The 72089-nt window shown below is 45.7% G+C and overlaps 1 protein-coding gene and 1 pseudogene across 1 annotated transcript; both read left to right on the top strand.

Moving 5' to 3' along the window:
* Positions 1-28297: 28297 nt before the first annotated feature.
* LOC102455717 (butyrophilin subfamily 3 member A1-like) lies at positions 28298-56761 on the top strand. The gene is made up of 13 exons (XM_075914332.2): positions 28298-28456; positions 30738-30888; positions 34105-34455; positions 35786-36070; positions 40278-40376; positions 40718-40744; positions 41849-41875; positions 46734-46760; positions 47541-47567; positions 49129-49155; positions 50597-50617; positions 51715-51741; positions 54490-56761. Exons 2-13 carry the CDS (start codon positions 30798-30800, stop codon positions 55053-55055), a joined length of 1575 nt encoding a protein of 524 aa, XP_075770447.2. The 5' UTR covers positions 28298-28456; positions 30738-30797; the 3' UTR covers positions 55056-56761.
* A 1091-nt stretch (positions 56762-57852) lies between these two features.
* On the top strand, positions 57853-67941 carry LOC149523222 (uncharacterized; annotated as a pseudogene).
* Positions 67942-72089: the final 4148 nt, after the last annotated feature.

Here is a 72089-nt window from a genome sequence, read left to right as displayed (position 1 = left end):
GAGGGGCCATGCTGTGTGCATGCCTAATGGACACCAACAACTCAAGGGGGTGCCATGGCATGTGTGTGGTGCAGTGGAAAACGCTAGAAAAAAATCTCTGGTCACCAGTGTGAGGATGCACCAGCACCCAGAATGGAGTACCCACAAGGACACATATCTCAAAGAACCACCGTTACTGCACAAGGTAAGTAACTCTTTCTTACAGCAGTCGGGGTAAGAAATCTGCCATCTTGAAATTATTTTGAAATAATGCCTTGCTGTGTAGACATGCACTTTATTATTTCAAAATAACATCCTTTATTTCGAAATAATGCTGCAGTGTAGATATACCCCTATAGACCAGGCCTGTGAGCTCTAGAGTTTCTTCTGTAAAAAGATCAGCTTGATCAATAAATATTAACTTTGCCCTTAAATTTAAGAGCAACATGTCAGAACTCAGAACACCACCTAGTGGGAGGGTGATCGATCACTATCATGCCATCATCTCTACAGAGGGATAACTCCACTTGACCTACAAATACCCATGATTCCTTTCACATATTGCACCATCAGGAAGCAGTTGGGTAGAAAACAACTGAAGAATGTAAGGATACACAAATATTTGTTTTTGAAAAGAATATTTTTCATTAAAATATTGATTCAGTTAAACTATCTCTTCTGTTTAAATTTTGCTTAGATCAAAAAGATGTATTTAGCTCTGTTAGGGTACATCTACACAGCAGTGTTATTTCAGATTAATGGGCATTATTTTGAAATAATGTAGTGCACATCTACACAGCAATCCCATCATTTCAAAATAAATTCAAAATAACAGGCTTCTTACTCTGACTTCTGTAAACCTCATTGTATGAGTAAGAGAAGTTGGAAGAAGAGTGCTCTTTCAAAATAAGTGCTGTGTAGATGTGCCCAAAATCAAAATAAGCTATTTCGACTTAAGCTACACAATTGACATACTCACGTTATGTAGCTTATTTTGAGTTTAGCTCTGCTGTATAGATGAGCCCTTACTGAGCAGGAACCCTGTGATGAAATTATCATGAGATAAGGCACTGAATATATTAACTATACTGTATTATAATTCCAAATCTCTGGGACATTCCCTTGTCAGTGACAATCTACAATTCCCCAACTGCAAGCACAAACAGTAGTGGTCCAAATGTGCTCAGTGCGTCTCTGGACAGAACAGATGGAAACTAGACAAACCACTGGGAAAACCTGTGGGGAAAACACTACTAAAAATACATCGTAACAAGTGCTGCTAGTCTCAAGTGGAGCAGAAACGAATAATAATATGAGACTATCATTAATATTCAGACTCACGTTTGTCTGGCATTCCAATCTGCCTGTTGGCCTTATAGACTGTTCTGGAATGTAGCTAATTCTCTATTAGGGATGTAATAGTGTAGGCAATTAACCGATTAGTAAAAGCTTATAGGTTAATGCTATAGACTACACATATCCTGCCCCTCCCATGCCTTGCCAGTAAATTTTTTAGCAGGCTGGTCAGCAGGACAGCTCAGTCTTGGCTCACGCTGGGTCTGGGACCTACCCACACTGCATTTAAAGTGTATTAGGAACCAGGCGGGCAGGCAGCCTGGCTCAGTTCTGGCTCATGCCGGGGCTGAGCTCCCAGCCCCACCCCCTGGACCACCTCAGCTGCTACCACCCCATACTGCTGCTTCCGTATCAGAGGCAGCAGTGCTGGGAGATAGGAAGCTTGTTTGTGAGGGGAGCTGGTTTAAAACTGGCTTGCCTTGTGGACCAGCTCCCGTCTGGCACCCTGCGCTGCTGCATCTGATACACAGGCAGCAGCATAGAGTGGTAGGGGGCTCCTCTGGAGTGGGGCTGGAGCACACTGGCTGCCAGCCCCACCCCGGGGACTGTAGAATAGTTGAGTAACCAATAAGAATTCTTGAGGTCAATCAACTATTCAATTAACTGATATTTAACATCCCTACTCTGTATTCTAATTCTCTCTCAGGCTGTGTCTAGACTACATGGCTCCATTGATGGAGCCATGTAGATGAGGGTTGTAGGCAAAGGGAAATGAAGCGGCGATTTAAATAATCGCCGCTTCATTTAAATTTACATGGCTGCCGCGCTGAGCCAACAAACAGCTGATTAGCTGTTTGTTGGCTCAGCGCATTAGTCTGGATGCTCTGCAGTCGACAAAGCCCTTTGTCGACCGCCCCCTTATTCCTCGTGTGATGAGGTTTACCGGTGCAGTCGACAAAGGGCTTTGATGTCGACTGCAGAGAGTCCAGACTAGCGCGCTGAGCCGACAAACAGTTGATCAGCTGTTTGTCGGCTCAGCACGGCAGCCATGTAAATTTAAATGAAGTGGCGATTATTTAAATAACCGCTTCATTTCCCTTTGCCCAATAAACAAATCTACATGGCTCCATCGACGGAGCCATGTAATTTAGATGTACCCTCATAGAAAATGATTTTCAGTATTTGATTGATGAATAGCTCTAGACTAGATGACAAATCGCAGTGCAAAGGTACCTAAGGGCTTAACGTTTGTAAATCTCCCCTTCCACCTGTGCTCCTGCAAAGCCTTCTGAACTTTGAATCCAGACATGTGGACTTAGGCTGCTGCTGAGCACCTGCTATTCCTGTCTGATCAGGGAGTGGGCAGATCTCTGGCTCTGACAAGCACATCTGAGCCAGTAACACTATTAGGGGAGTACTTTCCTATTGGCAAAAGTCCTCTGAACAGTTCCTAGTGTTATGTTCATGGCACAGACACAGAGAGATTACCTAAAAACATACAATATGCGTCTAGTAAGTTCCAGTCTAACCCTGCTCACTGCTTAGAATCCGGAACGGTAGAATACAAGAACCCCAAAACAGAGAGAGATAGAGCAGGCTGTGCCTTGAACAGAGAAGCAGAACTCACCGCACCCCACTTTAGGCTGACTGTCAACGAAACTGCTGAAAGTTCCAGATTGCAACACTTTTCTGCGGAGCCACGTAGCATGCAAGCACAAGGAGGAAACCTGTTACAAACTGAAAGTGATAGCCAGTACTTTATATAGTGAGGCAGGGATACTAGTGATTCTTAGTCACATGATGTTTTTCTTGCTGCTCCCGTGCCTTGTAAAGAAAAATTTAAAAAAGTTAACTTCTCCCTCACAAATAATGTTTTTTTAAAAATAAAATTGATGAAAGCCACAGCCATAGAATAGAGGACACAGAGATAAGGGTATGTCTACACTGCATTCCTCTTTCAAGAGAGGAATGCAAATATAGACATCCAAAATTGCAAATGAAGCGGGCATTTAAATATCCCATGCTTCATTTGCATAATTGCAGACAGCCGCTATTTTGAAATAAAAAAATGCTATTAAGATGCAGTAATTTCAAGAGAAAACCCTCATAAAATGAGGTTTAAGGGTTATTTCGGAAGATGGGTTTTCTCTCGAAATAACCATGTCTTAACAATGTTTTTTATTTCAAAATAAGGTATTTCAAAATACTGGCCATCCACAATAATGCAAATGAAGCACAGGATATTTAAATCTCTGCTTCATTTGCAATTTCAGATGCCTACATTTGCATTCCTCTCTGGAAAGAGGAACACAGTGTAGCCATACCCTAGGGCTATGTCTACACTGGCAGCTTCTTGTACAAGAACTCTTTTGCGGAAGAGTTCTTGTGCAAAAACTCTTCCACAAGGTTATGTCTACACTAGCTTATTAGTTCGAGCTAGGTAGGCAAATCAGGCAACCGGAGTTGCAAATGAAGCCCAGGATTTAAATATCCCAGGCTTCATTTGCATCTTCCTGGGCACCGCCATTTTTAAATCCCCCTTATTCCGAACTCCGTGCCCGCGGCTACATGCGGCACGGAGTAGGTAGTTTGAATTAGGATCTCTAATTTGAACTACCGGTACATCTCATTCCAGGGCAGTGGGATATGCCAACAATTTGGTTGTTTCTCATAAAATGAACAGGAGGAGTCTGTCAGAAGGGAGCTGTTATCACAGGAGTTCAATGGGAAGATTTCCTGGGATCTGAAACATGGTAAATACTGATGCCTTGTGAGGAACCCAGACTGGACCCTGGAAACCACAGGTCATAAGTGAGATGCAGCATTAAGGAGGCACCATGCTTGAGCTGCTGGAGCTTCCTCTATTCCTGAGGGCACCCCCAGCTGAGTAGGGTCCTGTGCTGAAGCAGTGGGGTGAAGGAGTTAGAGGTGGGAGTTCTCCCCTCTCACTCAGTGCTGATCCTGATGGGGTGCTAGCAGGTTTAGTGCTGCATTAAACAACCTTTTCTCCCCCATGAGACAGAAAGCTCCAGTCCACAGGTCATGGCGGTGCTGTGTGAGGGAGTGAAATTTTTACCCCCATATTCTGCCCAAATCCCAGTTCAGGTGCCCAAGGACTGAGATATTGTTTGTGATTCCCTGGCCCCTGGCCCTGTTTTCAGTGCAGCACAAGGGCAGTGGAAGAGATGGTCTCTGCCTATTTAGCTCACTGAGGCTATATCTAGACTTCAGGCTTCTTTTGGAAGAAGCTTTACTGGAAGAGATCTTCCGAAAAAACTTTTTCCGAAAGAGAGCATCCATACTGCCAAAGAGCATTGGAAAAGCTCTGATTACTATGGATGGGGTGGCCACCGGGGCACCAGTGGTATTTCCTCTTTTCTCTTCTTTCAAAAGAACTCCCTCTTTCCCACAGGCCTCTTTCCAAATGAGCTATTTCAAAAAAGGCTTCTTCCTTGTAGAAAGAAGTTTACCAATGTCAGAAAACCCCCACTGTTTTCGATTTTTTCCAGAAAGAACGTGATTGCAGTATGGATGTAGGTGGATTTTTCCCCCCAGAAAAATGGCTATTTTTCCAAAGAAAAAACCCTCTGCAGTGTAGACATGCCCTGATTAACATAGCCCCAGACAGTGCAGGTCAGACATATCAAGTCCCAGGTGAGGGAGGCCCCTCATGTGGTAATGCAGAGCCCTGAGATTGTTTTAAATCAGCTCCCATCTTAGGTGGCTTCTTGTCCAAATGTCCCCAGGAGATGTTTAGTTTTAGGGGGAGATTTAAATGAGAGCAGAGTTGTTGTGTGCAGCTTAGGCAGAGAGTAACTGAAACATGAGGGGAGACTTGGCCTCAGGCAGTGTTATCACAGTAGGAGAAGGACACCAGAGGAAATAGCATCAAGGAGGGTCACAGAGGAGCAAAGAGTTAGACTTCCTCACTTTCTGCTCTCTATTAAAGTGTCATGATCTTGACACCAGGGGTGTGTCTAGACTACAGGGTTTTGTTGACAAACGTGGCCTTTTGTCAACAAAACTATAGCTGCGTCTACACTACCGCCGAGTTCTGTCGACAGAATGAGGCAGTTTTGTCAACGGTGGTAAACCTCATTCTACCAGGTATAATGCCTTTTGTCGACAGAACTCTGTCGACAAAAAGCGCTATTGCATTCATACTGTGCTTTTTCAAAAGAGAGCGTCTAGACTCTCTGTCAAAAAAGTGGCTTGCTTTGTCAACAGAACTGGACGCTCTTTGTCGACAGTATCTGTTGACAAAAGCCTGTAGTCTAGATGTACCCCTGCTGGGTTCCACCCCAGAAGTGGCTGCATTTCAGCAACATGTGTAGCAATCTCTGTGCAGCAGTCTAACCCCAAATGTTCCTGAGTGAGACCTCAGGTCTCAGTGTTCTATGGAAATGTAGGATGATATTACATCCTCAAATGTCAAGCTGAGGGATTCCAGAGAAGATCTGACCTAAAAGAATGGAGCTTTCCAGCCACAGCCTGGGGAATTTTCTGATGCACACACTCTCTGTCTCTCCCTGAAGCATTGAAGTATTGGGCCCCCAGAACCAAGAGATCAGGCTGACCTGTAGACATGCAGGCTGGTTCCTCAAACCTGAACTCCAGTGGTTTAGAAAGACAGAACTAGCAGAACCTGACAACAGAGACTGACAGGACTCAGGACATGGAGAACCTGTAGTGTTGTGAGTCACGTCACTGTTACAGAGGAAGACGACAATGGAAACATCAGCTGAGAGTGGGGTGTGTGTGGCCAGGCTGGGTCATTTGTGAATGTCTCAGCTAGAACCTGTTTCTGGTACTCAAACAAAAAAATATCCTTCTGATGTGTTCTGTGGGACCATAAGTGATGGAGATTTGTGTGATTTGGGCAAACTGCTTGCCAGGAGCTAGCGTTAGTCTTGTGGTGGTGTTCTTTGCGGAGATGACACATTTAGTTACTATGCTGACATAATAGACTCAAAAGTGTGCACTAGACACTAGAAACACTACAGCAGCAACACTGCAGAGTAAACATTTACTACGGCAACATAAAGTACTCTTCTGTGGCTGTAGTAAAATTTAGCTCTCCAGAAGAGGTAGCTAGGTTGACAGAATAATCCTTCCATCCATTTACTAGTGTCCAAACCGGAGCTTAGGTTGGCTTCCACATGTCACAGAAGATGTGATTTTTTTCACAGCCCGAGCAATGTAATGCCAGTCTATCTGTAGTGTAGACCAGGTCTCAGGCTCTGAAAGGAGTTTGACTTAGTCCTGAATGAAACTCTGTTTAAAAAAAAAAAATTTAGAACTGTTCACAATCCAGGTAACCTACTGTGAGGGGGGGGGTTCACTCACCACCATAGCGGGGGTCCGTCGTCTGTCCCCGGAATCAGTCCATTTCGCCCGCACGGACCTCCGCTCACGTGGCATTTCCCCTCTGGAATCCTCCGGTCATGTCGTTCTCTTCGCCGCACTGCCCTCTGGCAGTGCTCAAGTCACTCGCTCTGAGCCCCCCTTCCGGGGGTTTGGTGTCTCTCCAGCAGGTGTCTTTGTTGGTCCTCAGATTCATGAACTTCTTCGAGATGATGCATTTGACCATGCACTGCGCGGCAAGGAAAAGACGGCATAGAAAGCCTTCCAGTTAGTGCCAATACATTTTCTCGGAAACAACAAGGCAGACAACTACAGGTTGTTGTTGGAAAACCTCCTCAAGACATACAAAAGCCTTGGTAGCAACATGTCAGTAAAGATACATTTTTTGCACTCTCATCTAGATTTTTTTCCACCGAACTGTGGAGCAGTGAACGACGAGAACGGCAAGCGATTTCACCAGGACATTGCAACAATGGAGAAATGCTATCAGGGCAAATGGAGCCCATCAATGCTTGCAGACTATTGCTGGACAATGACAAGAGATGCTCCATTTAATGAATACAAGAGACAAGCCAAGAAGCGCCGAGTAGACACTGAATAGGACTAAGCTATGTACATAATAGTTTTTTGCCTTTTGTTTCGTAATACATTTTATTTATATAACCCTTTTGCTGATTTTTAAGTGTTACATAAACAGGACAGGTGAAATATTATCATGTAAAGCAACCATAAACACATGATTTATGATTAAAACTCTACTATCTACACAATATACATAGACGTAAAATGTACAAACTTAAATATCTTGGAAACAGTAGCCAATCAGTTGTTTTAATTGTCATATTTGAATTCAGCACATCAAAATACATAATAAATAACACATTTTATCTCTGAAGCAGACGACTTCTAAAAAATTGTAGACCAGTGTAATCAGTCTGTCACCGCTATGCACAACAGTCCATAGACAGGCGAAATACTTGGTCCACCAAATCTTCAACCCTTGATGGGTTAGGCAAAGTTCATGTAGGACTGACAAGATTATGGTCCATCCAACTGTCTGCTGATGGTCAGGGCAGTGTGTGAGTGTGTGATACACCCGAGTCTTCAACTGCTGGGACACAAGGTCCTGTAGCAGCGGGCGGCCTTAGGGAAGGCCAACGGGCACCCTGAGAAGTTTAATGTCCATGTCTTTGACTGGTAGCACTGGGGTCCCTCCGCGGCGGGCAGCCAACAGGCTGACAGACGCCCCAAAGTTTACAGGGAGAGCTTATTACACCTCAGATTTTGACTGTTAGGACACACGATCCCTTCGCAGCGGGCAGCCTAGGGAAGGCTGAGAGGTGCCCCTACGGATCTGTCCCCTGGAAGCGACATGATCCAAATGCCCAGCTCTGCCTGTATCTGTCCCTTATGACCAGCTGGAGTTCTTTTAAATTGTGCTTGGTTCTATTACAGCAACTGAAGGAGACAGGTTAAAACTTAACCAGTTACAGGTTTATTAAGGACACTTAAGAAGCATGTGGTTACAATGACTATTGCTCTACTTCTTAGTGTTGGCAAATACAGATCTTGAAGAAAAATGGTTACAAAGGAAAAAGAAAGATAGAGAGTAATGGTACCAAGTGACAGCTTAATCTTTAAAGAGCTCTATTCTATGCATGCACTAAAACAAAAGGACACATACAAGTACAATTTTTACCCCCTTCTGTGCCTCTCGACTCCAGCGTGTTAGGCCAGAGCCGTCCCTCAATTCCTAGGAAAGACAAATACGAGATGGGCGTCCCCATAGACCTCAGGAGGCAGTTCACCTGACCCGACCAGCAGGACAAGGGTACATTGGCACTCAGAGTAAGTGTGCTGATGGACCCATCTTTATATCTATAGGGGCCCATATAATCTTTCTTAGCTAAGATGCCAAATTATTGGTCCGTTTTTGGGACGCCAGCTCTTACAAAGTAATTGTGAACTTAATTTACACTTGCAAGAGACATAATTAAATTGGGAGTACTGGGCATTCTTTTCTCAGTGGGCGATTCCTCCCCCTGAGTACGGCTGTGTGTTCATATCAATATAGGTGCCAGCCAAGGCAGTTCTCGCAGCCTCTAGGTCAACTTATTGGCTTGATCCCCTCTCTCTGTATCTATGTTTTCAGCCACTCAGGGTCAGATGAGCCAGCATATCCGGGCCTCTGTCAAGGCTTCAAAGACTATGTTGATTTTATGGCTTTGTGTGCCCTGTGTGCTCCAGGCATCTCAGAGAGGGGCAAGCAAGATGGATGTGACGGGGCGGGGGTTCCTGTCTGGCTACAACAACAAGTCTTGGGAATTGCCAAAGAACACACACAATTTAGTCTATTGTGGGAGTTCTTTTCAAAGTACACTTAAGCTATCTGTAGACTGCAGGCTTCTATTGGCAGAAGCTTTTCCAGAAGAGATCTTCTGAAAAAACTTCTTCTGAAAGAGTGTGTCTAGACAGCTAGATCTAGCTTGATTCATCTGGATCTAGCATGACTCTAGATCCGTGGTCATCAACTGGTCGATCACGATTGACTGGTCAATCGTGAGACCTCAACTAGTCAATCATGAGGCATTCAGGCTCTCCCACCCCCCACTTTTCCCCAACCCCCGAGAAGCCCCACTACCTATCTCCAGCATAGTGCCAGCTTCCTGGAGGGTGGATGGAAATCCTGCCTGCAGCTTCGCACCACTTCTGGGGCTTCCGGAAGTGCACTGGCTGCTCCCCTCCCAGAGCTCTGTGATGTGCTGGGCACACTGCAGGAGGTGGCGTCAGCCCCAGAGGAGGAGCACGACAGCTTCCTTGAGCCGCAGGAGGAGTCAGTTGAGTGCAGGGAGGTTAGCCCCCCCTGTTTGGCCCTGGGGCAGGCGCACACGCGGGGGTTTGGCTGCACCGTGGGGGGGGGGTGTCAGCCCTGGAGCAGGCGTGAGCCGACTTTCCTGGGGGGGGGGATCCTGGGAGAAGGTGAGTGCAAAAGACTCCCTTCCCTCACTGGCACCCCGCCCCCTGTCCTCCCTGTTCCCTGCCCCCCTTACCACTCACAAGACAAAGAACTCTGTCCCCACTTCCGTCCCCAGCCACAGAACTCTGTCCCCAGTGGTACTCTGTCCCCAGATGCAGAACCCTGTCCTCTCCCCTCCCAGCACCCTGTTCCCTCTCCCCTACTCCCAGTCACAGAACTCTGTCCTCACTGGCACCCTGTCCCCTGCCGAAGCACCCATTAGCACTCTTCTCCAGTACTATGTCCCCTGCTCCCACCAACGCAGTTGGGGCCACATTGGTGAAGCTTGAAGGGGAAGGGGGGTTGGAGGAGGGTTTTTTTTGCATCTCATTTGTGTGGCCCCAACTGAATTTTCTGTGGGTCAGTGACCCCTGACTCAAAACAGGTTCCTCACCCTTCTCATAAATAAAGACAACGTAGAAACTTTTTGTGTTTGACATAGTCTTTTATTTAAAAATGAAGCCTAACCAACAAACCCCCAATTGGGGCCAAGCCCCCACGTGGCCACAGCATCATAACACTCCCCTTTCCCCCAGACCTTACATATGAGCCTATCATACACTGGAACCCCCTCCTCTGAGCACCTCACATACCCCAACCCAAATTCCTGAACCTTCACATCCAGAAGTCTGTGGCTTGCTTAGTACCCTAACCCTACATCTGACCCTAACACTGCCCGGCCTGGAGCCCCCTCACCGATCCAGCATCCCCTTATCCACCTCCTCTTGTATCCAGAATTCCTCCCAAAGCTTGCACCTCTCACCCCTTCCCACACCCAAATCCCTCATTCCCACCCCGGAGCCTACACATCCTGTCTCAACCCAGCGAGGGTATGTCTAGACTGCAGGAGTTTTTCAGGATACTGGAGCTATCCCAGAAAAGCTCTTCTCCATCCAGGGATGTATTTGTTCTTCTGCTTCTTTTAGTGGAAGAGCAAACTTGATCTTTTGGTCACCTCTATATTCTCCTTTCCACGAGGAATAAGGGGGCTTCCAAAAGAAGGTTTTTTTCTGACATTTGGTCCAGTCTAGAAAAGGCCAAATGTTGGAAAAAGCTCTTCCTACAGAAGAATTGGGAAACAAAGCAACAGTATAAGGGTGGGGGATGGCAAGCGATAGAGAGGAGAGCTGTGTCTACACTGGCCCCTTCTTCGGAATAGCCATGCTAATTTAGAACTTTGGAATAGGGAAATTCGCGGGGGATTTAAATATCCCCCGCGGGATTTAAATAAACATGGGGAAAAGCCGGAAAAAAGCATCCAGACTGGCGCAATCCTCCGGAATAAAGCCCTCTTCCGGAGGATCTCTTATTCCTACTTGCAAGAGATGCTCTGGGGCCAGAGTGGGAGGACGCGCGGGGGGGGGGGGGGGGGGGCGGGGCGGGATCCGCTCCGGCTCCAGCTCCAGCTCCAGCTCCAGCTCCAGCTCCAGCTCCAAATATTGCTGGAGCGTGGGTACCACAAGCCCACACAATTGGCCGCCCACGCCTCTGCTGGCTATCTGGCTTTCTCTCTCTCTTTTTCAGAGGGGGTGGGGGAACGCCGGCTCCTCGCGGAACCCCTCATTTTGCTCCGCGGAACCCCAGGGTTCCACGGAGCACCAATTAGGAAACACTGGTCTATAAGGTGCCACAGGACTCCTCATCGCTTACACAGCAAAAGTGCATCAAAAATGCAATCTGCTTCTTTGAAAGAGAGCATTCACACTCATTGGATGCTCTCTCGCATGTAAGCTGTGATTATTGTGGACAGAGTGGCCACCAGGGCACCTGTGCTTTTTCCTCTTTCCTTTTCTTTCAAAAGAACTCCCTTTTCCCTGTCCACACAGACCTTTTTCTGAAAGAGCTCTTTCAGAAAAAGGCTTCTTCCTCATAGAAAGAGGTTTACCAATGTCGGTAAAACCCCCTCTGGTCTTTTGATTTTTTTTGAAAGAACACAATTGCAGTGTGGACGTAACTGAAGTTTTTTAAAAAATGGCCATTTTCAAAAAACAAAAACCCTCTGGGCTACGTCTAGACTGGCATGATTTTCCGCAAATGTTTTTAACAGAAAAGTTTTTCCGTTAAAAGCATTTGCGGAAAAGAGCATCTAGATTGGCATGGAGGGCCATTTTCACCATAGGGGCTTTTTTGTGCAAAAAAATAAGTGCCTGTCTATACTGGCCCTCTTGCTCAAGTATTCTTGTGCAAGAGGACTTATCACTGAGCGGGAGCATCAAAGTATTTGCACAAGAAGCACTGATTTTGTACATTACAAAGTCAGTGCTCTTGTGCAAATCCAAGCAGCCAGTGTAGACAGCTGGCAAGTTTTTGCACAAAAGCAGCTGCTTTTGCATAAAAACTTGCCAGTCTAGACGCAACCCTGCAGTGTAGACATACCCTTAGAAATCCAGGCTTAATACCAGGACTTAATTCTGACAACACCCTCAATGAGCTGACTAGGGATTATTGATTCTGCCTCAGACCTTGATTCCTAACAATTTTCCAGTAACCTAACATAATCAGCTGGTTGCTTGATTTGTTGGAAGAGTCAGATATCAAACTCTTAAAGCCAGCAGCTGCAGTTCAGTGGCTGCTCAAAGAATTCACCCACAGCTGTGATAGTTTTTGGACATGGTTTTTTCTACCCTTGCCCTGCCTTTCAATTCTGACCCAGCACTTTGAGTTAAGGCCAGAGGAGTTCAAATGAGAATGAGGCACATGTTTCTTAGCATGAGAGAGATTAACCACTAGAATAAGCTCTCTAGGGAGGTAATGGGTTCTCCATCTCTTGATGTCACCAAGTCAAAAGTAGAAGCCTTTCTCATGGATTCATAGGCTTTAAGGGACAACCTTGGTCATCTGGCTTTAGCTAAACATCATTTGGTGGATTCAATACAGGGGTATATGGGCCAAATTCTATGGCTCATGTTACACAGGTGATGAGAACATAGGATACATTTTGGCCTTAATATTTATAAATATGTGACTCTAGATCCAGGTTCATAAAGGTATTTGTACACCTGACTCTTAGTGAAATCAGTGAGATTTAGGAGTCCAAATACCTTTGTGAATCTGGGCCCTAATTTTTATATGGCTTGTGCATCTTCCTATGAAGTGGCGCAACAGCAATTCTATAGCTTGTTGAGTCCTAGCAGCTTTGCAACTTGGAAGGTTGGGAGGATGGGCATGGCTCATGGTTATGTGTATTCATAAGGCTTTCAAAAAGTTTTTATTTCAAAACAGGTGAATCTGCCACTTACAGCTTTGTGCTGGGTAAGGATAAATATTCAGAATTCAATAGAAACTTAGGCTACATCTAGACTGGCATGATTTTCCGCAAATGATTTAACGGAAAAGCTTTTCCGTTAAAAGCATTTGCGGAACAGAGCATCTAGATTGGCAGGGATGCTTTTAAGCAAAAGCGCTTTTGCGCAAAACAAATCTGAGCTGTCTACACTGGCCCATTTGCGCAAAAGTTTTTCGTCAAAAGGACTTTTGCCCGAACGGGAGCGTCAAAGTTTTTGCGCAAAAAGCACTGATTTCTTACATGAGAACGTCAGTGCTTTTGCGTAAAATCAAGCGGTCAGTGTAGACAGCTGGCAAGTTTTTGCGCAAAAGTGGCTGCTTTTCCGTAAAAACCTGCCAGTCTAGACGCAGCCTTACTGTTTTCATCATAGTTTCGGCCTGAAAAACACAATACATGTTATTTTATGTAGATGCTAAAAATGCTAATGGAAAACCTAATAATAAAGGTTGATTAGCTAAATATATTACCTAAGTACCTTATACATCAGAACCCTCCCCTTCCCCCCCCCCTCACTGAAGAGCCAAAAAAGCAAAAAGGTCAGATTCTGCTTTGGGTTACACAGGTTTAAACATAAAGTTCATTCACTTACCCGTTCATTCAGTTACCTGTACAATAGATTTTCAGAAATAAACATTGAAAAATTGAACCCTGTATTTTTTCTCGCTGGGTCCTGGTTTTGACTGTTGGAGGCAAAGGAATAGAATCTGCTTTTAGCTGGACTTGTGAAGATTTAGGAAAAAGGACTTGCAGTCACTAGAATAACACTGTTTTTGAACTTATGGAACAGAGCTCAGACGATGGGCTGAGAATTAGGTACACACTTTACACTGCAGGATTTTTGTGTAAGAAGTCTTTTGCAGAAGAGTTCTTGTGCAAAAACTTCTTGAGCAAAAGTGCATCAACACCTCAAAGTGCATCACTTTTGCGATGTGTTTTTGCGCAAGAGAGCATCCAAACTGCATGGATATTCTTGCGCAAGAAAAGCATCTGTGCTTTTTCGGATAGGATCTTATTGCACAAGAAACCCCTGCAGAGTGTTCACATATGTCTTTTGGTGCAACAGCTGTAGCACAAAAAGGAGTTATACCTACACCACAAAAAGCCCTCTGTTCTGCTGTTTTACTGTTGATTTACTTGCACAAAAGTACACATGAGATGTGGATGCTCCACGGGTTTTTGTGCAGAAACAGCCGTTTTTGTGCAAAAACCCTGCAGTGTAGACATAGCCATAATGAGCCATTAGGATGTCTGGGCAGCAGTGTCCATGGGGATTACTCACCCTCATCTATTGTCCCCATTCTGGAAGATTCTCAGGATGTCACATGGGAAGTGCCCCCAAACACCTTTTCATTCCTTCCCGTAATTTGAAAATTCACAACCTGAGACTCCAAAGAAGTAGGTGGGAGAGAACTATGAATATGCAGAGGCCCATCCTGGAACACAAGTTATGGGTAAGTAAAGTGTATTTCTTCTTCAAATGGCCAAGTGAAGGTACATTTTTTGCGTAGAGATCTCCAGGGTGCGGAGGCATGTACAAAGAGGCAGATCCATGCATGAAAATGCTTATGCCCTCATTTTTCTTGCTGCTTGTAGTTTTAAGGCACCATGGTACAGAAAGGAAAGTGCCTCATGAACATTTCTGAAAATGAGAAACAGCCTGTGGACTCCAGAGTTGTCCCTTAGGGTTCCTGTCCAGCATTTTGTTCTATGCCAGATAACCCAGATTATATGCTGCACTAAAACCAAAGCAAATCTGTAGCACTCAGTTTGTCTCGATAGATCCATACAAAGGCACCATTCATTCCCAACACCTCTTCTCTCCCTTTCAAAGAGGTTTTGAAAACAATAAGCAGTCCTTTTGTAAACCATTGGTCATATCCTCGGACACCAGAACTGATGCCCGCCACTCCTACAGACACTGGACTGTTGTATAAATATTTGGATCCATGAGACATCTGACAATCAACAAAATTGAGTGAGGAAAAGACGCAACAACAACCTCACATCCCAAGCAAACCTCTAATTCAGGCATCAATTCTTAGCCTGTCAGATCTTCAGCAGCTATAGTCTTGCAAATCCAAACCTAGGAAAATGATTTTTGTGAAATACTTTAAGTGGGCTAGTAGTTTTCAAATCTCTAAAAAGCTGTTACAAGGAGGAGGGAGAAAATTTGTTCTCCTTGGCCTTTGATGATAAAACAAGAAGCTTAAACTGCAGCAAGATTGGATGTTAGGAAAAACTTCCTAACTGCTGGGATGGTTAAACACTGGAATAAATTGTCCAGTGAGGTGTGGAATCTCCATCACAGGAGATATTTAAGAGCAGGTTAGATAGACATTTATCAGGGATGGTCTAAACAGTGCTTGGTCCTGCTATGAGGGCAAGGGACTGGACTTGATGATCTCTCGAGGTCCCTTCCAGTTCTAATATTCTATGATTCTGATTACAAGAAGCTACATTGTAACATTGACAAATATATTTGTTATTTTTTATATTAACTTCTGGATGGATATAAGCTGTAAGATAACTAAGCTGAAAGTAAACATGTTCCAAAGATCAAAAATAAAACCACAGAGCAGAGTTTTCTTTTAACTGGATACACAGAATATATGCAGTTGTCTTCCATTTTTGTCCACTTTATATTTTTCTTCTAAGTATGGCTTGAAAAAAATAAAGATGAAGATATAGTGAGTAACGTATATTTTACTATATATTTTAGAAATATGTGCCTGTCTGTTTGTGCATCTGTGAGTCTGTTTGCTAAAGAACTCCTAAACAGTCAGAACTAGGACCACCATATTTAGTACACAGCCTCCTCTTATCATAACTTAAGCCAGAACAATGGGATATGCCAGGAATTTGTAAAGGAAGGGATAATGATACTATAGAATGACCACAGGAAAGGCAGAAACAAGCCAGAAATGGAGACACGGACAGCAATAATCCCATTGGGCCAGCAGGGGGCAGTGATGGAGAAAGGGACAGCTATCTGCTATATATTTAACAGAGTTGTTTCTTAGTCTGTTTCTGTGTCTGTATGTCCCCTAGCTGGAGAACATACACCCTTCCCCTAATCCTGCAGCTGTACTTGCTGCAACTATAGCAGTCATGGACATGCACTCCTTACCTGGTTCCAAGATCTATAGTGAATCTAACAGCAGTCCTAGAAGATATCTCTAGCATTCCTTGGGTCCTTTAGGTCAGGAGGCAGGTGGCATGTGGGGTGCAAGAGTCAGGGCAGGAGCTCAGGATATGTGGGGAGGTGGAATAAAGGCAGGAGCTTTGGTGTATGGAGGGTGCAGGGGTCAGGGTAGGGGGTTGAGGAGGGGCTCAGGGCTGGGGAGGGGGTTGAGAAGAGGGGGAGTTCAGAGAAGTGGGTGGAGAGGTTAGGGTGGTGAGGGTGGGATGGTGGTGAGAGTGGTTACTGGTTTCCCTGGGGTGGGGATTACACAAACTGCCTGCCAGCTTCTGAGTGGGAGGGACTGTGCTCCACAGTTACTGGCTTCTTCTTGGGGACAGCTTGCGGGGGGGGGGGGGTAAGAAAGGCCACCCACTGGCAGTCCCCAGGGCTGGCCTAGGAATGGGGGGGTATGCTGTATCCAGAAGCTGCTCCCTGGGACAGGCTGAACTAGAGGATTCTGCCAGCCAGTGGTTACTCACAGGGGTGATTGCTGCCCCCTTGTGGTCATGCATGAATATAACTGTCTTTGCCATCACACTCCTCCCTTTTCATTTGATAAGAAACAATCACATTTCATGCACATCTCATTGTCCTGGCACAACTGAACCCTGACCTTTCTTTAAGTTAGGAGAAGAGGAAGATGCCTACCACATTTGGTGGTTCTAACTACTATTGTTTGGGAGGAGTTCTTGAACAAATGAATGGATGAACAGACTCATTCATTCACAACTGTCTCGAATATATAGTAGATGTTATGACAAAACCCGGACAGTTGGCTACAGTAGTTTGGTGGAGGGCAAATGTACAGGAAATTGGGAGACTAATTTTCTGGTCCCTGAATGAACTAGCCAGGCACTGACACCATGTAATCAAGGCAGACAGGCACCTGGGGTCAATTAAGAGCTTGCCTGAAGCAGCAGGCTACTCGGAGCACTTTCAGCCAATTAATCCTGTTGGGGCCACTTTAAGAGTCTTCCCCTCAGGAAGGACATGGATGAAGCCAAAGACTGAGAGTGAGGAGGTGCACTGAGAGAGCTAAGGCCTGGGGGTGATGGCTATGGAGGGGGTGGCAGGAAGGACTGCTCAGGTACTAGGAAGAAGGTACTGGGAGGGATCGTTTTGGTAAGTGGCCCAGGGAAAGATTGCAAGACTGGGAGTAGAGGGAATACTGGCAATTACCACTACCTTAGGCTTTTTGAGCCAGAATTTGGAGTAGTGGGTGGACCCGTTTCCCTCTTTACGCATAGGGTACGTCTAGACTACATGCCTCTGGCGACAGAGGCATGTAGATTAGACTACCAGGCATAGGAAAATGAAGCGACGATTTAAAAAATCGCTGCTTCATTTAAATTTACATGGCTGCCGCGCTGAGCCGATCAGCTGTTTGTCAGCTCAGCGCAGTAGTCTGGATGTTCCACGGTCAACATCAGAGGCATTTGTCGACCACCCAGGTATGCCTCTTTCCAGGAGGCATACCTGGGTGGTCAACAAATGCCTTTGATGTCAACCCCCGCGCGTCCAGACTACCGCGCTGAGCCGACAAACAGCTGATCGGCTCAGCGTGGCAGCCATGTACATTTAAATGAAGCGGCAATTAATTAAATTGCCGCCTCTTTTTCCTATGCCTGGTAGTCTAATCTACATGCCTCTGTCGCCAGAGGCATGTAGTCTGGACGTACCCATAGATTCTGCCCCTAAGACAGGGGGACCATAACTACAGAACTATGAACTCCAAACTATGAACTCGCCAGTGATGAGGATGGCTCAGTCAGCAGTGACCTTTGCCTCTAGTAAAGGGCCTGAGGCCATGTGGAGGGTCACAGCGAGCCTCTGAGGCAAATACTAGCCATCAGGAAGTGCAGGACCCTCGGGGCATGGCCAGAGCTTTGCTGCAGTAAATATATCTTTTAAATTTATTCCGAGTCTGAACTTGCTTATTACTTTGATGTTTATTTTAATACTTTCTCTTATGTTTGTAGTTCTAAATCATTTTAAGAATGTAGATAATTGTCTTACACATTCTAAGTCTCTCCCCATTCTCACACATTTGAAAACACTCTTTTGTCTTGCCTGTATGATGCGAATTCTGCTCCAGCAAAGTGTTCAAGCACGTGAGTTAGTCACAATGAGATTAGTTTACCTAGTTAATTTTGCATAACCAATGAGAAGTCTTGTGGCACCTTATAGACTAACAGAAAGGACATTGTCTCAATGACTTGATTACCTTTATCCTGCTTCAAAGACCTTTTAAGACTTCACTTCAAAGAGAAAGCTTTGAACTGTCATTCATGCTTAAATTTGACACTTTACATTCAAATTTGAATAAAGACGCTAATGATCTTACCCATTACAAAGATAGCTTCCCCAATTATCACCTCTAATATCATTAGCTCACAGACATTTACCTCTCCCCCTTCCCCTCCTCCATCCCCGTTCTGTTCTGAAATGTGATTTGTCCTTTTCATATGTGTTCATTTTTTTAATTGTATGCTTTGGTATATATGGTTGTGACAATTTTCTTCCACTATTTGATCTGAGGAAGTGGGTCTGGCCCACGAAAGCTCATCACCTATTAAACCATCTGGTTAGTCTTTAAAGTGCTACACAGTCCTGTTTTTTGTTTCAGCTGCACCAGACTAACACGGCTACATTTCTACCACTAGTGGTTCAGAGGCACTCAATACACTCTGCATAGGACATATAGAAACTAGATAAATTGAAGGAGAAAACTGAGAGGAAAACACATCTCAACAGGTTGCTTCATATACAGCAGAAACAGAATAATAATTGAAGAGTACCGCTAATATTCAGACTCACTTTTGCCTGGCATTTCAGCCCGCCTGTTGGCCTTATAGAATCTCCTGGAGTTTAACAGACCCAAGCAAAGTTCTGTAGGCTGCCTGATCCCTTCTCATAGAAAATGTTTTTCAGTTTTATTGCAGTATTGGGTTGATTAATAACAATAGTCTGGATGATTAAAGGTTCTGAAGGGCTTAAATTCACTTCCCTTTCTTCCTATGCTCCTTGCATCTAGGAGTGCAGATTGAAGTTGTTGCTCTGCACCTGCTATACCTGTCTGGGCAGGTGAGCAGGGAGTGGGCAGACCTTTGGTACTGACAAGCATATCTGAGCCAATAACAAAATGAGGATAGCATTTTGTTCTTGGCAAAAGAACAATCACCAGTTCTTAGAGTCCTGTTCATGACACACACAACAAGATTAGAGAAAATATTCTTGTGGTAAAGTTGCAACCTGATATGCTTATTGCTTGGAATCCAGAACCATCGTGAACAAGAATTCCCAAACAGAAGGGCAAAGCAGGCTGCCCCCGAAAACAGAGAGACAGAACTCACCACACCCAGCTCTAGGATGGCTCTCTGTCAACTGACAGCTGAAAGATCAGATTTCACATCTTTGTACAGAGTCACCTAGTGTGGCAGCAGGACCAGGAAACTTTTTTTTACAAACTGAAAGTAATAACTTGGTCCTGTTTCCTTGTCACACACTTTTTTCCATGCTGCACCTGTAAATTGTTAATGAAAGATTTAAAAGTGCAAGATACTGTTAATCTCTAACCCCATTTTTAATGTTTAATAAATAAATGAATAAAAGACAAATGACATTGAGAACAGGATATGGAGATAAGACACCTGTCTTGAGTTTTAGGATTATTTTGATAAATGACTGAAAAAAATTGTTTTTAGTGAAACAATTTTGTAGACAGCCATTCTTTGTTAGTTGTTATTCTTTAGCACAGGCAAACATTTGTCATCCAGGAACACATTCTAACCTTATGCAGTAATATCTCCCACTTCCAATGGCATATCAGAAGTAATACATAAATAAGATTACTGAAAAAAAACATTGTGGGGAAACATGCATGGAAATAATTTGTAGCAGAGACTGCAAAACAGCAAATACACATTTGTTAAATTTTGTCTTTTGTAGGTTCCCTAGAGAGTTATTTGTTTTATGTAATAATTTTATGTAAACTATAACCCTAGATGTTGTACAACATTAAATAATATGAACCAGTATATGAGAGACCTGAGACCTTGATGAAAACAGAGGTGTTATGATCATTAAAGTCCTTATGCAGAGGTCTTGGGGGCGGGAGGGAAGGGGGTTGGAATGGAAAGGCACAGTTAAAGCAGAAGATATCATTGCATTGCTCAGGTGCCCCAAGGGTCTATATCCCTTTAAGTAAAAGCATATAGGAGCTCATGTTACACAAACAGGTATATTTATATACCTCTTGTTCTTGCTGACACACAGTAACCTAACAACAAATATACTATGAGAGCAACTTATTTCCTTTTTGACAACCAACCTTCCCCCCAGTCCCTCAGGCTCCATAAAATCACACTTCACATTGTCATTCTCAACTGACCTTTTATTTAAAACACGTGGGATTTTTAATTTTAATTTTACAACACACTCTTTTGTTGTTGTTCCCAAACCATGCTCTAACTAATAGTTAGGTTCTCTACCTCAACACAAAATGAGAGAGGAGAAGAGGCAGAAGGAGGAGAAAGAAGACTTGTTCTATGCTGACTGACTGTTTATTTCAGCCCCTTCCATGTCCCTGTGACGGCGCGTTGGGGGTTCCCCGTCTCCTGCACCCCGAAATGGCACAAACAGACTGCACCAGCCAGTGGAATTGAGGGTGGTTTATTGCTCCTCCAGCACAGCGCAGCACAGATGTAATCTGGTTACAGGAACTGGGCTAGGATGCCTCAGGCCCCCTTGAGATGGGGGAGACTGGGCCCCTAAACTCCAGCCCCTTCCCCTAGGCTCTCCTCCATGCCCTCCGACAGCCAGCAACCAACTCACTCACTTCCAGCCCTGCCCCCCAGCCAAGGCAGCATCCACCTTCCTTTGTTCCTCTCCATGGGGGGTGTCTGGCCACTGGTTTGCATAGTGACTCATCCTGTTTTGCTGGGTCGTGGTCCCCACGACAGCCAGTGGGGGTTACCCCAGAGCCAGCAGCATAGAAACCAGCCAGGTACCCCCACTACGTCACAGTTCTCCCCCCTCCGAGAGCGAACTGAGCAGGGTCACTCCGCTCGTGACCTAGGGAAGTTCGGGTCCTCTGCGTGGGAACCCGCCCTGGGGACATGGGTGCTCCCCTTGACTCGGGCCGGCCGTGGCGAGGCCCCACATGAATTGGCTTCCCTCTGTCCACTCGCCGCCCCGCTCCAGGGCGACTGGCAGAGGCCTGTCCTCGGGGGTCACACCCACCCTTCCACTGGCCTTGATCTCTGGCCAGGGTCTCTCGGGCCGGGGCCATGAGCCCAGCGAGCCTTCTCTGGACAGCCAGGGCGGCTTCCACCCCCGATGCTCCATCCAGGGAGGACTTCCCCTCCCATAACTCTCTCAGCAAGCCCAGAGGGTCTATCTGGGGTAGAGACCCCCAAGCCGCTTTCCTCCTGTCTTGGGCCTTCCCGCCCCTCTGGCAGGAGTCACAGGACCGGCAGTACCGCTGCACGGCTGTAAAGATTCCCGGCCAATAGAAGTGCTGGAGCAGCCTCAGCCGGGTGCTCCGGATCCCCCGGTGACCCCCAACGGGGGAATCGTGGGCCAAATACAGCAGCTTGAGGCGATACTTTCGGGGGACGACCAGCTGCCGCTGGACCCCCCATGCCCTCGCCTTCCTGGGGGGGAGCCACTCACGGAACAGGAGCCCACGCTCCCGCAGGAATCTCTCCTGGCCACCTCTCCCCCGGGGCTGAGCTGCATGGAGGCCAGCCTGGTCCCTCAGCCTCTGCAAGGAGGGGTCTGCCTGCACCTCAGCCTGGAATTCAGCTGCTGAGGCAGGGATCGGGACCTGTCCCCCACCTCTGCCTAGGTCCGGAGTCCCAGCCTGGCTGGACCCCGTGTCCACTGGGATGGGACCCTGAGGATGCTGCCAGGAGTCCTTCCCTGGACCCACGTTGTCAGCCCCCCGCTGGCTCTGGCTCCAGGTAGTGACTAGAGCCCGCTGGGATTCATGGGGCCACTCCTCTAGGTCATTCCCCATCAGCACCTCGGTGGGCAAGTGCGGGTGCACCCCCACTTCCTTGAGGCCTTCCTTCGCCCCCCATTTCAGATGCACCCTGGCTACAGGCACCTTAAACGGGGACCCGTCTATGCCCTTCAGGGTCAGCTGCGCGTGGGGTAGTATCCGCTCCGGGGCCACTATGTCGGATCGGGCCAGAGTCACCTCTGCCCCCGTGTCCCAGAAGCCCGTCACCTTCCTACCATCCACCTCCAGGGGTATGAGGCACTCGCTCCGCAGGGGCCGTCCTGCCCCCACCCGGTACACGGAGAAATCCGCCTCCTGAGAATCAGACCTCCCAGGGGAGGTGCACTGAGCATCCTTCCCCTCTCTCTGAGCTGAGGTTTGCCTGCCAGCCCCTGCCTCTGGGGCAGCCTGCCCTTCCTCCCGCCCCAGCCAGTTAACCCTGGAAAGTCCCCGGTCCTGGGACCTGGTGCACTGAGCCCTCTTGTGGCCTTTTTGCCCACAGCGATGGCAAGTTAGGCTTTGGGCTGTCTCTGTCCCGGCCCTGGCTGGTTCTCTGGGGCACAGATGACCTGTTCCTTGGTCTCGCCCCGTAGTTGACTCCCTCCGTCGCTCAGCCGAGATCCGGTCTCTGCGCGGTTCCCTCTCTCTCCGGGACTCCCGTTCACACCCGGACCGGCTCTCCGTGAACTCATCCGCCAGTCTCCCGGCCTCCTGGGGGTTCTCTGGTCTCCGGTCCTTGAGCCACAGCCTCAGTTTGGGTGGGCACGCTTCATAGAACTGCTCCATCATGACCAGCTTGAGCAGCTCCTCTGCGGTCTGGGCTCCGACTCCAGACACCCACTTGCGGCAGTATTGCGCCAGGCGGGAGGCCAGGTCCACATAGGTCTCCCGTGGCCCTTTCTGTACCCCCCGGAACTTCTTCCTGTACATCTCGGGGGTCAGCCCGAACTTGTGCAGCAGGGCCTCCTTGACTCGGTTGTAATCCCCTGGCTGTAGGTCCTCCAGCTGACTGAGCACTCCGGCCGCCTCCTGGCTCAGTGCGGGGATGAGCTCCTGCAGCCAGTCAGCTGGGGGAACCCGTTGCAGTCCACAGGCCCTCTCAAAGGTACTGAGGAACCCGTCTATGTCACCCATGTCCTTCAATTGGGCCACCACGGGCCTCTCCAAGCATCTGGCAGTCCTGGGACCCTGGGGCCCATCCGCACTTGGCGCAGCCGGTGCCCCGCCGGTTCTCCGCTCTGCCATGGCCAGCTCATGCTGCCGCTGCCTCTCTCGATCTTGGCGCTCCCTCTCTCGGTCCTGGCGGTCCTTCTCTCGGTCCTCTACTTCCAATTCCCTGATCCGCAGCTGGATCTCCAGGCGCCGCAGCTCCGCTGGGCTGTCCCCTGCCCTAGATGGGCTACGGCTTGCAGGCCTCCCGGGAGACGCTGTCTCATCTCTCCGTTGGGTTCCAGCACTCCTCCCCCTCTCTGAGCCTGACACACTCTCAGGGGGGGTCTGGCTGCTTCCCCTGGGGACAAGATCCTGGCCCTGTGGCTGGTCATTATCTTCCAGCTGGGCAATCAGCTGGGCCTTGGTTGCTTTCTGCACAGGCAAGCCCCTCTCTCTGCACAGCCCCACCAGCTCTGCCTTCAAGAGTCGGGCGTAGGCCATCTGCCCGCTGGTCCCCTTGGTGCAGACTCACCAGTCTAGTGCTGCAGCGCCCCACGATTCCCAGGAACCGCTTCGCTCTGTCTCCAGCACGCCTGGCTCCAGGGCTCTTGCTTCTACTGCACCTTGTCGCTTGCCGCTGGGAGCTTCATCCACGGGGTGCAGTGCATCCCACTTCTGACACCAGTGTGACGGCGCGTTGGGGGTTCCCCGTCTCCTGCACCCCGAAATGGCACAAACAGACTGCACCAGCCAGTGGAATTGAGGGTGGTTTATTGCTCCTCCAGCACAGCGCAGCACAGATGTAATCTGGTTACAGGAACTGGGCTAGGATGCCTCAGGCCCCCTTGAGATGGGGGAGACTGGGCCACTAAACTCCAGCCCCTTCCCCTAGGCTCTCCTCCATGCCCTCCGACAGCCAGCAACCAACTCACTCACTTCCAGCCCTGCCCCCCAGCCAAGGCAGCATCCACCTTCCTTTGTTCCTCTCCATGGGGGGTGTCTGGCCACTGGTTTGCATAGTGACTCATCCTGTTTTGCTGGGTCGTGGTCCCCACGACAGCCAGTGGGGGTTACCCCAGAGCCAGCAGCATAGAAACCAGCCAGGTACCCCCACTACGTCACAGTCCCCTCCATCAAAATGTCTGCCTCTCAGACTCAATACACCCGGCCATCCTCTATTCCACTGTCTTTTCTCCCTCACTCCCCTCCTTTTAACAACTGGTATGAAAAAGAAAGACTCAGTTTTGCCAAATATTCCAGTGGTTGTTTTGCAGTGTGATGACAGTATGCTCAAAGTTCTAATATTTGTCCCCCCAAACCCCATGATATTCTCACATATTGAAGCTTCACTTACCAGAAGCACTGGAATTTGCATTTGAAGGATTTGGAACAGGATCTGCAGAACTACGTCTACGTCTACACTGCAGCTCTTTTGCGCAAAAGCCTATGCAAATGAAGCACGAATTAGCATATTGCTGTGCTTCGTTTGCATAATTTATTAGGGGCACTTTTGTGCAAGAGGGTGTTTTTGCGCAAAAAGGAGCTGTGTAGATGGCTCGTTTTTGCACAAAAGCCTTTTGAGCAAAAACACCCCCAAATTAATTATGCAAATGAAGCACATCAATATGCTAATCCACACTTCATTTGCATAGGCTTTTGCACAAGAGGGATTCAGTGCAGACATAGCCAAAGGTGGGCAAAATGTAGATGAAGTGCATAATTCAGGATGATGCATTTTTCCATTGCTTTGACAGATGAGTGATTTTATAGATAATAATGTACATTACAATTTTATAGAGACAATACAGATTTGGAATGGAAATTAAACATCAACACTAGCATTTACACAGAGAGACATCAAAGAGGCATAGAATTTACAATATACTTTGCAGAGTATTGACTGCAAATTTTTACATGATAAATGACAACTCACCCAGTAATCTCTTGGGCTATGTCTAGACTGCAAGCCTCTTTCGAAAGAGGCTCTTTCGAAAGATACTTTCGAAAGAGCCTCTTTCGAAAGAGAGCGTCTAGACTGCACGCGGAACTTTCGAAAGAGCAAGCTGCTTTTTCAAAAGAAAGCACCCAGTGAGTCTAGATGCTCTCTTTCGAAGAAGCCCTATTTACATTCAAGAATGCCTTCTTTCGAAAGAGCACTTTCGAAAGAAGGAGTTCTTCCTCGTGAAATGAGGTTTACCACCGTCGATTTAATTTTGAAAGAACGCGGCTGCAGTCTAGACGCAGGTGAAGTTTTTTCGAAAAAAGGCTACTTTTTTTGAAAAAACCCCTGAGTCTGGACACAGCCTTGGGGGAAAAACCTCTCTGATGCCCTGTGGGAAAGAAACAGGTGCCTGCAGTGGTGTTTCTTGAGTTTCATTGTGCTATGCAGAGCTGCCAAAACTCCAGATTTCTGGTTTATTCAGTTTCACTCTGCAGCTTCTGGAGTTCCCAAGGCCTGTGCCTCTAGTGCACCTAGACACCCTGGGTCTCACTCTAATTTTTTCCATCCATGTGTGGGATAAGTTTTGTTATGTGCACTACTAGTAAAATCAGATGCTGCTGATTGTGGATGCTCTGCTAATCAGCTTGGCAGTATTTGAATCTTTCCTGGGTGGCTGCCCATGTGCTCAGTTTATAGGGAACACTGTTCTCATACCCAAGATCAGGCTGCATGCCTGGCTGTCCAAGAGTTACAGACTGGGGAGCCTGTTCCAGAATCTCCAGACTCCAAGCCTTGCAGCGATGAGTCTAGAAAACTCAAAAGCACCCTGACTTTCCAGGCTCCCTGCTGCAGAGATGGGAGTTTAGACTCTTAAGCACCCAAGAGTTTCTGCTATGTCCAGAGCAGTTCAATCTCTCAATACAGGTTGAACCTCTCTAGTCTGACCGCCTCAAGACCTCACTGGTGCTGAACAAGAGAATTTGCTGGACCATGGGAGGTCAATATTGTCTAGCAGCATGACCAAGAGCTTGCTGGGGTAAATTAAAGCTAAAAACAGCACAGAACACTTCTAGGCAGGACTGGTGGCTGTAAACAAACTTTATGGATTATAGAAAACTTGGCCACACCCATGGTAAGTGGGCATTTGGCTAACTAAAATCATGCTGGACCACAGATACTGCTGGACCAGATAGTGCAGTACTAGAGAGGTTCAACCTGTATATTCCCCTTCAGTGTAAAGGCAATGCATCAGAATGCAGAGTAGCACCAATTAGTAGCGTGATCTAGCACTGTACTGATGCCAGCTGTACACACTACTGTTTATTGCCCTACAAATAACCATGGTTCTACTTCTTTACTGCAGGTACTAGCAGGGGATAATATGGCAGAAAGCCACTGAAAATATAAGAAAAAAAAAGTTTTTTTTTAAATTATATATTTCATTAAATTATTCATCTATTGAAACAACAGTTTTGTTGTTTCAGTTTTGCTTTGATCAAAGAGATTCAACTTGTTCTTTTACTGGGCAGATGCCTTATGATACAAATAACCATAAGACGAGGTAGTTTGTTTTATATATATATATAACAAACTACCTCGTCTTATGGTTATATATTTATATATATATATAATTAGTACATTATAATCCCAGGTACAAAATACTGAAATACTCTGGGTCATCCCTTTGTCAGAGACCATCCATAATTCCACAAATGCAGGCAGACAGAATAATGGTTCAAATATGCCTAGTGCACATCTAGTCAGGATAGATCAGAGAAACAAAGAGAACTGGAAGGGACCTGAAGAGGTCATCAAGTCCAGTCCCCTGCCCTCACAGCAGGTCCACGCTCCATCTAGATCACCCTGACAGGTGTCTGTCTAACCCGCTCTTAAATATCTTCAGTAATGAAGATTCCACCATGTCCCTAGGCAATTTAATCCAGTTTTTAACCACTCTGACTTTAAGTTTTTCCTGGCTGCAATTTAAATCCATTGCTCCTTGTCTTATCATCAGAGGTGAAGGAGAACAATTTTCTCCCTCCTCCTTGTAACACCCTTTTAGGTACTTGATATCGAAACTAGATAAGCCACAGGTGAAAACTGAGAGGAATATGTCACTGAAAAAATACTTCCTAACAGCTCCTGCTCATCTCAAATAGAGCAGAAATAAAATAATAAAATGAAGAATAGTGCTAATATTCAGACTCACATTTTCCTGACATTTGAGTCTGCCTGTTGATCTTATAGAATCTCCTGGGCTATGTCTACAGTGCCTCCATTTTGTGCAAAAAATATGCAAATGAGGTGAAGCGTGGAATATCACCTGCCTCATTTATGTATTTAATGAGGCTCCATTTTTGTGCAAGGGGCTTTTGTGCAAAACCGAAGCCTCTTTAATTATGCAAATGAGGCATTGCGATATATATTCACTTCACCTCATTTGCATATTTTTTGCACAAAACGGGGGCAGTGTCGACATAGCCCTGGAGTTTAACCAATCTGGGCAAAGCTTTTTATTCTGTCTTGATTTGAAGGCTTATGCTGCTGCTGTGCACCTGCTGTTCCTTCAGAGCAAGTGAGCAGGGAGTGGGCAGACCTTTGGTACTGACTAACCCCTAAGCCAGTTAACATAATTAGGGGAGTGCTTTCCAATTGATAAATGACCATTCACCAGTTATTAGCATTGTGTTCATGGCAAACACACAGAGAAGTTGGCTGAAAAAATAAAATATTATTGTGAAAATATTGCACCTAACACTCGTCACTGCTTAGAATCCAGAACCCTACCAGAAAAGAACCCCAAAACAGAGAGACAGAACAGGCTGGTCCCTAAAACAGGCAGAGCTCATTCTGACTTGCTCAGGGCTCACTCTCTGTGCACTGTGTGCCAAAAGACCCAGATTGCACACCTTTCTGCAGAGCCACCTAGCATGCCATCATGAGCAGATAACTCTTTATAAAATGAAAGTAATAATTTAAACACAAATTTTCACACATGACAATTCTTCGTTGGAGGAACTGGGGGGCAGGGATAGTATTTCTCCTTTATCACATGATTTCTTCCATACTCTGACTCCTCTGAGTAAATTGCTCAAACACAAACTAGGATTAGATCAATACCGCAGAGTAAAGGACAAAGTTCAATAGCCATAAAAGGGATTGTAACAGAAGAAAGGTGCGGCTCAGCCCTAATCCCTGTACAGCATGTAATGGCTGTCCTGGAGTCTGCTGTTCAGGTAAGAAATCACTTTTTAGCTAAAACAGGCAGAAAACTCACCAGGTTTACAGAGATATTCAGATGGATGTTGGGTGTTGGCCCAGTCATCTGGTAAAACCAAGCCCCTTGGTGGATTGAATTTGAGAATTCAAATTCGGCTTTTCCAAGGTTGAAACTACATGAGAGAGAAATATGACTGCCATTGTCAGGTTAGAAGGAATTTGCTCACAATAGTTTGTGTTCCACCTTATTTCAAGCATTCATTTCAGGAATGAAGTGAACTAGCCAACAGATGTGAAGAAAGATGAGGAATTTAGGGGTGTTTCTCTATAGGAGAGTTTTCTGACAGCTCCTTATGTGATTAGGGGTGTGTGAGCTTTGTGCTTTTGTTATAAACCAGTAACTCTGCTTAAAAGGGCTGTGTTGGCAAATCAGTCAAGACTGTGTTCTCCATGGCAATTCATCGATTTGCCACAAGCAGACACAGAAACCTTCTTTTCAATCTTTCCTTTTTGATGGAAAAATTAAATATGTTCAGTGTTTTCCAGGAAGATTATACACAAATATATAGATGGCCAACCATTCTGTGTACATATATGTATTAGATTTGTATGTTAAATAAGATCCATGAGTGCTTGAAAGTTCATGAAAGTTCATGAGTGCTTGAAAGTTTTCTGGTCTTTAGCGTTTTGTCTGTGTGCGTATTCCCCTTTCTGGCTTATTTGGCAAAAGGGAGGAGAAGAAAATGATAGTATCTGATTTCATTTGAAAAAGAGAGTAAAATATTCTGAAAGCTGAGACAGAAAAAGGTTGGTCTTTAAAAAAAACGCATGTTTGATTCTGGTTTCACATAGGACTAACTCTATGAATTACACAAAAAAAGAATTTCCCCCCTTTGCTTCTTTCCAAACCTAGGGAAAAGCAGATTCTGATCTTCACTTTACTGCTCTGTGCAAAGAGAGCGAATAAACTGATTTAACAGGAAAATAGATCAATAGGATGGAGAAGTAAAGTAGTGGGAGCTGATGAGTAGTTCCATTTTGTTCTGCAAGAGATGAGGCCTCCATTTGAGCTCTGCTCTTTCATTTTCCTTTGTTGGGAGAACTCTAGAATGCATATACTCACCCCTACCCAGGATTGAGTGGCTAGTGTCCTTTGCAAGGTGCCCTTGTGTCTAGCAGCGTTACTAGACTCCAAAGAGAGGGGAGGAAATGAGAGACAGTTGTATGGAGGCCTTGAGGTTGGGGGATAGGGGGGCCCAAAATCAACTGTAACATCTACAGAAATACAGAGACATGGGAGGGAGGCCCAAAATTTCTCCATTGAGACCTATTAGCAAAGAGATAATTTACAATGAATCTACTAGCTCTGGATTGAAAGCCCTAATAAAAATGTCTCTGAATACAATGAGCTTTGGGTCAGGCCTTCTGTGAGAGATTGTGTGTGTGTGTGTGTGTGTGTGTGTGTGTGTGTGTGTGATGCATTCCCTCTCTGATCACTTCTTAGATGGCATAGAGCTGTTACCTTTCTCCTGTGAAGAGCTCATCCAGTTAGCTCAAACCGGAAACAGTTTATGCTTTCAGGTCATGACTCTTCTTACTGGAAAACTGACACTCTGGAGGGTGATCTACTGGAGTTTGATTTAGTATAGACCCATAAATTGAATGTTGAGAGCAGCTCCCACTGATGGCCAGTACTCCTCTTTTCATGGGAAGAAAGGGAAGCGGATGGGAGTGTTTGCTCCTGTCAGCCTCCTGCAGTGTAGATGCCACCAAGGCTCAGCTTAAGGTAAATTGACTCCAGCTACTCATTTTGCACAACTGGAGTTGTGTACCCTAAGCTGACCTTCCTAGTCTAGAGTAGTCCAGGTCTGTGTTCTGTAAATCCTCACATCAGTCTCCAGTGTCAGTCAAAATGGCAGGTGTCTTCTGAGCAACTTGTACCATGGAGAACTTTATGTAAATAAAGATTTTTAATTTAACAACAAAAAAATATGTATCTGATGAAATCTCTTTATAAGCTCGCGGCATGTTCCAAGGGCTCTGGTGAGCACTAACTACTCCCTTCCTCTAAAGGAAAATGATCAATAAAATTAACAAAAGTTCTGTGCAAGTTAGAAGGCTGAGTAGGATCTCTAAGTGGTGTATTTTAATAGTTTGGTGTATATAGCAACACTGATCCCAATTTTGCATCAATTGTTAGCAGGTTCAGGCCCTTTGTCAATATGTTTCTGTTCATTTTTCCTCCCACATTGATCTGTACCTGCCCTCATTGTGTCATTTTGTGTTCTGCATTTGAAGAGACTGCAAGACTCATAAGGATTTCCTTGGGATGTTTCCATTCACTTTTCTACTGATGTCATGAAAGCCTGCACAGCGATGGAGTCCACATTTCAGTGGGTGTCACCTCTTCTCCTATTGATTTTTCTACAAATGCCCCATTTGATTGCAGGTAAATATAGTTCTGTGTTAAACACATGCAATGAAACAATTAATCATTATCAGGGACAATGGAAAAGCATGGATGCCAAAATGATGAAGTCCTGTGTCTTCCTTTATTTTGCAAGGTATAAGGTTTCATTTTTAAAAAAATCTCTAATATTTTTATTTTATTGGTATATTCCCATATAACTATCCCCTCTGTCCTGTTCAACCTCATATCAAATGAAAGCAAAACCACCACATGACATTCTACTGTAATATATCTGATTTGCACAAACAAACATATTCCTTTTTAGAAACACGTCACTTCTCTATAGGGGTCAGTGCAAGGCCAATGCACCATTCAAGTCACACTCAGTCTCGCACTGTAAAATTAATATGGAACATTCATTGCTCTTTGGCCCAAAGTATTAGGCAGGTTCTCATGTCCATTCCCAGGGCTACTCTATGGGTTCCTTACATGATCATTAAATTCACAATCAATAAGGGCCCACAGCACTGAAGCCTGAATTAAGGAAGAGCCATGCAAAATGTATAAGGACAAAATCTATTGGGAACCTTTTGATACACAAACCGAGGCAGAGCTACAAGTCACAGGGATAGTCACAGAGAGAAAGGATGGCAGAATACGGCCTCTGTGTCTAAAACAGCTCACATGATGAATTGTCTGTCTCTGACAATTTCTACAACAAGACTGGAGGCTTTTTTCTAAAAGATCTACTCTAGGAGGGAACTTCTTTGGCCTTCGTGATACACGTCAGGCTGGATGATCACAGTGGTCCCTTCTGGACTCAGAGTCTCTGGTCTTATGTACATGTATTTCCTGTGCATGCTTGTGCAATCACCATCCCAGCTCGTGGCTCTTCCCAAGAGGTGCTGTGACAATTCATTACCAGCTCCATTGTTTTCCTGTATGAAAGAACAGCTGGCAAGGGGTGAATTATTTCAGCCAAATAGTTTATTTAAGGGAAATGGTTGTTTCAGGTGATCCAAAACAATTTACTTAATAGTTTAGAAATTGATCCAACAGCAGGAGAATGTAGGGTGGTACTGCTATGCCCCCCCCCCTTTTAATAGTATGATCGGTTTCTTCTTATAACATTTAGCTCCCTGGTTAGGGCTCTCCCGTGGCAGGTGAACGGTCCAGATTTTAATCAGTGCTCTGGAAAAACCCCAAAAGGACTTTTCCGAGTCACCAAAAATTCCAAAAAAATACCCTTTGATTCATTTGGACCCAAAGCAAATTCTTTCTTCAGTTTTTCCAAATTGCTACTAGAATAGAAAATCTGTTATTTGTCCAACTGTGTGAAACATCCAGAGCTGTAGAAGCTTTTATAAAATCAATCAAGCTCCTCCTCTTTGCCTCAGTGATCATTGTGAACAGTAATTCCATTTAATGGATAATGAATTGTGGAAAAAAAATGATGGTAGCCCCTGGATTTCTGTTCCTCTTCAATACTGTTAAGTGAGAGATCAAAGTTCCTTTCCTTCTACTCTTTCTTTCAAGAGATCTTGGAGTTATCGTGGACAGTTCTCTGAAAACTTCCACACAGTGTGCAGCGGCGGTCAAAAAACCAAATAGGCTGCTAGGAATTATTAAGAAAGGGATAGAAAATAAGACCCAGAATATCTTACTGCCCTGTATAAAACTATGGTACGCCCACATCTTGAATACTGTGTACAGATGTGGTCTCCTCATCTCAAAAAAGATAGTTTGGCCTTGGAAAGGGTTCAGAAAAGGGCAACTAAAATGATTAAGGGTTTGGAACGGGTCCCATATGAGGAGAGGTTAAAGCGACTGGGACTTTTCAGTTTAGAAAAGAGGAGACTGAGGGGGGATATGATAGAGGTCTATAAAATCATGAGTGGTGTGAAGAGGGCCGATAAAGAAAAGTTATTTATTAGTTCCCTAAATAGAAGAACTAGAGGACACCAAATGAAATGAATGGGTAGCAGGTTTAAACTAATAAAAGAAAGTTCTTCTTCACACAGCGTGTAGTCAACCTGTGGAACCCCTTGCCAGAGGAGGCTGTGAAGGCTAGGACTATAATAGAGTTTAAAGAGAAGCTAGATAATTTCATGGAGGTTAGGTCCATAAAAGGCTATTAGCCAGGGGATAAAATGGTGTCCTTGGCCTCTGTTTGTCAGAGGCTGGAAAGGGATGGCAGGAGACAAATCGCTTGATCATTGTCTTCGGTCCACCCTCTCTGGGGCCCTGGTGCTGGCCACTGTCGGCAGACAGGATACTGGGCTAGATGGACCTTTGGTCTGACCCAGTACGGCCATTCTTATGTTCTTATGTTATGTTCTAATGTTCTTATGTACCATCTTGGAAAGGTAGGAGGGGGTCTCTTGCATTGAGGGCGATTTGTGAAGAGGGGATTCTTCCTGGAACAGTGGGAAATAAACTGGAGCCATTTTCATACCTTTTGATTTAAATTTTATATCTGTCTCCTGAATGGAATGGAAGCGGATTATCCTGGGCCAGATACAGACAGGGGTTATGCACCTCTACAGGAGAGTTAGGGTACGTCTAGACTAGGGTACGTCTAAACTACAAGCCTCTTTTGAAAAAGAGTGTCTAGACTACAAGAAGATTTTTCAAAAAAGTGAGCCGCTTTTTTGAAAGGGAGTCTAGAGGCTCTCTTTTGAAAAAGCCCTATTTGCATTCAATAGCACCTTTTTTCGAAAGATGACTTTTGAAAAAAGGTGTTATTCCTCATAGAATGAGGTTTTCTGCGGTCAGAAAAACTGCCATGTTCTTTTTCGAAGAAAGGTACTTTTTTTGAAAAATCCCTGTAGTCTAGACACACCCTTACGGGGTGTGGTGACCCAGTTATACCTCTATGCAGCCCATCCAGACCTTCAAATCTGGCATGGTGGTGTATGCAGAAACTATGCTTATGCAGCCAATTCGAGAGCACCAGGAATTGGGTCATGGCTTCTCCCCACAATACATCAATCAGAGGAACTGACTCAGCACAGCCATTTTAATTTCTGCTAGTATAAAATATCTGCAAGTGACTAACCCTTCTGCTCCAGATTGAGCAGGAAGCAAGGCAGGAATTGTGCCTCCTCTACATACTGTTCCTACGGTGCCACAGCTACACCCGGCCTCATTCCCATGGCCTGAGGCAGATCCACACTCTAGCCTCACGGAGTTTCCTGTAAAATTCACAAGCCAGAGCATCTGCAGTTGATGCAACTTCTGCCTCTGTCTACACAGGTCGGTTTACAATCATCCCTCCTCAGAATCCTGTCATTGCTGTCATCGGAGAAGATGTTGTTCTACCCTGCCAACTGACACCGGCAGATAACCCTGACACAATTACTGTCCAGTGGATACTTTCTAGACCCCCAAACAAAATAGAAGTAAGCACCTATGATGGACAAATAAAAGAAGTGAGAAGGGATGAGAGATACCGGGGCAGAACACAATTCTTCCAAACTGAATTTCAAGCAGGAAATGTGTCCTTAAACCTGAAGGATATCAAGGTCTCTGACAAAGGGAAATACACCTGCAGTGTCTCTTTGAATACGTGGTACGATGAGGTGGTGGTTGAACTGGATGTAACAGGTGAGTGGCCCTGGCTCTCATTCATCAGCCTAAGGTAATACAGAATATCATAGAATCACAGAATGCTAGAGCTGCAAGAGACCTCAGTAGCTCATTGAGTCCCTCTGCCCAAAGCAGTACTAACCCCAATTAAAATATAATCATGTGAGGCCAAAAAAAATGAAGGAGACCCAGTGTCATTCTGCTGAACTGAATGAAATTCTATGGAGGGCGGGTTTGATTCAGGGAATACAGGTGTGGATGTGAGACAGCTTTTGTACAGAATTAAACACATATGTAAAATGTGACCTGACAAATCTCTGTTATCCCATGGTGCAATCCGCTTAGCTGTCAAATGTTGTGTTCCTGGGGGGAGGAGGGGAAAAAAGTTAGAGCATTCTTGGGGGTTTGTCTTTCTGAGAGGTTACAGATAACATCTCTTAATTTTTTAGATTCCAAAACCCTAACATACAATAACAGAAAACCAAAGAGAGACAAAGCAGGCTGCTCCTTATGCTAGAGAGGCCCAACACACCTCACCGTTCTCTAGGCTTCTTGTCTGCAACAGCCACTAAGGCCAGATTGGCATTTCTCTACAGACACCATCTCCAACAAACAGGCTGGAAAAAAAAGCCATGACATTTGAAGTGACAACTTCTAATTTAAACTGAGTTTTCACCACACCCACACACCAAGATAAACATGACTGTGTCCACAGAGAGGTCTTTGACAGATTCTGAACTTCAATGGGTAAAGAAGAAAAGCTCCAGTGGATAGATTTCTTCTGATATACAGGCAGTCCCTGGGTTACATGGATCCGACTTACATCGGATCCCTACTTACAAACGGGGTGAGGCAACCCTGCACTAGCTGCTTCCCCCCAGCAGACCAGGGAGACGTGAAGCTAGCGCCCCCCCCCCAGCAGACCAGGGAGACGTGAAGCTAGCGCGCCCCCCCCCCCCAGCAGACCAGAGAGATGCGGAGCAGCTTTTCTCAGCAGACACCTCAGTTTGAGAATAAAGGACTGAGGGAAGTGAGGTGTGGGAGAATAAAACTGAGCTCTGGAGAAATGTTTGGCTAGAGTTTCCCCTACAATATGTACCAGTTCCGACTTACATACAAATTCAACTTAAGAACAAACCTACAGTCCCTATCTTGTACGTAACTCGGGGACTGCCTGTAATGTCACTATTTTATCTTAAACTGGGAAGAGGTCTTGTCCTGCAGTTTCATATGAAGGGGGTGACAGATTCTGTTAGAATTCTGAGGCAGCATGATAAAGCTGCATAATTCTCAGGCAGCATTGTTTGGAGAGGAAAAGACAATTACAACATTTACTCTTTCTTTATAGCAAGAGGTGCTAAGCCTTCCATTTTCCTGGAGGACTATGCAGGACAGGGGATCGGCCTCACTTGCAAGGCAGAGGGATGGTTCCCTGAGCCCCAGGTGCTCTGGCTAGATAGTAAAGGAGAAAACAGAACAGAAAAGTTGACAACCAGCAAAAAAGAGACACCTGCTAAAATCTACAATATTGAAAGTTCCATTATCATAGAACCAGGATCAGACAATGAGGCCTCCTGCAAAATAATCAACCATGTGCTAAAAACAGCGAGTGAGTCCAGAGTCCTAATTTCAGGTGAGTGCAAACTGGGGTCAGAGGCTGCTTGGTTAATGAGGTGGGTCCTGTTTGTCTCTCTCCACCATGGTAAGAAGTAAATGTTCAGTGTTTGTCCAGCTGAGCAGATGGAGCACTGTGTTAGGATTCAGGAGGCCTGAATGCTATTACTTACTGTGATGCTGATCTGCTGAGTGACACTGAGCAAGTCCCTTAACTGTGCCTCAGTTTCCCACATATGGGGCTAATGAGATTGACCTCCTCTGTAAAATGTTTTGAGATCTACTGTTGAAATGCCTGATATCAGAGCTCAGGATTGTTTTCTTTTTAATTCTTGCCTGACAGTTTCCAGCAAAAAACTTTTTGATTAGATTGAGTTAAAATATTTTAAAAGTCATAATTAGGTGCTTTCATTCTAAATAATGATCCACTGATCAAATAGCTTACTTTGCGCATGCATATGCAATAAAGTTGCATAAAATTTTCAATATTACTAAAGGTACAGAAACTGCTTCATTCAATGTAGAGATGCATTGTTGAAAAAGAGGTTAAAGTGAAGGTGTTATATATAGCTTTCATTTTGGTCCCTCCTGAGTCTTGCATGCTTAATTTTTCAACTTTAATGTTACTTTAAATTTTAATGTGACTTTAACATTGATATTACTTTAACTTTTCATCATTATTCAGTTATTGGGTAGATTCTATAGTCCTTCCTATGAGGCTCTGTCTACACTAGCCTATGTCTAGACTTCCCCGGCTTGTGCAAAAAAATGCAAACTAAGAGAGGCATGGAATATCGCCACACCTCATTTGCATAATTAATTAGGCTCCATTTTTGCGCAAGAGGCTTTTGAGCAAAAAGGTGCCATCTACATGGCTCTTTTTTGCACAAAAAAAACCCTCTTGCACAAGAGCTATTCTTCCTGAAAAAAGAGGGAGTTTCTTGCACAAATATGGAGTCTAATTAATTATGCAAATGAGGCATGGCAATATGCCATTTGCATATTTTTTTGTGCAGGAAGGGGCAGTCAAGACAGCCCATGGGTTTTTCCACAAGAGGCAACGCAAGTGAAGCGCGGATTATCATTTTCTCTTGCTTCATTTGAATTGTCTCTTCCATTGTGTTTTTGCACTATGGGTTTTTGCGCAAATCCAGGCAGCGTGGCATAGCAGTTTTGCACAAAATTCCCTTTTTCTGTAATATCCTTATGCCTCTTCAGGATAATGCATTGGCTATGCCATTGGTGTTCCCCTTGACATGGATCACTTCCATGTCGTAATCCTGCTGGAGCCGCCTCTACCTTGTTCAGCTACTGGATAACCGGGGCCAATGTGGGCTCACTCTCTGTGGTCACACCAGTCCTTCCTTTTCCCTTAGGCTCTGTCCAGGGTCTTTCTGGCCAGGCCCAGGAGCTCAGCGAGCCTTTTCTAGAAAGCCAGGACATCCTCCCCCTCCCATAACTCTCTCAGCAAGCCATGGGGTTCCCCCCCCCTTCACCACCATGGCTCAGTCTAGGAGAACCTGGTGGACCCTTGGGGCACCTCTCTGTGTGCAGAAAGCAGGTGAGGATGGGACTTGTCCCAGTCTTGCAGGTGCTGGTGCATAAAGGCCTTCAGCATCTGCTTCAGAGTCCCATGGAACCTTCCCACCAGCTGAGTGATAGTCCGAGGGGAACTGGACCCCATGCTTCTCCCACAATTCCTGGAGCAGGGCAGACATGAAGTTGAACCCCTGGTCCATGAGGACCTCCTGGTGGACCCGCACTGTGCTGAAAATGGCCAGCAGTACATCAGCCACCGTGTCTGTCTCAATAGAGGGCAGAGCCATGGCCTCGGGGTAATGGCAGCCAAATCTGACACCACCAAGATCTGGAGAGGCTCCTCTATGATGAGCAGGTGCCTCAAGGCAGCTTTCCCCCAGTCTCAGGCTTTCCCTGCCCTCTGGCAGGAGTCGCAGGCTCCAAGTGGTGACCAGAGTACTGTGGGGTCCTTCTGGCCACTCTTCTAGGTCACCCCCATCAGCACCTCTGTAGGCAAGTGCCGGTGCATCCCCACTTCCTTGGGGCCCTCCTCAGATCCCCATTTCAGATGCACCTATGGGACTTGAATGAGGTCCCATCTATGCCTCTCGGGGTCAGCTGGGTGTTGGGCACTATGCAGTCTGAGGCTATTATACTGGGCTGGGCCAACATCACCTCCACCCCTGTGTCCCAGTAGCCCATCACCTCCCTACCATCCATCTCCAAGGTATGAGGCACGAGGCACTCGCTCCACGGGGCCACCCTGCCCCCACCTGGTATGCGGACAAACCTGCCTCTGGAGTGTCACATCTCCCGGAGAAGCTGGCCTGGATGGCTTCCCATCCTTGAGCAGAGTTTTGCCTGCCAGCCCCTGCCCTGGGGCAATCTGCTCCTCCTTCAGCCCCACCCAGTTAACCCTGGGAAGTCTCTGGTTGTGGGGCCTATCCTGATGCCTGGGGTACTAAGCCCATTTGTGGCCCCTTTGCCCACAGAGATGGCAGGTCAGGCCCACTGGGTCTCCTTGGCTGGCTGCTCCATCCGGGTACTGGCTGGCCCTCTGGGGGGAGAACTGCTGGCCCCATTCCCTGGGCTCCCCCATTAGGCATTTCCCCTAGTTGCACAGCTGAGAACTGGTCTCTCTGGGATTCCTTTTCTCTCTGAGATTCCCTCTTACACCCAGACTGGTCGTCCTTGAACTCATCAGCCAGCTTCCCCGTGCCATGGGATCCTCTGGCTTCTGGTCCTTGAGCCACAGGCTCAGGTCAGACGAGCACATTTCATAGAACCATTCCAGGACTTAACCAGATCCTCTATGGCCTGGGCCCCAGCCCACTCACTTGAGGTAGTATTGCATCAGGAGGGAGACCAGGTCTCCTCTGGCCCCTTCTGCATCCCCTGGAACTTCTTCCTGTACATCTCAGGGGTCAGCCCGAACTTGTACAGCATGGATTTCTGACACATTTGTAGTCCCCCGGCTGCAGCCTCTCCAGCTGGCCGAGCACCCCTGCAGCCTTCTGATCTAGCAAGGGGGGAGGGGACCTTGCCTGAGACGAATGGCTGCTGGTGGAGTGTGGCCTGGTGGGCACTGAGTCTGTCTTGCAGACTCCAGCCCTCACTCTGGTTTGAGAGTCTGAAACGCTCTCAAGGGATGTCTGGCTGCTCACCACTGGAACAGAATCCAGGCCCCTGACATGGTCATTCTCTTCCTGCTGGGCAATCAGCTGGGCCTTGTTTGCTTTCTCCATGGTCAGGTCCCTCTCCTTGCACCACCCTGCAATGTCTGCCTTCAGGAGTCAGGTGTAGTCCATCTCGCCACCGTTCCCTGGGGTTCAGACTCACTAGCTGATGCTGCAGTGTCCCACGACTCCCAGGAATCACTTTGCTCTGTCTCCAGCATGCCTGGCTCTTGCAAATCCCCTTCCTTTGAGATCCAGCTGTGACTAAAGGAACCTGCTTCGGCCCCCTCAAAGTTATCCGGCAGCCAAACAAGATAGAGCCTGCTCTGGCAGGATTATGACATGGAAGTGATCCATGTCAAGGGGAACGCCAATGTCACAGCTGATGTGTTATCATGGAGAGGCATAAGGATGTTTTGGAAAAAGGGGGTTTTGTGCAAAACTACCACGGACATACTGCCTGTTTTTTCACAAAAACAGAATGAAAGTCTATGCAAATGAAATGTGAGAAAATGCTAATCCGCACTTCATTTGCATTACCTCTTGTGGAAAAATTCATAGTCTATATCTACACTGGCACGATCTTGCACCAGAAATATGCAAATGAGGCTCAGCGTGGAATATCGCCGAGCCTCATTTGCATATCTAATGAGCCACCATTTTTGTGGAAGAGGCTCATGCGCAAGAAGGAGCTGTCTACACTGTCCCTTCTTGCACGAGAAAAACCCTCTTGCACAATGCCGTTATTCCTGAAAATAATCAGTGTAAACGGCATTGAGCAAGAGGGTTTTTCCTTGCGCAAGAAGGAGCAGTGTAGAGAGCTCCTTCTTGTGCAGGAGCCTCTTCCGCAAAATGGTGGCTCATTAGATATGCAAATGAGGCTCGGCGATATTCCATGCTTAGCCTCATTTGCATATTTCTGGCACAAGATCGTGTCAGTGTAGACATAGCTCATTTGTTTGGCCTTGTAATTGTCAAGATGTTTGTTAAGATTGAGGGGAACATTCCTGACATTTTCCCATATTTTTTCAGATGTTTTCTTCCCAACCACCTCCCCTTGGATGGCTGCTTTCCTGGTCATTTTATTTCTTAGTATAGCCACTATTGCTGCTGTGGGGTATAAATTGAAAAGTGAGTATTTCTTTGTATGTTATATCAATAAATAAGATAAAAGACTTCCTTATTTGTATCAGCTGTTTTGAGAACAAAAAAACTAAAATGAGTTTTTGAGGGGCAGATTGAGGATATGAAATATCAAAGTCAGGAAACTATCATTCTTACCAGATACACCCCTTGCTGTGACAAAACAATTTTTTAAATTCCTCACATAAATTTATTCAAGACCAAACTAATACCCAATCAGAGGTTCAGGATTATAGACCTAGCATTCAGATCAGTGGCTTTCCATCAAAACTATTGTAGGATGCTATGAAAAGTGTCTTGTATTAAAAAACAATTTGATTTTTTTTCAGAAAATAACGATACAACATCTCACTCCGGTAAGTATTTGGGATTATGAATGCAAATTAATATGAACATATTTTGTGCCTTGATTTTGACACAGTCTCAGGAAGTTTGTGGAATTGGTACTGGATGACCTTCTAGCCCCTACATTTCTATCATTCCAAAAGAAAATGTTAACATGGCAGTTGCTGTTCTGACCTGAGAAGCTGCTGATAATGTACAAGGAAGTGTGGGTGAATTCTGTCTTAATTGTGGTCAACAGCTGTGTACATTGACAGTTTGCAGTTAATGGGAGTCAGGGATCTGTATCTAGGCTTTGAGCAACAGTGACTATTGCCATTGGTGGCTCATCAAGAAAGTTAGTTTCCTCCTGTTGTAAACAGACCTTGTCATTCTCATCATATGCATACAACCCTTCTGCCAGTCATTCTTATGTGAGCATTCTATGACATTGTTCCAGAATCATTAATAGCTGCCATAGCTGCTGAATGGAGTTGCTCATGTGCATGCAGAAATAACTACTGCTTCCATGGTCCATGAGGTTCATTCAGGACTAGGGCTATCCTGGACTTTGTCAATAAGCTGTGACAGGATCTAACTCCTTTGTTCACTCATTCCCCTTGTGGGTATTCATGGGGTCTCCTGGAAATTTCAGCATCCCATAATATTTATTTGGTTAAAAAAATTTCTTTGTCAATTATGGTTTCACTTCACTCTTTCAGTAGACTGTGGGTTTCATGCTTGGTCCTATTTATTACACTTCATGTACATTTAATTGTTCTGAACTGCCCCTCTTTTCCCAGGCTAATCACCCCACCTATTAATATCTGGTGATGAGGGTCCGGTGAAAGTGCTCAAGGAAAGGGCCTCCACAAGTATCTTGACATTCTCATCACAGAGGATGGGCCATTCATTCCATTATGTGGTCCAGATTCTCTGCATAATCAAAGACCTGGCAGAAACTGTCTCCCATTCAAATGAAGGGGGAGATAATCTGCAAGTGAAATCAGCCATTTCCTGTTCCTGTTCCCCTATATGGAGAGGATCTGACAGTATTTTAAAACTGCTTTGTTGCTGAAATAAGGATTTGGGATGTTTATGAGCCATTCACATTGCTATGTGATTCCTTGTGTTTGCAGTGAACGAAAAGAAAAAAATGGAAGAAGGTAAGTATATTTTTGATGTGATAAAAGAGAAGGTGTAAAGATTATTTTTCTGAGTCCAATTAATGGAGACAGTATTATGTAGAATGCTGAAATTTTTCAAGACATAGATCACAGAGGTGTCAGTCTTTACCTAGGAAAAGGAATCACTGAAGACTGGGACCTTTGTTAATATAAGAATCTATGCATCGATTTTTCATTAAGAAATTATACAAAGGCTATGTCTAAAGACATGCTTAGTTTGTCAAAATAAGGTTTAAGTGAGAATTAGGTTATTTACAGACTTCAGTTTAAATCCATATAATATATGTTTTCAAGGCTGTTCCCCACTCTGGCATGACAAATGCAGAAGTTGGGGGCCTGCAAGGACACTCCAAAACCTTGCCTCCACAGGTTCTGGTAGAAAAACTGCCCCCCCCCCCCCCCCAAAATCCAAATACCTAGGTTTTGCGGGACCTGCTGCCAGCACCCAAGTAATTCCAAGAAAACCAGGGAAGAAATCAGTTGGGAAATCCCTTCCCTAAGGTAAAACTCTCCCCCCTGCCCTAATTTCCATTTTGCTTGGAGTTTGGAAAAACAGAAGGAATCAACAGACAACAATGGACCCTGCCCTTGTAAGTAGGCACTGAGACCTAAGGACACAACAATGAACCAATATCAGTTAATTAGGAAAAACACAATCTTTTACTATTAAAACAAAGACTACAGTTGCAAGCATAGTAGATTGGCTAGATGGAAAGAGCCATCAGTTGATATAGATACTCAGGGAAAAAACCCTGAGTAGCAAGACTTAGTTACAATAAAATAATTAGCAAGATCAGACATTATTTCCAAACCCCCAGACAAGGAAAACAATAAACTTTTCCCTACTTAAGCATTTCAAGAAGTCAGTTCTTGGAGAGAGAAACATCTCCCATCTCCCTCAATACCTGAGAGAAACTGCTCTGATCTCAATCAAAGAACAGAGAGAGACCCTCCCCCACACACACTTTTTCAGTTTGAAATTTCTACCTGCATTGTCAGCATTCTTGCTTATGATAGATGTCACTCAGAGATGTGACTATGCCACCCCCTCCTGAGCAAAGTCACTTACACCGACTTAAGTACCAGTGTAGATATTGCTATGTCAGAGGAAAGCTTGTGCTGACTGTATCCGTGTATGACCCAGTCCGTTTATTAACTCCTTTTTAGGATAACCCCTAAAGTCCCTTCACCTCACTCCAAGTCTGTGTGCTTCGAGTCTTTTTTGCCAGTTTTTACCCCAGTCAGTAGTACCGGCTCTCGTCACTGCTGGACACAACAATTCACGAGCCAGTCACCAAGATATTTCCTCTGGTGACAGTGGGGAGAGGGGGGCCCGCCCCCACCCTCACTCATGGGCCCCAGCCCAAGGCCCTAAGGATAAGGACTGGGTCGTAGTCCTATCCGGCTTATGGGGCTTCCTGCTGCAACGTGCCAGCCCTCGGGCTAATACCTGTTGCCCTGCCCTGGGCTACTTCCTCTCCCTGGTCTTTTCTTGGGTGTCCGCTATCATCCATGCTCCGTCCCTCTGCCCTGTACGATAGCTTGGTTTGCCTTTTCTTTTCGCTTCTCTTCCCCCCGAGCGATCATCCACCATGGTTTAAATCACCCGCTGTCCCTTGTCACTCTTGCAGATGTCAGTACATCTTGGCTGCGCGGCCCCCCCACCTTCCTTGTGTTCTTCCGTCCCCGGCGTTCATTTATGCCATCTCCCAGCAGCCTTCTCCTCCTCCCTTGCTGCTTGCACAAAGCGGCGTCTTGCTGCAGTGTGCTTACTTGGCGGCGTGCGAGCAGCCAGCGCAGCTCCGGTACCTGGCCCCCTGCACTGCGAACAGCTAGTGGCAGGGGAGTCTGGAGTGCGGGACGGCAATGCCCCGTCACACTGACAAAGGTATGGCCTTGTTGTATGGTGTTTCTCATCACCCTAGAACAGCTACATTAAAGAGCTTACAGTGGTGTCGACCAGCATCCCCTCTGAGCTGCTGCCAGGCAGCGTAGAGGGAATGCTGGTGTTAGCATAAGCCCTGTGCCTCAGTTTACATCTCTCTTAGTCTGAGGTCTTAAACAGTAATTAAGATGTTGGCTCTGCATCAGGAGAAATTTTGCATAGGTGAGCTTTGCTATCAGGCATGCCAACCTTTCTGCATAGGAACCGTAGAAGAAACAATAATTAGAAAGCGACAAGGAGTCCTGTAGCACCTTATAGACTAACAGATGTATTGGAGCATAGGCTTTCCTGGGCAAAGACCCACTTCATCAGATGCATGCAGATGTTGCTTTTACGGATCCAGATTAACACAGCTACCCCTCTAATAATTAGAAAGTCAATAAGTGGATAACTGTGACTAAACCTAGATCTGTGGCTGTCCCATCTTTCAGAAGGTGAGAAAATTTCAAATAAAAATTTAAATTTCAGTCCCCCAGTACTCTCAAAAGATACTTTATAACTACAGGAACATTCATTTGATCAGTGATGCATTTATGAAAAAAATCCTAGGCTGAAATCCACCATAATACTTAAGCATTTGCTCAATTTTAAATACATAAGTAGTCTCAGTGAATTCTAAACTCACTGGCTACGTCTAGACTACATCCCTTTTTCATTGAAATGAGGGATGAGGGATCTTTCAGAAAAGGCTTTATTTTTCGAAAGATCAGTGTCTAGACTGCCTTTTTTCTCCAACAAAGCTCCGTGCCAAAAAAAAGTGGCAGCCATTTTTATGCTACTGAAGCGAGGGAGATTTAAATCCCCACTTCATTAGCAATTACGATACGTCTAATTTACATCCCTTTTACGAAAAAGGGATGTAGTCTAGACGTAGCCATAAGGTGTTAATCTCTTATCAGATGAAAGTAACATCAGCTTCTGTAGGTCACCACAGACAACCAAAGTAAAATCAGCCAAACATGGATACGAACTATCCGAAAAAATGTAAACAGTGAATTTTAATATTCCACAAAAAAATTAGAAGTAAACAAAGCAAGAGACTATAATTTAAACCAAATATAATTTATGTCATATCTGCATATGAAAGATTAGAAAAGAGTAAAAGCATCATATGTAAGCACCATCTAAGTGTAACAATTCTGTGATTTACTTCAAAAAAATTACTACAGATTGAATCTCTCTAGTCTGGCAATTTCTGGTCCAGCATCATCCATGGCTGGCATGATTCTAGTTAGCCAGATGTCCATTCATCATGGATGTGGCCAAGTTTCCTGTGGTCCCGTAAAGTTTGTTTACAACCATCAGTCCTGGTTCTCAAGTGTTCTGCATTGTTGTTTATCTCTAATTTGCCCCTAAAAGTCCTCTAAGAGACCAGTGGAATTTTGGTAATGCGGCTAGACAACAGTGACTTCCCATGACTCAGCAAATTCTCTGGTTTGGCACCAGTCAGGCCTGAGTGCTCAGGACTAGAGAGATTTGACTTGTAATAGATTGAGATTCATGAATGCTGGAGATCTCTTTGGCACTGGTTGGTTATAATAATTTGATTGATACACAGAGAGGCAGATAGGGCCATCATCATAGACTCTTACTATTTTGGAGAATGTCCAGATGGACTGAAAATATATCATATCAGTATATGATGACTGAGATAAACCTTGGTCCGAGGCAGTACTTCTCTGTCAGGATGTGTCTAGACTACAAGCCTCTTTTGAAAAAATAGCATCTAGATTACAACTAGTACTTTCGAAAAAGCAAGCTGCGTTTTCGAAAAAGACCACCCAGGCAGTCTGGATGCTCTCTGTCGAAAAAGCATAGTTTGCATTACATAGCACTTTTATCGAAAGAGCATTTTTGAAAAAAGGTGTTATTCCTCATAAAATGAGGTTTTCTGCGGTTGAAAAAACTGCTTCATTCTTTCGATTTACTTTTGAAAGAACGTGGCAGCAGTTTAGACACAGGGGAAGTTTTTTCTCAAAAAGGTGACTTTTTTTGAAAAAGCCCTATAATCTATACACACCCTCAGTAAAATATATTCTGTTGTCCAAGGGTGCATCTACACAGCTCCCTAAACTTAAAATAAGATACTCGGTTTACAATATGCAAATTTCATATCTTATTTCATGTCTATTGTGAAATAGCTTATTTTGAAATTTGGCACATCAACACAGCACCGCATTTCAAAATAACATGTCATTTAGAGCCATCCTTTAACCCTCATGCAATGAGCTTTACTAGGATGCCAAAATAGCACACCTGTTATTTTGAAAAATATTTGAAAAATATTTCAAAATAATGGGCGACTTGTGTAGATGCAGGGTAGCTATTCCAGTATCCCAAAATAGCTGTGCAGTATAGATGTACCCTAAGCATATGGGAGTGATATGTCAAAGTACAGAAATAGTACATTTTCCAACAAGAACAGAATAGGTCACAAATTTGGAGGTTTTCCACTTTTCTTTCAAAATTGTTCATATTCTGTGGAAAACCTACAGTAGTCATATAAAAACTGAGCACTTCTAAACAAAATTAAAGCGTTTGCCTGAATGTTTTAACATTTTGACTTTTAGACAAAAAGTCAACTTTTTCCATGAGAATGGACAAAGCTTACAAAACAGGCTCATTTGAGCCTAAAAATGTAGTGAACTATGCAAAAAGTCCATCAAACTGAAAACATTGTGTTATGTGATGTGATTAAATCAGAGGGTTTACACTGGATTTGCATGCAGTGTAACCAAGAAAAGAATTTGACCCAAAATATAAATGATTGTTTTTTAAAACAAATTATATATATAGATGTAAACTGTAATGTATATTTCATAACTGCCATAAAATATACAAAGTAATATTTGACTTTGATCTTCTAACAATATTAAATATTATTTCTTTCAGAAAAAGAACTTCTGCTGAGTGCACTAGGTGAGAATACAAGCACTCTTAGGCTATGTCTATACTGCAGCCTTCTTCCGGAAAAGCTTATGCAAATGAAGTGCAGAGTATAATATCACTGCATTTCATTTGCATAATTAATTAGCAGCTGTTTTTCTGCAAGAGGCTTGTGCGCATAAAGGAGCTGTGTAGATGGCTCCTTTTTGTGCAGAACCCCTCTCTTGTGCAAGAGTTCTTCCTCGTTTTTTCAAATGCAAATAAAATCTGGTGATATTTTACTCCACGCTTCATTTGCATTGGCTTTTGCGGAAGAAGGATGCAGTATAGACATAACCTTATAGTTTGTCATTTTCCTTGTGTATGAAGAAAGGCCAACATTCCCAAGTAATTTTTTTCTGAGACAGGCTCAAGTTCTTATATAAGCTTACATTTTCAAGATTAAATACATTTTCATGTTAAATGCTCTTTTATGTCCATGGAGACATTTAGATTTATTATGTTAAAAATCATGGGTTATTAATTATTGTAGAATCTGTTTTTAAATCCATTTTGCAAAACATTGCAGCTGGTCTCACAATGGAATAATATGAAAAAAGTCTAAGAGCCCTTCTCACAGCTTTTCACTCAGGACTCCAGGAATTATTCTCAAGAATTTTTCTGGTGGCCTATGTTATAAAGGTGGTCAAACTGTGTAATCACAATGACCGCTTCTGCCGTTGGAGTTAATGAATGTACGAATCTCTAAATTAAAGCAAATAATTACTTCAGTAACATGTATGTTTCTTGTTTTGCATTCATTTACTCTTTCAGAGACAAACAAAAGGACAGATACAACAGGTAAGTTTCATGTTATTAAAATGCTCAGAGTAGAAGACAGTGCCTTGCCATAAGTAGCTTTATAAACATGAACAGCAGCATATTTTTTTGTGAATGACTATGATATCTATTTAAATATCAATCAGTGATTAGAGATTAATAAATGTGACTGGTCGACAGAAAAGCTGACCACATACACCTGCCTACCCCTAGTCCCCCAAATCATCAGTCCATACTAGGAACTGACTAACCATTTCCATGGGCGTATCTAGGTCTCTGATTTTCTCTTCTCTCTTTCACTATAGCACATCACTTGCACATGGAGCTCTTCTAAACCAAAGTCATCTTCACATCTTATCTCTCACCTCATCTTACATCTCTGATTGCCTTTTACCACTTTCTGGCTGTCCTTCCAGTAGCAATTCTACCTGCCTTCTCTATTGCCCTTGACATATAGATTTGCCTTCATTTCCCTCTCCTCTCACTTCATTTTCCCACAAGTTGATGGAGCTGGCAGGATATTACTATTTTGCATTCTTCTGTAATGACATTCTATGCCATTCCCATCACCAAAAGCCTTCTCCATCTTTCAGATTGGCCACTGTAACGTCCACATTTGCAACTTACTTAATCATTACAAAATCCCTTCTCACATTCCATCAACCCAAATCTCCTAATTTCTCCCCTGATCAAAGTCCACCCTTCTCCCCAAATCCTTTCACTGGCTTTCTCCTGCAATCTGCAATATTCAGATTGTTGTCGTAAATTTCATCACCTGTCTGACCTTTCCAGGACAGTTTCTCTTCTAGCACCTTGTTTGTTCTACCTGCCACTGCAAATTTCCTGTCCATTTTATCTATGATTTCTTCCCACGTGTCCCCTGTTCATCAAACCTCACAGTCTAGTTATAGATAAAGTGGAGAGAAATTCTACCTGCAAGCCTTTTATTAAAACAAATTTCACTTTTAATCCCTCTGAAAATTAGTCTTCCCTACAAAGAAGAGCTGTTTGGAAAAAATGCATACAATTTTCATAATTTTTTTTCAATTTTCCTTTTTTTGTTACAAATTTGTCACTGTCCTGAAATAAACAAAAATATTGACCTACATTTAATGAGAAAAAAAATATTTAAAGTAATATACAAACATTTAAAAATAATTATGGAATTAACTATATGGAAGCTGCCAAACATCTCCATCAATCTAACTTTTTCATGGCATGTTTCACCTCTGTGAATATATATTGCGTGCTCCTAGTTGCAGAAGACTCATTGAGTTAAATGTCGTAAAGCAAGTAGCATGCTGTTGGCACTGTGTGAATAATAAACATAACAACAGAGATAACTCAAAGCCTCTTCAAGTGTTTTTCACAGTATTGTTTGCAATAAATAACCATAGACCGAGTCATAAAAATGGATGCCTATTGAATACTGAGTGAAAATCTATCAGGTTTCCTGCCATGCATGGGTTCTAACAGAATTCTCCACATGTTCTTCATAGATTTCTAATTATTTGCTTTCTCTTTCAGTTCATATTCTCTCTCTCGCACATTCAATGCACTAATTTTAATTACTATTTCGCAGCAATTCAAGACATACAAGAAAATATTGGTAAGAAAACCTATATTCTTATTTGTCATAAATTACAAAAGGTGTGTGTTCTGGTGAGTCTATTCCAGGCACCTTAAAGGTGAACCCAATGAATGTGGTCAAATGACAGCCTGTCAGACTCTGTTTTACAACAAGAACATAAATTCTGCCAAACTTGGTCATAGCAAAGGCCTGTTTAGTCCATAATCTTATCTCCAACAGTGGCTGGTACCAGAGCATCAGGGGGACTGTACATGGGCAGCCATAGCACTTGCTGGTGATTAATATTACTGGTGTTTTACAGTAGCACTTATGATCCTCAGGCATAGCCCATGATCCCACAGTGCTAGGGGCTGTACATCATGTATTAGGTTTTTTATGCTGATATCTAGGAACCCCAATCATGGAGCAGGACTTCATTGGGCAAAGTGCTGTACATACACAGAACAAACAGCCCCTGTTGAGAGGCTCTTATCATCTAGGATGTCAGATGTTACAATTCTACACACTTGGACTTTCGTGTCAACTGCAGAGATGGAACCAGACTTCTTTTATTTCTACATCACTGGCCCCTCCCTACTGCTTCATCTAAGCAAATGTCTTCAGTAGGGAATTGTAAGGGTTGTGAAATACATTTCAACAACTCTGACTCCATCCAGCAGAAGGCACTGGTGACACACCTGCAAAATTCTCAAAATGTTCTATTCCTCTCTTCCTTCACTCCGTAGCCTAGATGCTAAGCGTAATGGCTCTGTACTTATGCAGGTTCGGGTATATAATTCTAGTATATGCACAGACCATTGAGCTGAGATTATCAACGGTAGTTCTTGTGAGTTTATTTATTCATTTATTTTTAAGAAATGTGTTTTAAATCTGTGACAGTCATTAGAACTGTACAAGGAATTAATTTAGCTCATTTAGTTTTTGCAACAGTGTTAGGAGGGAGACAACAAACATACAGGCTAACACATTCTATACAGCACTGCTGTATCATAATTGTTGTGTGATACTGGACTGAACAGTGCTAGCCATTAGCACTAGTAAATGATATATTTAAGTTGAACTCAAAACATTTATTTCCATGCCATTTTCAATGATAAAGCTACAATAATTTACTTAAGATTTATCAGGCTACAACTACAAACACAGAGCATGGCAGTCACTCTTGTACAGAAGTGCCCTGAATGGTCGAGTTAGTGGGGGACTGCACTACAGCCAATTGATCATAAAGAGATTAGAGCAGTATTTATATAAAGAAATGAGCTAATATTACTAGTTGCTTTGTGTCTGTGATAGTCCCAGCACAGAGATTGGAATATGCCATTGCTATGGACACTTTCAAGGAATCGTATGACTGAGCTCTATTATCTGAGCAGTGTTTGAACAGAGTTCTAAAAATTTTAAAGACCATATCAGAAAAGCACAAGGTAGGGTCAGTGACTGGCGTATCCTTTCATTTCAGATCAACTCTCAAGAGAGCTGGGTAAGTAGACTTGTTTTAAATTATCCAATTATTCTTGAAATGAAAAATATAATAATCACATATTAACTAGATTAAAGCAGTATGGAGGTGAGTGTGCTATATATAAACACAGGGTTAATCAGAAAGAAGATAGTTAGTGAAATATTTATTTTTCTATGCCATAGTTCAGAGGTGGGCAATAATTATTTATGGGGAGCCACCCCAAGAAATTTGGTAAATATTCAAGGACTGCACTTTTCCAAGATATTAATGGAGGAGGTGCAGAGTCTCGGATGGAGGCTGAATGCAGAAGGGAGCTCAGTATAGAGGATTGGGGTGTAGGAATAGGTCTGGGGTCTGAAGGAGCTTGGTTCAAGTTTGTTAGTTGGGGCAGGGGATTGAGTTTAAGGGTGTGTCTAGACTACATGGCTCTGTCGACATAATGTAGTCTAGATACACCCATAGTGTCTGGGAGGCTGTATGGATTCAGGAGTGGATTCTGACATGGAGGGTGCTGCAAGGAGGAGCATGGGTGTAGGAGAGGTTGTAGAGGATTTGGGTTGTGCTCTTGGGCAGTGGGGCAGAGGTAGAGCAGAAGATTGGGATGTGGGTGGAGGGTGGGGTGCCAGAGGCAGACTGGCTGAGAAGTGCTTACTTAGGTGGTTCCCAGTCAGCAGCCCTGCAGGACTCTCAGGCAGGCTCCATGTCTACTTTAACCCCCACATGCCAATCAGAGCAGTTGGCTGTGGGGGCCAGTTGCTTCTTGAGACTGACAGCCCAGGTGGAATATTTCATCCTCTGCCTGCCCTGCAAAGATGCAGATCCCATTGGCTGGTTTCCAGCTAAAGAAAACTGTAAGATTGTGCTGAGGGCAGGGCAACATGCAAAGTCTCCCCAACATCACCCCGGAGCTCGCAGCGCTCAGAGAAGCACTTGGGTTCCTGAGCTAGCTGCTCTGAGCAGGTGCACAACAAAGCAAGCAAGGAGCTTGCCTGAGGGTCCCCCTGTGCTGCAGGATGGATGTGGTGGCTTGACGGGCCAGATTTGACCAATGGGCTGTATTTTGCTGACCCCTGTCATATGTTGCCCAGACATTATTTTTTTCCCCCCTCCTGTAGATTTCAGAAGATCTCAGAGCTATGCAGGTAAGCTGGAGAACATCCAGTAAAAACATGTACTTGTAAACAAACTCAGCTCAGTGAATTCTCTGCTCTCCATTAGACTACACAGACATCCCCCCTCCTGCCCTCGTGACCTCTTTATTGATCCCACTGTCATCCTGGCTTCACCTTTAGTCAGTATTGGTGTATCCATGGAGGCGGTCTATCCATGGGAAGGGGTGTTTACACCACAACCTTGTATCAGTCTGGGCTGGTACTGCCAATCTGGGATGTGTTTACGTGGATACTTACTGCCCATGAATGCTTGTGTTTACCAGTCCTACCCTTGTCCTTGCCTCATGAATTTGATAGTGAACCTGCAAGCAGAGGTCTGCTTTGTAACAGGGCTCACCTTGCTTTGCAGCAGCTGGGACTGATTTTACTTAAGGCATTAGGCCTCATACCAGCCCATTTATACCAAGGCCTTGTGTCTTGGGCTCTCTTTCTACTACAAGCCCCATTATTGGTGCCTAAATAAATAGAGAACATTATTTACATCCTACATGCTCTGCATGAAACCTAAATGATAGTCTGTATTATAGCATGAGCATGCAGAAAGGTGCCAAAAGGTGAGGGGTGAAGAATAAACAGTGAATGGTGGGGTGGGAGCCTAGTGCAGGTGCCCTGTGCAGAGCCTTGGAAGGACTCACAAAGGTGACTGAGGTGACAATGTGACACAGAGCAGTAGAGGAACCTGATTTGACCTGATGAGGGTTAAATGTAATTTGGGACATGAGGTACAAGCTGGGGAGGTGAGAGAAGAGAAGGTTGAAGGAAATGTGGAAGCGTGAGATGGCCAAGGGCTGAAGAAGCATTTTAGTCACAGTGCAAAGAAGGGAGGGAGGTAGTTGAGATATTGCGGCGCTTTTCTGGAAAAACTTTCCAGCTGTCTACACTGGCCGCTTGAATTTCCGCAAAAGCACTGACGATCTCATGTAAGATTGTCAGTGTTCTTGTGGAAATACTATGCTGCTCCCATTCAGGCAAAAGTCTTTTTCCGAAAAACTTCTGCGCAAAAGGGCCAGTGTAGACAGCAGAGATTTGTTTTCCGCAAAAAAAGTCCTAATTGCGAAAATGGCGATCGGGGCTTTTTTGCGGAAAAGCGCGTCTAGATTGGCCATGGACGCTTTTCCACAAAAAGTGCTTTAGCAGAAAAGCATCCTGCCAATCTAGACGCGCTTTTCCAAAAATGCTTTTAATGGAAAACTTTTTCGTTAAAAGCATTTCTGGAAAATCATGCCTGTCTAGACATAGCCAAGGTGTATCAGGAGGGAGCCAAGGTGAATGTAACAGCAGGGCTGTGAGTCTGGGCACCAGGGTTCAAGCAGAGCTGTCACCAGCTGTGGAGAAAGATCGTCTGGCAAAGCTGTGGTTAAGAATACAGAGATGTTGATGATCCAGAGCTCTCCAGGCAGAGCGGGGGACCCAGCAGCACCATCTCACTCAGGGGTGCCGGTATAATAGGCAAGGAAAGCATTGCCTTCCCAAACCGCCAGCTTGGCCCCACCCATTATATACCCTCAGAGCAACTACTGCAGGCATACTGGGGGGCAACCCCATGATACAGGGCTGTGGTGGCTGGGACCACATACCCCACTTCCTCCATGTGCTCTGGGGGTGGGGAGGATGGGGATGCCCATCTCCCACTTTCCACCCTCCCTGTGCTCTGGGGTTTGGGGGGGCATGTGACCTCCTCCCTCTCCATGGTGCTGGGAGAAGAGGAAGCTTGGCTCCCAAGGAGGCAGGGCCTGGGGAGAGGGTGCAGGGCTGCGGGTGTGGCTGCAGGCTTGCCTCTCCCAGGCCTGCCTTCACCCAGCACCTATGATACCTCACTGAGCTACTTGGATCTCCCTTTCCTCCTGGGAGCTCTGAGACAGAAAATGCCTCTGGCAGATCAAGGATCATGCTTGTTCAAAGAGAAATCAATTGCAGAGCAGAGCTTCAGTGCTGGGTAGGCTCAGCCATCAACCCAATCCTTAAAGTGTTTGTGGTGAGCAACATTGCACTGGCATTTCACATCCCTCTGGCCAGCTGTGATGCACTTTAGCATGTGACAGGTGTCTGTGTCTATGCATATGTGTGGCAGGTGTGTGTATGTGTGTGAGAGAGAGAGATACAGCATATAGGGTTTTGTTCCTGAGGATGCTGAGCTGATCCACTGAAGCAGTCAGTTGAGCTGTTTCTCTTCGGATGTGCTTTGCTGGCCAAGAGAGCTCAGCACTGCTCAGAATGAGACCCCAGTAATTTCCTTAATGTTTTTCCAAGGTCACACTTGGGTAGAGCCCTGCTTGTGCTCACTAACAGGTTGGGAGCATCCTAGTAGCAGGTGCAGGAGCCAGCCAGCTACAGCAGTGCAGGCAGATCAGAGCAACATGCAGGCAACAAACTGCACATTGCCCCTGATTGCTGCTCACAAAGGAGCAGCTTGTATCTCACCTCCAGGCATTGCCCTGCCCAAGCCAGCTGGCATCACCACCTTAGAGTAAGGAGAGATAGGCAGGGACTTTGGCCAGGGCCCTTGCCACTGTCCTCCTGCTGTGGAGGGTAAGAGTAGGAAGAACTCCCCATGTCCTCTGCCTGCCCCAGGGCTGGACTTTTCCCCCAGAGTGTGTAAACTGCTGTCATTGGCTACTGCTTATGTGGAAGTTTCTCTTCCAGTTTATTCTCTGTTTCTGCTTGTGTCTTTGAGTGTCTCCTCACTGACCAGGAGACTGTTCCGGTTTCTCTCCCCAGTTCCCATCACTCTGGACCCGGGTTGCAAACACCCAGAGCTCAGACTGTCGGAGGATAAGAAAAGAGTCTGGCATGAAGTTGCATCTCCAGAGCCGGCTGCGGCCTCCAGGGCCCTGCTTGTGGTGGGGAGCGAGGGGTTTGCATCTGGCAGGAAGTACTGGGAGGTGGAGGTGGGGGGCAAAGGGGACTGGGAGCTGGGAGTTCTGAGTCAGGCTGTGAGGGAGACAGTGAAAAGAGAGAAGGCAGCGACACTGCCTGGGGAGGGATGCTGGTCTCTGCAGAGATCCCAGGGAGACCTTTTTTCAAGCACAGAAAATAAAAAGATAGAAAAGAAAGATGCACCCTATGCAGTGATTGGGGTATTTCTGGATCGGGAAGAGGGAAGAATCTCATTTTATGAGGCAGGGGTGATGTTCCACATTGTAACTATCCCTGCAGAGTTTTCTGAGAAATGTTTGTATTACCCATTCCTTAGTCCTGGGAACAGCACAGGAGAGCAGAGACCGCTCACAATCCTCCCTGTCAGAGTCCCTGTCCCTTTACAGCCTCTGAGAAAGGAAAAGTGAGATCTGGGTACTTTAGAAAATTAAAACTCACTGTGGAGGGGAGACGGGAATGTAAACATGTGGAAACACCTGAAACAGCAAAAGGAGCAATGGGGAAATTGGAGATTAAATATAAGGGACAAAAGACAAGAAAAAGACAAACAAGCTGGTCACAGGCAGGGAGACTCCAAAGTTGAATTGAATAAATAATTCTGAAAGGAATTAGACTTGTCCTAATAGAAATATTTTATTTAATTTTTGTTGCATTTTTTAAATAGGATTACATTATAATGACAAAATCTTAGGGGGATGAGTTCAGATTCAGGGGAAATGAAAGTACGATACTGAGAAGCAATGTAGCAACAGTTAGGAAAGGTGTAATTATGGATGGCTGCCCCCAAGAGAAGAAGCCATACAGTTATGAATAATGACATTTCCAATACAATATGTCCCATGTGACATCTAAAGCAAGGCAGAGGCAGTTAGATTTTTCGATATAGAAAAATGAAAATGTAAGATCAGTAAAAGAATAGGGCTACGTCTACACTGGCATGATTTTCCAAAAATGCTTTTAACAGAAAAGTTTTCCGTTAAAAGCATTTTCGGAAAAGCGCATCTAGATTGGCAAGATGCTTTTCCGCAAAAGCACTTTTTGTGGAAAAGTGTCCATGGCCAATCTAGACACGCTTTTCCACAAAAAAGCCCCGATTGCCATTTTCGTGATCGGGGCCTTTTTGCGGAAAACAGTACTGTGCTGTCTTACACTGGCCCTTTTGCGCAAAAGTCTGTCGGAAAAAGACTTTTGCCTGAATGGGAGCAGTATAGTATTTCCGAAAAAGCACTGACAATCTTACATGAGATCGTCAGTGCTTCTCCGGAAATTCAAGCCGCCATTGTAGACAGCTGGCAAGTTTTTCCGGAAAAGCGGCTGATTTTCCGGAAAAACTTGCCAGTCTAGACACAGCCTAGAAGTTTATGCCTTTATGAAAGTCTTGGGATTTTTTTTTTTGCTGCCTTTTCGACTATACCATAAGGATTTGTGTTGTCATTTGCTGTATTTTTTTTATTAAATTGTCTAATATATCGGTAAACTTTGGACCTGCCTCTTGGTGTATTACTCCAATAGGAATAATTTCCTAACTTTGGCTCTGTTGAGTCCAGTACACATAATAGTTTGCTAATTTACTGTGGGTATGTCTACGCTACAGCACTAGTTTGAACTAACTTAGTTACTTCGAATTAGCGCATCTAGACTTAAAAACTAGTTCAAATTAGCGTTTTGCTAATTCGAACTAGTGCGTCCACACCGATTGGACGCTGGGGCGCACTTAAGGGCAGCTGAAACCGGTTCCAGCAGGGCATCAGGTCAGTAGTTGCTTTGTGTGGCTGCTGTCTGAGGCTATCTGAGGGTATGTCTACACTACAGCACTAATTCGAACTAACTTAATTCAATCAAATTAGTTAATTCGAACTAAGCTAATTCAAACTAGTGCATCTAGACCTAAAAACTAGTTCGAATTAGCATTTTGGTAATTCGAACTAGTAGGTCCACATTGAGTGGACCCTGAACCGTTAAGGCTGGCTGGAAGCAGTGCCGGCAGGGCATCAGATTAGGACTTAGAGCATGGAGCTGCTGCCTCAGGCTAGCTGAGGGCTGTGCTTAAAGGGACCCGATCCCCACCCCGGACAGACAGTTCTCAGGGGTTCCCCGCTCACTTGTCTAACTCGATGAGGGACAGCAAAGCAGTCCTGGCTTAGAGTGCCCTGAATGCCCACACTCGGCACATCACAGCACTCGGCCATTAGTCCGGCTACATTTGCCGCAGGCTGCCATCTGGAGGGGGGGTCAATCGGGGGGCTGCAGGAGAGCTTCCACCCCGAGGAGCCCGCAGAGCCACCCCAGTCCTCCCCGTTGGGGGCTCGTACCCCATTCCTCCCTCACCTTCTTCCACTTACCCCTCCCTAACCCCCTTTCCTGATGTACAAAATAAAGGACACGTGTGTTCAAAAATAGAAACTCTATTGAACAAAACTCAGGGAGACTGGGAAAAGGAGGTGGGAGAGGGGAAGAGGTGGGAGAGGCAACTAAAATGATCAGGGGTTTGGAACAGGTCCCATATGAAGAGAGGCTAAAGAGACTGGGACTTCTCAGCTTAGAAAAGAGCAGACTGAGGGGGGATATGATAGAGGTCTATAAAAGCATGAGTGGTGTGGAGAGGGTGCATAAAGAAAAGTTCTTCATTAGTTCCCATAATAGATGAACTAGAGGACACCAACTGAAATGAATGGGTAGCAGGCTTCAAACTAATAACAAAAAGTTGTTCTTCACAAAGCAAATAGTCAACTTGTGGAACTCCTTGCTGCAGGAGGCTGTGAAGGCTAGAACTAGAACAGAGTTTAAAGAGAAGTTAGATAAAGTCATAGAGGTTGGGTCCATGGAGAGGTATTAGCCAGGGGGTGGAAATGGTGTCCCTGGCCTCTGTTTGTGGAAGGCTGGAGATGGATGGCACGAGACAAATGGCTTGGTCATTTTCTTCGGTCCATCCCCTCCAGGGTACCTAATGTTGGCTGCTGTTGGCAGATAGGCTAGTGGTCTAGATGGACGCTTGGTCTGACCCAGTATGGCCATTCTTATGTTTTTATGTTCTAAGCTCAGGGCTCAGGGTCGGGGTCTCACTTGACCACCTTGATTTTCATGCAAACCTGCTCCTGGGTGGCCAGGCTGGCAGCTCTCCTGCCCTAGACGGCCACTTTCCTGTGCCTAGTGCAGAGGTTGTGGATGTTGGTGGCTTCCCCCCAAACCTCGATGAGGTCCACGATGTCTGCACTAGACCAGGCGTGCGCCCGCCTGTTGTGGACCTGGGTAGGCTCCCGGGAGGGATAGCTCAGTCGTTTGAGCATTGGCCTGCTAAACCCAGGGTTGTGAGTTCAATCCTTGTGGAGGCCATTTAGGGATTTGGGGCAAAAATTTGTCAGGGAGAATACTTGGTCCTGCTGAGAAGGCAGGGGGCTGGACTCCATGACCTTTCAAGGTCCCTTCCAGTTCTAGGAGATAGAGAATCTCCATTATTATAGCCTGGTTCCGGGAAGAGGCAGAGGGCTGGGTGACAGCGGGTGGCTGGCTCGTGCCATGCCAGGTGCAGGGTCTGCTGGCTGGGTGCTGGCAGGCTTGCAACGGGCACCGTAGCCAGACCGTGCCCCTTTAAGGGCTCCGGGGCCAGGAGGAGGGCAGACGAGTTTCCCTGTCCAGAGTGGCCACCAAGGCAAGTTGGGGAAGGGCTAGCCTCCCACTAGTTCGAATTAAGTGGGTACACAGCCCTTAATTCGAACTACTTAATTCAAACTAGGGGTTAGTCCTCGTAGAATGAGGTTTACCTAGTTCGAATTAAGCACTCCGCTAGTTCAAATTAAGTCCAAACTAGCGGTTCGCGTGTGTAGCGCCTATCAAAGTTAATTCGAACTAACGTCTGTTAGTTCGAATTAACTTTGTAGTGTAGACATACCCAGAGAGAGTTAAGATCCCAAATCGCTGGTCCCTTACTGGGGGTAGCAGTGGACCTGCCAGGTGACATGGCAAATGATTATGAACTGTTTAAGCAGGAGGCCAGACTCAGGATGGGCCTCACCGCTGAAGAGGCCCGGTGTCACTTCAGGGCCTCCAAGTGGACCCCAAATACAGCATTCCCCGAACATGCTAGTCGTGTCCTCAAAAACTGGGAAACGTGGCTCTCTGGAAGAAATCTCTCTCCTGATGCAGATGGAACAGTTCCTCGAGGGTGTTCCAGGAGAGATTAGAGGGTACATCCTGGACAGAAAACCAAAAAACCTCAGAGAGGCAGCAGTGCTTGGGGTCAGATGGATGGAACTGAGGGGCCACAGCAACCTGGAAAGCAGTCTGAGGGGGCCCATCAACACCTGGGGATCCCCCTGGCCCCCACCCCGCAGAGACAGGCCCTACATACACCCAGGAAGACCCCAGATCTTTCCCTGTTCCTCCATACCATCTGCTGGGAGTCCCCCACCCGTTCCAATGATACCGCAGTGAGGCGATGCTTTAAATGTAATGAACCGGGGCATGTAAAGGCCGACTGTCCCCAGAGCACTAACCGGCTACTCCAGGGTTGCCACAAGGAGCCTCAGGCAGAGGGAGACGGTGAGAGTGGGGGGACGGGAGGTTATCGCATGGAGAGACACCGGAGCACAAGTGTCAGTGATTCACCACGCTCTAGTGGACCCCAAGGCCATTGACCCAGAGACTCTAGTCACCATTCAACCCTTCAAGGCCGACCCCTTCGACCTGCCTACGGCCAAGCTACCAGTTCAGTACAAGGGCTGGTCGGGAACTTGGACTTTCGCAGTCTTTGATGACTACCCCATTCCTATGCCGGTCGGGGAAGATTTGGCCAAGCATGTAAAACAAGCTAAGAGGGTGGGAGTGATCACACGTAGCAAGGCTATGCAGGCTGTACACCCAGACACCCCGAACCCTGCAGTTATGGCACCCAAGCCCGGACCAGCAGCTGCAACCTAAACCCGTGATCCAATTCCTGAAACCCAGGTAGGGCCAGCCCAAGAACTGGAAGGACAGGGGCTGCCGATATTAGGATCTAAGTCAGCCACTAGGGGCATCATGGAGTCGACAGCCACAGATGAATCTGCACCGGCAGGAAGTGATTCCCCACCTGTAGAGGTACTACCTGCTCCCGCAGTGCCTCTTGTGGGCCCTGGTTGGACGTCTCCGGTGGTAAGAGAGCAGTTCCAGGCCAAACAAGAAGCACATGAGAGCCTCCAAGGTGCTTGGACGGCAGCCAAAAGTGGACTCCTACCCCTCAGCTCTTTGAACAAAACCAGGTTTGTGGTAGAAGGAGGACTTTTATACCGAGAGTCCCTCAGCTCTTTGAACAAAACCAGGTTTGTGGTAGAAGGAGGACTTTTATACCGAGAGTCCCTTTCTAGTGGACACCAAGGGGACTGGCATCCTCAGAGACAGTTGGTGGTTCCTACTAAGTACCAGGAAAGGCTCCTAAGCTTAGCCCACAATAACCCTAGTGGCCATGCGGGGATGAGCCAAACCAAAGACCTGTTGAGAAGGTCATTCTACTGGGAAGGGATGAGCCGGGGGTTACTGACTATGTCTGTACGTGTACGGTGTGCCAGCGGGTGGGGAAGCCCCAAGACCATGCCAAGGCACCCCTCTGGCCCCTCCCCATCATAGAAGTCCCATTTCAGCGTGTAGCTGTGGATATTATGGGTCCTTTCCCTAAGAAGACCCCCAGGGGGAAGCAGTGCATATTGACCCTCGTGGATTTTGCCACCAGATGGCCTGAAGCCGTGGCTCTAGGAAGCACTACGGCTAGGACCGTGTCCCAGTCCCTAACAGATATTTTTGCCAAGGTAGGTTGGCCCTCAGATATCCTCACAGATGCGGGGGCCAATTTCCTGGCAGAGGTTATGAGACACCTCTGGGAAGCCCATGAGGTAGAGCACCTAGTTACTACTCCCTACCACCATCAAACAAATGGCCTGGTGGAAAGCTTTAATGGGACTTTGCGAGCCATGATACGCAAGTTCGTGAATGAACGTTACAACGACTGGGACCTGGCTTTACAACAATTACTGTTTGCTTATCGAGATGTCCCACATCCCAGTTTGGGAATTTCGCCTTTTGAACTGGTGTATGGCCGGGAAGTTAAGGGTCCCTTACAGCTGGTAAAGCAGCAATGGGAGGGGACTAACCCTTCACCAGGAACTAACGTTTTGGATTTTGTTCACAACCTCCAAAATACCATTTGAGACTCTCTAACTCTCGCACAAGAGAGCTTGCAAAATGCTCAGCAAGAGCAAAAGGCCTGGTATGATAAACTTGCCAGGGACCGGTCCTTCAAAGTAGGGGAGCAAGTCATGGTTCTGAAGGCACTCCAGGCAAACAAAATGGAAACATCCTGGGATGGGCCCTTCACGGTCCAGGAGTGTCTAGGGGCAGTTAATTATCTTATAGCGTTTCCTGATCCTGACTTTAAGCCTAAGGTCTATCACATCAACTCTCTAAAGCCCTTTTTATTCTCGAGAACTCAAGGTTCTTCAATTCACCGCCCAGGAGAAGGAGGAGGTGGGGTGGCCTGAGGGAGCCTACTACAACGGGAAGAGCCAGGGTAGAGTAGAGGAGGTAAGCCTTTCCCTGACTCTCGGCCGTGAGCAACGCCTACAGATCATGCAGCTGTGCACCCAGTTCACCCCAATGTTCTCAGCCACCCCGGGACAGACCGCATGGGCATCTCATTCCATTGATACTGGGGATGCTCGCCCAGTCAGGGCCCAACCCTACCGAATGACTCCTCCAGCCAAATTGGCTATAGAGAGGGAAATCAAGGACATGTTAGAGATGGGCATAATTCACCCTTCAGGGAGTGCATGGGCTTCTCCAGTGGTCCTAGTTCCCAAGCCAGATGGGGAAATCCGGTTTTGCGTGGACTACCGGAAGCTAAATGCTGTAACTCGTCCAGACAACTACCCCATGCCACACACAGATGAGCTATTGGAGAAACTGGGGCGTGCCCAATTCATCTCCACCCTAGACTTAACCAAGGGGTACTGGCAGGTACCACTGGAGGAAGAAGCGAAGGAAAAATCAGCCTTCATTACACACACTGGCCTATTTGAGTTTAATGTTCTTCCTTTTGGGCTGTGCAACGCACCTGCCACCTTCCAAAGGCTTGTGGATACCCTATTAGCTGGTTTTGGAGAATTTGCGGTGGCGTATCTAAATGATATAGCCGTATTCTCTGATTTATGGGGAGAGCACCTAGGACACCTCCAAGCTGTCTTCCAATGCATAAGGGAGGCAGGGCTAACAGTTAAAGCAAAAAAATGTCAAATTAGCTTGAACAGGGTGACCTACCTTGGACACCAGGTGGGGCAAGGAACTATCAACCCTCTACAGGCTAAGGTAGAGGCTATAAACAACTGGCCGGTCCCCAAATAAAAAAAACAGGTTGTCAGCCGACGGTCAGGGCAGTGTGTGTGTGTATGCTTCTAAGAAAAGGTTTAACGTCCGTGTCTTTACTGCTAGGATTGGGGTCCCATCGCAGAGGGTGGCCAGAAGGCCAACAGACGCCCCGTTATATAGGAAGAGCTTATTACACCTTAGATTTTAACTGCTATAACACAAAGTTCCTTCGCAGCGGGCAGCCTGGGAAAGGCTGGAAAGGTGCCCCAACGGATCTTGTCACCTGGGAGTGACACAGATCCAAACGCCCAAGCTCTCCCTATGTCTGTCCCTTTATGACCGGCTGAAGTTCTTTTAAATTGTGCTTGGTTCTGTTACAGCAACTGAAGGAGTCAGGCTAAAGCTTAAACAGTTACAGGTTTATTAAAAGACTTATAAAAGCATATGGTTACAATGGCTATTGCTCTATTTCTTAAATGCTAACAAATACAGATTTTAAAAATGGTTACAAAGAAAATAAAGATAGAAAATAGAAATAATGGTACCAAGTGACAGCTTAATCTTTAAAGAGCTCTAAGTCTATGTATATATATACTTAAGCAAAGGACCACATCCAGGTACAATTTTTACCCTTTTCTGTGCCTCTCGACTCCAGCGTGTCAGGCCAGGGCCGGTCTCTCAATTCCTAGGAAAGACGAATACGAGGTGGGCGTCCCTTTGGAACCTCGGGAGATCAAACACCAAACCCGACCAGCAGATAGATGGTAGATTGACACTCAGAGAAAATGCGCTGCTGGACCCATCTTTATACCCCTGGGGGCCCGTATTCTCTTTCTTATCTAAGATGCCGAATTGTACTGGTCCGTTTTGTGGCGCCAGTTCTTACAAGCAAGTTTCAAGTTAATTTACACTTGCAAGAGAGATAACTAAATTGTGAGCACTAGACATTTTTTTACTGGGCGAGAGATTCCTCCCCCTGCGGATGGATGTGTGTTCGTATCAATATGAGTTTGAGTCAAGGGCACTCCTTGGCAGCCTCTTGGTCAGCAATTGGCGTATCTCTGTTTACAGCCATTCACAGTCACAGCAGCCTGGGCCTTCTGCTCTGTGTGCCCTGTATGCTCCACGCAAGCAAAAATGGATGTTACAAGGGGGTTCCTGTCTGGCTACATTCCACCCCCTGATATGACACACCACATTCCAGGATACAAGATGGCGGTGATACCAGCACCTCTTGCCCACCTTGGGGGAATCTAGAAGTGCCCGATGGCCGGAATAGAAGGTTCAGGATCTAGGAATTGGCTAGGGTTCTTTCCTAGTGCTGTGTATCGAATGTGCACAGAAAAGATAGCTGCATTAACTAGACATTGCACAATACATAGGGTTATGCAGAAAATGATTACAAAAATTACAGTGGTTAGAGCAGTGGTTAAAAATAAAGTGTAGGAAAGGAGTTAGGGAAAATTCTAGCTCTTGGGCTAACCAATTTAGCCATAAGATGTTTACATTCTTAGTTACAGCATGTCTTACCCCATACTATCTGTTGCCACTTTTCTTGCCTCCCCCCCAAAGTTATTTTGAGGATTGCGGTGGTCGCTGTCATCGAACCATACCGGCCTCCATTGGAAGATGTCACTCTTGTTCTATCAGTTGTTTTGGGCTGAGAAGGACAAACTTGATTTCTAGTCTAGTAGAGGAGTCAAGTAAGGTGTTCTGGTACAGCAGTAGCAGTTGGGATGAGGAAGAAGACCATGGCGAGTTGGAGTACTACATGTCTTGCTTCAGCTTATGTTTTTTCTTTTTCTATAGTTCAGTCTATAACCAGCAACAGCGATTGCAAGCGCTATAACAGCAAGCGGTATATATACAAAAAGTTCATGATGGTTTCCCGGATCCACACCAGCGCTGGGAGGGATCCATCCCACTGGAGCACTGTTCAGGGCCATTGCCTCAGTTTCCTGTAATAAAACAAAAGGTTCGCCGGTCTTGGATACAATCCAAGCCTCAGTAATGGTTATTGGTGTTAGCCCAACGTCTGCAGTGGTCCAGACTCCTTTTCCCTTGCAGGAGTGCAGTACGCGGGTTTGCATTCTCAAACTGGGGTGTTTGATTACTACAGTGTTTTCAGGTGCATATTTAGAATCTTTGAGTGGCACAGTGTGGCTAGGAGAGGTTCTCCCTGTAGGGAAAAATTCTTTACTGATCGGACTGCCCGTAGGGGTCTGCCGATTGTTTAATCTTTGCACCACAGTATCTAATCTGTTTTCCTATTTGCCATCTGTGGGCCTTTGGGTCTTCATGGATTCTTTACTTCCCCACTCCCATGGGTAGGCACAGGGGAGATGGGGACTCACCACCATAAGGGCTGGGTGGTCAAAGCTATCTTATTCTTCAATACTGGCCTTCTAATACCTTTAATTTAGTTCCATTAATTAACAATCTAATTAGTCTCTGGTCCAAATATCTGGTTAGGTTTAGTGAAATGGACACAGAGCTGGACAGATCCTTCAAACTATTCAGGATCAGTCGGTTAGCTTGGCTGGTGTCTAGGCCTTTACAGGCATTGGATATTATTGCATCTACCAGCCTGGATTCTATACAATTTCTGGGCTATGACATAAGTGTTGCTGACAGAGTTTCCAGGCCTAAACCAATCTGCGATGGTATCTGCTAAGCCCTGTCGTTGCCTAATTAGGCAATTGCTAATTTGATTAGCCAGTCTAGCATACAGCTGGTCTATACCAGTGTGGAACATCACCAAGGTAAGGACCAGTGACAATTGTCCTGGTTCTGGGGTCTGTTCAGGGCATAATTCACAATTGGGAGGCTTTATTTTGTCCTCAAGGACCTGGTTAATAATACGGCAAGTTAGCAATGGCCATTGTTTAACAAATGACAGCCATGCTTCAGGGGTTACCTTGTCTGGGCTTTAAGTGGTAAGCCCCAGTGGGAGTCAGTAGGTCCAACTTCAGTTGCCTGATGTCAGTGTTTAGCTTCTTTCCTACAATATTCTATACAAACTTTAACTCAGAGGACTGTGTATTCTTTGTCTTCGTAGTGTTCATGTTGTTACAATAAACAAAATGATTCTGTGTGAATGAGGGGCGGCCTAAGGCCGTGTATTCTCATTGCTATTAGCGTGTATGTAACTTGAAGGAGGTTACGTTGACTAGAGTCACTGTTTCTCTTATAGGACCAAGCATGGTTCACAGATAGTTAACTGTTAACTTATGCAATTCTATAATTCTTGAGGCCTTTTAAGGCATCAGGCACCAGTGAGTAGCAGGGCAAGTAGCTGTTATTGCAATGGTGAGGTTACTAGTTTCCTCATTGTTGTGGGCATCTTTACTTAAATATGCTGATGTCCCACTTGCTCGTGTTGTTTCTTCTAGATTTCTTATTATATCTTGCCAAACTACTTTATGGTTGGTGTACAAATGAAATGGGACCCATTAGGGTAAATTGAACCCATAGACTGATAAGTGCGTATCTCGTTATCAGCTGTCTCAGAGCTTCCTCATGAGAGGGGGGGGGGGGACTCATTCCCAGCGAGCATGCTTCCTGAGCAAATTATACGGGGAGTAGGTACAAATTAAGATTCCCCATTTTTCCAGATCTTTAATTAGTTCACAGACCGGAGCCATAGCTTCGGCTGGAATGCGGTACTGTTTTATCTTGGTTACAGTGGAAGGCGGAAGAGCGGGGGTTTGAGCCAGCAACGTTCTAAAGCCAGAAAGCTCCAAAAGCTCATTTTTCTCCATTAATTACTTTCTCCTTCCCCTCTCTAGCCTCAGGAGGAGCCGTTCCTGTAGGTGCTCCATGTCCTTATTTAGGGTTCGCACCCGGGTATCCAGGTTCTGGCATTGCTCCAAGAGTTCATATCTTTCTCTCTGCACCTTTATCAGCTCTGTTTCTAAGTTCAAGTAGCTAGAGCAGGCTGCTTGCCACACACCCTTTAACAGCCAGATGCAAGCGCCTTTCCCTAACATCTCTTTATCCCACTTAGGGTTGCCCCATCCCTCTCGGGCAAACTCCTTTTCTATACAGCTAAAATCCATGTCAATCGTGACTGGCTTCATGCTGCTGTATTTGAACCAATAGCACAATCCTGCCGACTACGCCAATTCTGTCAGCCGACGGTCAGGGCAGTGTGTGTGTGTATGCTTCTGAGAAAAGGTTTAACGTCCGTGTCTTTACTGCTAGGATTGGGGTCCCATCGCAGAGGGTGGCCAGAAGGCCAACAGACGCCCCGTTATATAGGAAGAGCTTATTACACCTTAGATTTTAACTGCTATAACACAAAGTTCCTTCGCAGCGGGCAGCCTGGGAAAGGCTGGAAAGGTGCCCCAACGGATCTTGTCACCTGGGAGTGACACAGATCCAAACGCCCAAGCTCTCCCTATGTCTGTCCCTTTATGACCGGCTGAAGTTCTTTTAAATTGTGCTTGGTTCTGTTACAGCAACTGAAGGAGTCAGGCTAAAGCTTAAACAGTTACAGGTTTATTAAAAGACTTATAAAAGCATATGGTTACAATGGCTATTGCTCTATTTCTTAAATGCTAACAAATACAGATTTTAAAAATGGTTACAAAGAAAATAAAGATAGAAAATAGAAATAATGGTACCAAGTGACAGCTTAATCTTTAAAGAGCTCTAAGTCTATGTATATATATACTTAAGCAAAGGACCACATCCAGGTACAATTTTTACCCCTTTCTGTGCCTCTCGACTCCAGCGTGTCAGGCCAGGGCCGGTCTCTCAATTCCTAGGAAAGACGAATACGAGGTGGGCGTCCCTTTGGAACCTCGGGAGATCAAACACCAAACCCGACCAGCAGATAGATGGTAGATTGACACTCAGAGAAAATGCGCTGCTTGACCCATCTTTATACCCCTGGGGGCCCGTATTCTCTTTCTTATCTAAGATGCCGAATTGTACTGGTCCGTTTTGTGGCGCCAGTTCTTACAAGCAAGTTTCAAGTTAATTTACACTTGCAAGAGAGATAACTAAATTGTGAGCACTAGACATTTTTTTACTGGGCGAGAGATTCCTCCCCCTGCGGATGGATGTGTGTTCGTATCAATATGAGTTTGAGTCAAGGGCACTCCTTGGCAGCCTCTTGGTCAGCAATTGGCGTATCTCTGTTTACAGCCATTCACGGTCACAGCAGCCTGGGCCTTCTGCTCTGTGTGCCCTGTATGCTCCAGGCAAGCAAAAATGGATGTTACAAGGGGGTTCCTGTCTGGCTACACAGGTCCAATCATTCTTGGGCTTGGCCGGGTATTACAGGCAATTTGTACCACACTACAGTGAGGTCGCTGCCCCTCTAACTGATCTTACTAGAAAAACGCAACCTAACGGGGTCAAGTGGACTGACCAGTGCCAGTAAGCGTTTACCCAGCTCAAGACAGCCCTTATGTCTGACCCTGTACTGAGGGCCCCAGACTATGACAAGCCTTTCGTGGTCACCACAGACGCATCCGAGAGAGGTGTGGGGGCAGTTCTGGTGCAAGAAGGACCAGATCAACAACTTCACCCTATCGTGTTTCTCAGCAAAAAGTTGTCTGAAAGAGAAAGTCACTGGTCTGTCTCCTAGAAGGAGTGCTATGCGATTGTGTACGCTCTGGAGAAGTTAAGACCGTATGTGTGGGGGCAACGCTTCCATCTACAGACTGACCACGCTGCTCTCCAGTGGCTTCATTTGGTCAAAGCAACAAACAAGAAGCTCTTTCAGTGAAGTTTGGCACTACAAGACTTTGACTTTGAGGTACAGCACATTTCAGGAGCCTCTAACAAGATGGCCGATGCCCTCTCCAGAGAGGCATTTCTGGACTCAACTACTTAATATACTCTCTGTATATCTGTTATGGTACTCCATGGATATGGAAGCATTTTGTTTACTTTTCATGTGTTCAACAGTCTAGTCAAGTGTGGCCAGAGACTGTCCAGCACCGTCTGTAATTTGGGGGGCATGTCATGATTATGAGGGTTAGCCAGCAGCCTGGGGATTAAGGGGTTAACTACACCTAGCCAGGTGGAGTAACCAGTAGGAATGTAGGTGGAACTTTCAAACAGGGACAAAGGAATTTGGATTTTTTCCTTTCTCCCTTTTGTATCTCTGTGTGTGTCTCTGCAGCTACACAGAGGGACAAGCATGTCTCTCTCTCTCCAAGACACCATTCCTTATTTTCTGTAAGTAGGGTAAAGTTTAGGTAGTTTCGTTAGGCTTTGTTGTTTTAAGGGTTGGGTGTGATGGACCGGGTCGTGTCTGGGCACAGCTGAGGGCGTCCACTCAGGGCGAATTGCTCAAATCCGGGGCTCCTTCCAGCCCCCAGACTGGTGACCTTTCCAAACAGGCCACAAACCAGTCCCACAGAGCGCTTCAGTAGCCTGCCTGAAGCCTCACGAGCAAAACCCCTCCGACACCCCAGCAATATCTGTGCACCAGATGGCCCCGGGCCTCATACACAGGTGGGGGGTCCTAGTACCCAATCCCACCTACCCCGAACAAGTACTGTCCGGTTCCAAGAAACCAGCCACAGATCTCTGGTCAATTTACCCTCTGGATCTTACCCACAAATCACGCTGGGCCAATCCTTTAGCATCTAACAACTAAAGGTTTATTAACACAAGAAAGAAAAGCATGAGAGTAAGGTTATTAAAGTACAGTACGTTACATGCACCGAATCTCCCAGTTCTCGATGCAGGCTCTAGCAGAGATGTTGCAGCTGCTGGTTTAAAAGTTCTTATTGCACATCCTATCATCAGGATGGGTTCACAGGTCTTCCGGGCTCTTCGATCCCTGCAGTGCTGCCTCTGGGATGAAGTGCTGAGCTGAGAACAAAATGGCATCGACCGCATGGCCTCTTTATACCTCCTTCCTGGCCTCTTCTTGTATGCAGCAAGTCACCTGGTCAGAGGCCAATCTGTATGTTCCCTGCTGGCTGCTCTCAGATGACAAACCCCATTCTTTGGGTGTGTCCATAGCCCATTGAGAGCCATTGTTCCACAGGGCTTTGCTACTCAGCCTGTCCATAGCAAGGCTTCACCACATTTAGAGAAATATTCAGCTTCCACACAGATTACAGATTCCTACCTACACACACAGACATTATATACTCACATAAATAGCGTACATAAGATCAACAAACGATAAGCTCCCATTCAATACCCTACATGGCTCCCTTTTATACCAATTTCTGGGGCCAACACCCCCACCTAGGGGTGCAGCAGCGATCTGGCTGCTTCCCTCCAATTCAGTAATGTGACATTGGGTATGGGATCTGAGATCTGGCACTGCTTAAAAAATGTTTTGGCTTTTCTTTCTAACTAAGTTCTAGGCCCATGGAGTTTCTCCATGAGTATATTTTGTTACCTTCCCATCTAGTCATTATGCTTGCAACAGGAATATTGTTGTAATAAAAAAAGTTCTTTCTTTTCTTTTTATTAACCTGGCAGTGGTTAATTGTGTGCCCTGATTTTTATTTTAGGGGTGAGATTTCCCAAATGATCTTTCCCCTGATTTCTTTATCAACATTTGGGTGGTGGCAGCGGAAGTTTTATTCCCAAGATCTAGGTTTTTAAGATTTTGGGGGAAGTTTTATACAAAAGCCTGGTAGATAAGGCTTTGGGGTACACTTGCTGGCCCCCACTTCTGCATTTATCATGCCAGAGTGGGGAAGGAGCCATGACAAGAGGGATGGCCCAAACCCCTGGGTGACCCAGTGTGGAGTCTTGTCTGCCCCTGGGCATGGAGTACAGCACCCTCACCCCACCCCACCCCACTCCCCACTCCTCCTGGGACTTACCTCCATCACGATGACACCGATGGTGGATATGCCCGCCCTGAACTGGTGTGCCACCGATCGGTAGCTGTCTGGGGTGGCCAGCTTCCAGAGTGCGATGGCAACTTGACGGGGATGGGTGTACGCAGCCGGGTGGTGGCTCTCTGGAACGCAGAGGTGAGCCAGGCGCACATCTCCAGGAACGTCCGCTTTTGCATGCGGAAGTTCCGGAGCCATTGTTGGTCGTCCCATTGCTCTAGGACCAGCCGGTCCCACCAGTCCATACTGGTGTCCAGTCTCCACAGTGGCCTCTGCACCCTGGGGTGGGGGTTCCACAGGGACGCCATGGCCTCCCTGGTGAGGGAATCCAAAGCGGTCTGCCCCTCCTGGTCCTGGAACAGGAGGGCACCAGCGTGGAGCAGCAGCTGCAGGCACTCAAAAATGGCCGAGAGGGGCCAGAGCAGGCACATGGCCACCCCTGGGTCCATGGCACAAGAAACAAGGCAAAGAAAAAAAAACAGGCAAAAGCAGTAGGTGGCACAAGGCAGTGGTGTCCAAAAGTCAGAGGGCAACCACCAAACCTGCTATGGCTGTCAGTCCCTGCAAGATGTCCTATAGCACGGAGCGGAGAGAAACAGCTGTCCGGGGAGATCCCTTTAAGCATGCGTCTGAAAGGAGCTCCAGCTCCCGCCCCCGGAAAGGGCTGGTGCCCTTGTGCCCTCCGCAAAATGGTTCCGGGCTTCTGCTTTTGCTGCCAACGTAGACGCGCTTTTGCGCAAAAGCACATCATTATAACGCAAACTCTGCGCCAATCTAGACACTCTTTTCCGAAAGTGCTTTTAATGGAAAACGCTTTTCTGTTAAAAGCATTTGCAGAAAATCATGCCAGTCTAGACGTAGCCAAGGAGTTTTACAAGTCAGTCAGAACAGCTGAAAAGGGGACTGATTGCTCGTAATAATGAACAAAATCTGCCACTTAGATTGGCACTTGCTTTTAGAAGTGGATCCAAGTTTCTGTGTTTGCCTCTTAAATACCCCAATGTGTGAGGCCTGAGAGCACTAAAGAATTCAGTGAACCAATGTTCAGTATGAGAGCACCTAATTTCTAGGCAGCTTGGAAATCACAATAAAGGTGATACAGTGTGAGGGAATAGTGGGGTGGGGGACCAAGACCCACCGACTACCCTGAGTCCTGATACAGGGAATCTCTGTCAGCAGTGTTGTCCTGCTATCACTTTCCTCCCACTGCTTCTTGTTCCATAGGCCTCTTCCCCTGTGACCCTTGTATCCTGCCTTTGTAGCAAGGCCAGCAGCCTGACAGGTACGAGCCCCCACTCAAGAGCCCCTATCCTGCCCAGCACTGCTCTCCCAAAGCTGGGAATCAGGTCCTGCACTTTTCCTGGTCCGGGCCTAACTGCCTACCCTCTGCAGATCAGCTCCTTTTATACAGGGCTGCTAAAGCAAGCTGACTGGCTACTTCAAAACCTCTCCCTGATTGGCCAAGACTCTGCTCAGGCTTCACCCATCTGCTTTAACCCCTTGCAGGCACCTTGGGGAAGACATCCCCACTGCCATAGATGGCAGCAAAGAATAAGCATAAAAATCACTCTGTGGTTTGGAGATTAAACCATCATATGCAGGAGAGGTAATTACAAACTGTCAGTGGAACAGATTCAAAATGAGAGACTTAAGAAAATCTCACATCAGATTGTCCCAAACCTGACTGGCTATAACATCTACTTAAGAGGTGGCACATCACAGCTCAAATTCCTTCTGCCCTGCAGCGGGAGTGGGGATCTCAACCATGGATTTGCTATTCCTCAGCTGAGTACCCTAACCACTGGGATAAAGTTATGAGGGTTGCCGTCCTTCTACTCCAATGACTATTTTGTGCAAGCTCACTAGAAAAACCTAATCCAAGGGGCAGCACTGAGCAGCCCTAAGAAATTGGGTCTTGAACACCACTTGGTTATTCAACTGACTGTCTTCCCTGGTTTGTGAAAAGCTCTGGGGCTTAGGTTCGCTCATTGGACATGCAGGCTGTGTCTAGACTGGACAGTTTTTCCGGAAAATCATGCCAGTGTAGTCGTAGCCTAGGAAGTCAGTGCTTTTGTGGAAATTCAAGCGGCCAGTGTAGACAGCTGGTAAGTTTATCCAGAAAAGTGGCTGATTTTCTGGAAATGCTTTTAACGGAAAAGTTTTCTGTTAAAAGCATTTTTGGAAAAGCACGTCTAGATTGGCAGGACGCTTTTCCAGAAAAGCACTTTTTCCGGAAAAGTGTCTGTGGCCAATCTAGACGCGCTTTTCTGCAAAAAAGCCCCGATC

This window comes from Pelodiscus sinensis, chromosome 18 (genome assembly GCF_052426305.1).
Source record: "Pelodiscus sinensis isolate ZL-2025 chromosome 18, ASM5242630v1, whole genome shotgun sequence".
In the NCBI taxonomy this organism is placed as follows: Eukaryota; Metazoa; Chordata; order Testudines; family Trionychidae; genus Pelodiscus; species Pelodiscus sinensis.
The sequence above is the reverse complement of the archived record's forward strand: the minus strand, read 5'-3'. Positions and strand labels throughout refer to the sequence as shown.

Bases quoted from the DNA above. Each gene is read 5' to 3' on its own strand.
- LOC102455717 (XM_075914332.2), top strand. From the start codon at position 30,798: ATGAAAGCCTGCACAGCGATGGAGTCCACATTTCAGTGGGTGTCACCT. The intron at 40,745-41,848 runs GTAAGTATTTGG...TTGTGTTTGCAG, and splicing joins CGATACAACATCTCACTCCG to TGAACGAAAAGAAAAAAATG. The intron at 51,742-54,489 runs GTAAGCTGGAGA...TTCTCTCCCCAG, and splicing joins AAGATCTCAGAGCTATGCAG to TTCCCATCACTCTGGACCCG.